The 72,089-nt window shown below is 44.8% G+C and overlaps 2 protein-coding genes across 2 annotated transcripts; one reads left to right on the forward strand and one right to left on the reverse strand.

Moving 5' to 3' along the window:
* Positions 1–3,342: 3,342 nt before the first annotated feature.
* On the forward strand, positions 3,343–9,862 carry LOC306715402 (sorcin-like). Its single transcript, XM_079185764.1, has 8 exons — positions 3,343–3,483; positions 4,477–4,713; positions 6,023–6,092; positions 7,390–7,433; positions 7,628–7,775; positions 8,307–8,420; positions 8,571–8,629; positions 9,038–9,862. Exons 1-8 carry the CDS (start codon positions 3,460–3,462, stop codon positions 9,062–9,064), a joined length of 723 nt encoding a protein of 240 aa, XP_079041890.1. The 5' UTR covers positions 3,343–3,459; the 3' UTR covers positions 9,065–9,862.
* Positions 9,863–12,167: 2,305 nt separating this feature from the next.
* On the reverse strand, positions 12,168–58,554 carry LOC306715590 (voltage-gated inwardly rectifying potassium channel KCNH7-like; the record flags this gene model as incomplete). The annotated part of the gene is made up of 16 exons (XM_079186006.1): positions 12,168–12,446; positions 12,820–13,009; positions 15,062–15,221; positions 16,624–16,902; positions 17,500–17,569; positions 18,137–18,336; positions 20,369–20,621; positions 22,659–22,858; positions 23,191–23,358; positions 23,466–23,697; positions 27,449–27,874; positions 31,462–31,676; positions 34,556–35,035; positions 39,962–40,117; positions 57,408–57,638; positions 58,479–58,554. 16 exons carry the CDS (start codon positions 58,552–58,554, stop codon positions 12,168–12,170), a joined length of 3,615 nt encoding a protein of 1,204 aa, XP_079042132.1.
* Positions 58,555–72,089: the final 13,535 nt, after the last annotated feature.

Raw genomic sequence — 72,089 nt, forward strand, 5'->3', positions numbered from 1 at the left:
CCTGAGGGCAGCGTGAGAACTATGTCACCGACCACGGGACACAAGAGGGAAAACTCAAACAACCGTATTTCATCAGAATAATATGATATTTTAACAAGACAGCGTCAAGCACACTTTGGTTCGGCAGGGGGACTAAAAATAAAGTCAGTGGAAGTTTCCCACTTTGCATCTACTGCATACGTGCTGACCAGTCTCAGTCAATGCTAAAAGCCTGTTAAAAGCTTAACAAATATAAAGCTGACCCTTTATGGGGAATAGACATCAGACCCCCCACTCCGGACATCCTCAGCAAACAAATAGACAGTGGATGTCTTCGTTAATGCAGCACGGCTTGTTTGAAGAGCGTTACCTCATAGATGCCGTCCATTTACCCGACACTAAGCCCAACTAAAACCGTTTATAGGTGTCACTTTGAGCACTTGTGGGCTTATTGGACAGATATGGTGTTGGTGTGTGGAGACAGACAGAGAGAGAGAGAGAGAGACGGAGCAGAGAGAAAACGGGAAGACACATTTATGTCTCTACAGTTGTTTCCACAAACAATAACAAAAATAGGAAACATGTCAAAAGTGTATAAGGTTCAGACAGAAATAAATCAACAAACCAGAAGTGTTTGACAAAAGAAACAAGGCCTCAAACTATCAATTATTATTGATTAACCTGCTGATTATATTTTGTATTAATGAAAAAACAGCCCATCACAAGTTCTGAAAGTGACTTCAAATGTCTTTTTTTTGTCTCAAAATCTCAAAGATCTTTAAATAAATATATATATATATATATATATATATATATATATATATACACATACTGGGTATTTGCACTTGAACGTCTGAACCACTTCCTCTGAGGAAAATGTCCAGTGTTTATTCACAGGGATAAACACATGCTGGGTTTGGGATTTCAACAGATGTGCCTGGTGTAAGTGTCAGTACTGTAATTGCATTCTTGGCTCGGGGTTGAATAGCGTTGGAGTTTGGAAGTTATTGTCTGGCAGAACTGTGAGGGAAATTGCTGCGGTCAGAAATGGGTCAGTGAATATCTTCTATTAACATCTGTCTGTGTGTATCTGCTTTCACATTATGTAGTGTTTTTACACTGTGGTATTATTACTTCAACAATGTGGTGGAAGAAGTACTCAGATCTTTTACTTAAGTAAAAGTTCAAATACAACAATGTAAAAGTACTCCGTTTCATTAAATGTCCTGCACTTAACATCCTCCTTAAAGGGACAGTGTGTGGGATTTGGGGGCATCCAGTGGTGTGGTTGCAGATTTCAACCAGCTGAATACCACTTCACTCAAATCACATTAAGTGTATTATGAGCACAATATACCTACATGTCTGCTACGCGCATTTATACTCATCATTTTGGACTTTTGGACTAAATTAAAAGTACCTCTGAGAGCCTCCAACAATTATTTTCCAAGCAATGAAACTCAACACAGCTTCTTTGTTAACTAATCAACAGACAAACATGTTGGAAACCACTGATTTAATCTGAAACAATGTGTGTGTCTTCTCTCCGTCTCCCGTGTCTGTGTGCAAATCTCACTCGGCTCACGAACTGTTTCAGAATACAGATATTCGATTGGCTGAGTAGCGTCACGTGAGATGATTTACAACGTATGTGATTGGTCGGTGTATTTCCTGGACTGCTGAATGAGTGCCGTAAAGGCTGGAAAAGCTGTGCAGGTTAAAATAGAAGCGCTCCGCCAAAATGTATAATTCTCAATTTTCCATCAGTTATTCGTCCGGTTCCGGATAGGACAGCGTCTGGGTCCGGATCCGGACCGCGGTCCGCCTATTGGTGACCCCTGCTATACAGTATACAGTCACTTTCTTTTTGTTTGAAGTTCATCATGCGACTTCAAATTCTCATAAAATTATGTAGGTATTTCACATCATTCAGCTCAAACATCAACACGATATCAGAGGCATTGTAACATATTTACCTTCATAGCTGCCGGTGTATATGCCCGCGTGAGCCCGCGGCACCATCAGGCCCTCAGCACCGTCCACACTTGCACTAATCTGACTGTTACAGCAGTGTGTGTTAGTGTCACCTCCCACCGCAGATGTGTGGTTCAGTTAGAGCCGTGAGAGACAACAGAGCTGAGCAGGAAGCATCCTCTGCACCTTCACACTACATTTCCTCTGAGTTTTACTGAGGGGTCAAATACAGTGCAGATGCGGCTCCTCAAATCGCCTCCAGCGCTGTGGATTCTCACCTTGTCGCTTCCGATAAATTTTATATCACAGTTGACTTGTGTTTGTCATCTTCAAGGTTGATAAAGCAGACAACTCTTTACACAAAAATGTTGGTAAACTCTTCAAGTAAAGGCGTGGACTGGCCGTCCACCTCAAGGGGTAATTGTAAGTCTTTATAGCCTGAGCTCTTGGTGTGGAGGTTAGTTTGCACACAGACTATTCTCAGTGGACTTAACTAAACTAAGTAAATAAAATAAAGCTAAATAAATAAAGCTACCTGCCGGACAAATTAACATTTACAAGGCGAGAAGAGGCCCTTCCTAATTTTAGTGTCAAAGCGTACGGAAAATACCGAAATTAAAAAAGGCAAGAAGAAGAGAGTTTTTATATTCCTTATGAAGGTCACTTTTCAGGTAAAATGGCCTCATATGTTTGTTTCATTTCGTTTGATAGTAAAGCACTTTAAGTTGTCTCTGCTTCTGTATACAAGTTTCTTTCTGCAAACTATACAATCTCCCTGCTTTACTTGAAGTTAGAGAAATAAGATACACTTTGGTTTTTGTTTAGATAAGGTCCCAAGAGCACCATCTAGTGGTGACAGGAAGCCATGCATCACAGCCATTTATTTTTTCCTAAAATGTAAAAGCTTAAGAAACATGTCAACTAGATCTCCGAGCAAAATTACGTTATAAGCCTTTGTCTATGTATGCAATTTAAATGTCATAAAACCAATTTCAATACCGACAACATCGAAATGAAGAACACTGGAACGATTTAAATGAGAAGTTGAAAAGTACTGGGAAAGTGGAGACTCTGTAATTGTATGGCAATTAGGAATGTTATAACGTTACCGAAGTTACCAAAGTATGACATTTAGGACACAGTTACATTTAAAATGACATTTTTGATGAATTTATAATTTGATATAGGATTTGTAACTTTTAAATATTTTAGTTCGCAACCATTTTGACCATCAACTTACGGTAGATTAAAGTTACGAGGAGTATTTAAATGCAGCACTAAAACAAGTCTACAACTGATGGGCGGGTCTTTTTTACAGCTCCTCGCCCATTGGCTGTCTGCACCATCAGTCAACGCACTTCCGGCAGCTTTCGGCGCTCCCGGATATGATGTAGCAACTTTTTCAGACGTATCGGAAGTTACAACAGTGTAGCAGAGAACGCGGTGTACAGCGTCAAGCACCCTGTAAAGATATTAAACTTGTGACAGTTTGCCCTATTTCACCAAATGGCTTATCCGGGATACGGCGGGGTGAGTAAACTATAAGTAACTGTGATTTTAAAGGGATAAACGTGCTACGGTAGTTAGCAAAAATGCTAGCCCGCGGCTCCTGTTTCGTTGTATTTCCGATAATTAGCCACAAGCTGTTCCAGGTTTCCCTGTCTCCCCTTAGCACGGTAGCTACCCGCATATCGTTTAAACACAATACAGTAGATTTTTCAGTTTAATTTGGGACTAAAGAGAAATTGACTTCCGGGATGAAAATTCCTCAACATTCAAGTGGACTAAGCAGAAGCAGCAACTACCTTTAGCCCACTACTACTACTACTACTACTACTACTACTACTACTACTACTACAGCGCTACGTGTGAGCAAGGACACCTACAGTGTGGTATCAAGCCCTCTTTAAAAGCCTAGACACTGTATTTGTAATATAATTAGTTTAATGTAATGGTTACAAAAGTCTTCCCTTGTATAGTGACATGTTTTGGGTGACCCTGAACATACTTAATTAATTACAGGAACCATAGACGCACCCTATTCTATTTTTATCCTATTGTGTGGACAGTCACTTACATTCCTATGAATGTAGTCAATGTTCTGACACTGTACATTATGCAGTATGAGTTCAATTAGGACATGCATTATTTCAGCATTGCACCTTGAACTCTGTGGCTCAGATACCTGCAGGGGATTGTGGGTCAGAATAGTGCATTTCACATACTATGCATTGGGGCACACTAAGTCCTTCTCTGGCATACTAAAGAGTACAGTAGTATGGGTGTTGGTACGCACAGTAAGTGTTGTAGAATAGGGACTACAAGCAAGCCTTGAGTCAGCCAATAGCAGGCCTCCAAAGGTGACGGGGTCTGCTTCACACACCATGATTAAGATTACTCACGAGAGAAAAATCCCAAGTTTGCATGCTTTACACACAGAAACATGCAAGAACAGGCCATATAAGATGTTTAGAGTACATCCTGAAATTAGCACTTCTCTGTATTGAATGGATCTGTTCTCAGCCTCAGTACGGGGGTCCGATGCCAGGCATGCCAGCTCAGGGGATGCCCATGCAAGGGATGCCCGGAGGGCACATGGGAGGCCCCATGCCGGGGCACATGGGGGTGCCGATGGGAGGCGCACCGGCCCAAGGAGGATATGGCGGCGCCTACGGGGGAGGCTATCCAGGCACATACGGCGCCCCTCCCCCAGCCGCCAATGACCCGATGTGGAGTTACTTCACAGCCATAGCGGGCCAGGTGAGTGTGGACAAACTGCTTTCATATATATATATATATCCTTTATACAAACCACAGTTTCCGCTGCAGGCTAGTATTCACTTTCACTTCACAAGTTTGGACAAGAACGGACTTTCTGTCATTGCAGTTACTTCAGGTTTCACTAGAAGTTCACGAACATCTGTCCTAATTCTTTTCCTTTCTTTTAGATGTGTTTTCATGTAGGAATTTTAAATGTTCAAAACAAAAATTATTGTAATAATAGAACCTTTTTAAGATTTTTAAAGTTACGTCTTGGTTCTGATAGTTAAAATGGCCTTAAGAGCGGCGTAGGAAAAACAAGCATCGATCATCACCTCAATCGACGCTCCCCAATCTGTACAAGCGTGATGCATGTGCTCTATTTCCACACGGTTCTCTTCATCACTTAGCTTCATGTCAATGTAATAATACGAATGATCAGGTGAGATGCAGATGAACAATGAGAAGAGCCTCCTGGGTGCGCCCTGTTGACTTAAGCCGTTTGCGTGCTGTCCTTTGTTTCTCTCCTCGTGCACCGATTCGCTGAAGCTGAACAGCCAATCAGAGTGATTGAACATGCTGAGTCCACTGAAAAGCTGCTGACATGGTGCGGCATACAAGCTCACCAACAGCTGACCGTCAGCTTGGAGTGTCGGGGTCCTTTTAAGAGAATAGTTCACCCTAAAACAATATAATCTGTACATGGTACTCGCCCCCTAAGGCTCTCTAAATTGCATATAGTGCTCATCGTTCTAGGATGGTAAGAAGCTTTCCATCGGATGCCGTTAAGGAGACCGAAGCGCCCCAAAAATGAAGGCATATCAGTGCAGACTACTGCATTGCCGAATTCCTTTACAATCCATGAATTCCTTGTTGGACTTCCATACGTCTGCAAATAGATAAGACACTTGGAATATGCTGCAGAGGACTTTTCAGAAAGACGTTTTTCCCTCTTTTTGCCGTCTTTCGTTCAGACTCTTGTCGTATCTGAGATGCTTTCTTTTGTCGGCTGCTCCGCTCTCTTCAACATCATTCAACAGAAACCTTCTTCTGGGACATTAGGGAGCCTAGAACGATGAGCACTATATGCAATTTATATTAGTTCTCTGGGTGAACTATTTCTAAAGGAGACCCCTTCACTTTTGAACACTCCCAGTTTCTCTTTCTGTCTTTCCATTCAGCATAGTATATACAGTACTAAAGTGGGAGCACACTCTGTTTCTCTGCTCTCATCTCTTCACACCTGACCAGCGTTGCTTCTCCCTCTGAGTGTAACGCATCACTGAATGTCCCTTCCTGCTCTTCACAGGACGGGGAGATCGATGCAGAGGAGCTCCAGAGGTGTCTGACCCAGTCTGGTTTCACCGGCAGCTACACTCGTAAGTTCCTCCCTCTCCCCGACTATCACTGTGGCGGGACCGGTTTGTAAAGCTGTATTTAAAACACGGAAACATAAAGTTCCTGTTGATATGGTAATGCTGGGTTTTGCAACCACGCAATGCATTCTGGGTAGTATGCCCGTCTGTTTCACCAAAGTTGCAACGTGTAAGCTCTGACTTGATGAGCTCATTTCCTGGTCCTCGTGGGTAATGTAGTCTACATTGTTGCTCAATGGGGATTCCCCTGAGAGGAAGTGAAGAGCTTGTTAAAATACCACCAGTGATTGGTTGACAACTGACCAGTGAAATTAGATATTTATCAACGAGAACAGGCTTCCAGGAAGTGTTTTAACGGCCGACACGCCCCCTCATTGTTCATCAGCTATGTGATCGGACTGATCTGATTTTTTTCCAACATGTAAACTGTGAAGACGGATCACAGGTTAAACTCGAGCTTTATGTTTTATTAGTTATCTGATCTGATTTAAATAAATGTTTATTGTAGACTGAACAACAAAAGGACCACAAACAACTTTCTTTATTTAATAGAAAGATTTTTTCTTTTCATGATCTGATATTTCCCTCAATAACTTTTATTATGGAAACAAGTAAAGGAGAAACACTTTTTACATCATTTATCATCATTTCATTCAGTCACGTGAGGCTGATCATTCCTGAGTGTCGGGTTTGATGAGTCTTATCATTTAAGAGAAACCATAATCATATTCTGGGTTATTTAATAATGACGTCACAGTCACAATTTCAAAACATACAGAAGCAAATTCATAAAGTGTATTCAACCGTAGAAATCGGTCCTGCGCTTATAAACCGGACATAGTTTAACAGACAACAGAGAGAAAACATCTCTACAGGGATGATAACTGTATATGTCTTTATTAGATACTATTATTAAGTACAGTGATCATGTGAACAGATACACACTTCTCAAAAGTCTCCTCAGCTGTGATCATGTGAGGAAAGGATGTCTCGTATCTCTTAAATATGTCCTCGTTTCCTCTCTCCTCGCATGGTTTCGCAAGTGAGGGAAACGGACAATTAAGAGGCTTGGGATGTATCCAAGCAAACCATGCGAGGAAAGAGGAAACGAGGAAATATGTTTTAAGATACACGAGACTTCCTTTCCTCTGAAGCGACGTCTGTTTCTGTTGACGGCCGATCAGCTGTCAGTCGGCTTTAACAGCTGGAGCGACTTTTGACAGAGTTTGTGAGCACATCACCCGCAGCATGACTACGTTAAGAAGTGACTGAGTATTTTCATGTTTCTTTATCTTCACAGCGTTCAGCCTGGAGACGTGCAGGATCATGATCGCAATGCTCGACGTATCCTTTCTGTTCCACCATCAGCCAGAGCTGGAAGTGACACTCTGATTGGCTGATTGTTAAAGTTCAGGTTTAATCACCACATCCTATTTAAAATATGCGCCCAGTAGGTGTGGCGTTCCACTTTGAGCCGGGCTAACCCGCTGTCCTCCTCATTCCACCGCGCTACTAGTTCTTAACCAGAGCGTCTCCAGAGGGACTTCACAGGGAAGATGGGCTTCAACGAGTTCAAGGACCTCTTCACGGCTCTGAGCGGCTGGAAGCAGAACTTCATGATGTTCGACCGGGACCGGAGCGGAACGGTGGAGCCTCACGAGATGACTCAGGCAATCAACGCTATGGGTGAGAGTGCTAACAGTTTAACACCACACACCTAACGGTAATCACCATGTGTAATGACACTTAATTAGACTGTCTGTGACTTTAGATCTTTGTGAATTCACTGAGCGCCCCTGCTGTGGCCCTCCTCCCTCTGTGATCTAGTTACTACAGTCTGTTTTACTACGTATGCCCCATATTCTTATATCTAGTCCTCCAACATGACCATTTCTAAGAAATGATGGTATGAATATAGCAATATGAGCGGCTTATGTTGTTTTTTCAGTTTTTAGCTCGTAGAAAGTCCTCTTGACTAATAATGTTATTTAGTTTAGTACATGGAGAACAAAACAACCACACTGACAAGTACAAGAGACAAAGATTAAAATTTTTAATGCAGAAAATAAATCACTTTTTATATGTATGATCTGGAAAAATGAAATGAAAAGATATTTTAGATCTCATAACACTCCCCCCGTGGTTTTACAGTGTTTAATAATCGTACATATATTGTGCAATATTTGACATCAAATGTGCGTTTCAAATCTACATCAGGCTTCCGCGTCAGTCCTCAGGCCCTGAATGCGATCATCAAGCGCTACAGCAAAGGAGGGAGGATCTTCTTCGACGACTACGTGGCCTGCTGCGTCAAACTGCGAACTCTCACAGGTAGGAAGCCCACAACCAGGATCCGGGGACCCCGGCGCGCAGATGCACGCTCTCGGCGTCCGGGTTCATTCCGCTCGGCTCGCTGCACAAATCCGTGTCACCGGGTGTTGTGAAGTGAGCTCTATTGACGGGTTTCTCTTTCTGTTGCAGAGAACTTCAGACGGAGAGACACCATGCACCAGGGATCTGTCACCTTCCAGTACGACGAAGTGAGTTTCACTTTCCTTGTGCATGAGCTGAGAGATGAGATTAGTGGGGTCGCTCGAGAAGTCTTAGCTTGACGAAGTCGCCCTAGCCTTCGTCAAGCTAAGGCCACGTCCACACTACTGTTTGTGGACGTGGCTGACGCTTCCAGCCACCAGCTGTGGTTAAGTACAGCTACCTAACGATTGTCTGCCAGGAGTGCAAGCCACACCACACCCCTGCCACTTGGCCAGCTGAAACTAATATCACACCTACCTTACACAAACAGACTGCAAAAAGTACTAACGTAACCAGGCTAGGTACAGCTACTAAAAACGTATCAACACATACAGACATGACTTCAAGCTGTTTACCTGCATGTGAACCAGCGTCTCGTTTGATTCCTGTGGTTGACTCTCTCTCTCTCTCTACAGTTCATCCTGTGCACAATGGCCATCTAACGTCTGCCGTGTGTCCCACGCCACGAGGTCGGCGCGCCCAACGATCCGATCACTGGTGGATTCTGGGCCGTCACCTCATGGGAATGTAAAGGGAGGCCAGTATATTTGACTGAGCGGCCGAGAGCCGCACCAGGAAAGTACCCATTGCTTGTAATGCTTGCTGTAACGCTTTAGTCTTGTTTGTTACACAGGGACGTGCTGAAGATGTATCAGGTGTACACACACACACACACATATATATATATACTCTGTATGTATCCAATACATAGCATCTATAAAGCCCTTATGTGTAGGTTTTCAAAAGGAATGAATAGACCAGTTTTATATCTTCTAGTTTGAATATTATGCGTTGGGTCTCATTTTGGAGTGAAGCGATACTGTGAGGCTGTTCTGACCTGTGAGACATCTACTGTGCCATTTTAATATCTGAATGTATGGTCTAATATATTAAACTTCTTAGTAACCGCAGCGTCACGATAGATTTAATGTTAGCATTTACTGATAACATGTTGATTTGCCACTGAACTTGTTTTTTTTTTGTGCACTTGTTTGATAAAACGTATAGATTGTAGATGTTTAACTTGATAACAAGCCAAAGTGACTGTGAGCCACTCTGATACCTTACTAATGACAGTGAGATAGACTGTGTGTATGTTCATATGCCTGATATTTTGCAGCTGCATACTTTGTTTTCCATGTTTCAGTACAAACACAGCCATGTTTTGAGGTCAACCTGTGCACACACACACACACATTAAAGATCATATTTTGTTACTCACAATAAACACTTTCTAATCAGTATGCATTCTGTTTATTAACACAATTGCGCTCCCCCCCCCCCCCGTCTATTTACACGATATATATTTAAATAGTCAAGAACAGAAACATTCAAATTAGCTGTTAAGTGTTGCATTTTATAAAATACAGTGGCAAACATTTAAAAAAAATGCATAAAAACAATTGTGAACAGCACTAGATTTAAAAAGTGACATTTATATCCGGTACAGCAAGTTTTCTAATCTGTGCAAAAGTTTGCAAATCCCATGAAAGTTCGTCGGACGTCGAGTTCGGCTTTAGCAACTTTTGTTCTACATCTGTGCTCGAGAAAGAAAGCTTATCAAAGGAACCCCCCCCCGCTCTGCTGGAAACCGACGTCCCGGGTTGCGGGGGCACAACATGAAGCCAGAGGCTTCAGATGACAGTAAAGTGTTGGATTTCAACGAGCTGACTAGTTCAGTGAGGGTGACGAGGATGTAGAAATGATATGAAAATCAGTGTGCAGTATTAAAGACGAGCTACGTACAGTACATGTAGCATCCAGCTTGAAGTCTTGCTACATTGAGAGGCTGTGTGTTCATCTTCCCATCAGCAGGTCACTGCATTCTAACTAACACCAAGGTCTTCACAACAATGAGGTACATAGAAAGATAGGTCAAACCGATGAGTTATGCGCTGAACCATACGTGTCACACAGCTGATTGAGACCTTTTATAGTTTAATCGAGTGTGGCCTCCATGCATTACATGAGCTTGTGTATTTAGAAACCTAAAATGATTATTTTTCACATGCACCCTAAATGGTTGAGTACATTTACATGTGACGGTGTGGAGAAGCAGGGTTTTGTTGCGTTGAATTGACGTAATGTGTCAAGGCTAGAGCAGGCTTATAAAGCTAAGGCTAGTGGAGGCGGAGCCGTGTCCTCGGCCCAAAACATGACTAATGATGCTTTCTAGAGATTTGTTTTTATTTACAAAATTGTTCTTTTTAAGAAGACAATGGAAGACCTAAAGCATGCAACCAAGAACTAACGCGTGGGATCGTCAGTTCAGCTGTGATGAAGATCCAGGATGTTGCTTTACTTACACTAGTAGGGGACATTCTGTCAAGTTTAAGGGGTTTAATTCTACAACTTTTCTCTTTCAATGATGGAAAATGTGCTTATTTGTCTGAAAATATGAAGGTTGAAAACTTTACATGCTACTTACAGTACCGTTTTAGGACTTCATTCAATACACGAATGGAAGCAGTCTTTTTCTAGATCTGGGTTCAAAAAGGATCAAATGGAGGCAACGTTTGACTGGAGACATTTTGGTGGATACTTTAAAGATTTTAAGTCCCGATACACAGCCCGACTGGTAAGTATTTCTGCCATGATGTTGGAGAAACAAACTTTTTGTGACGGAAGTAAATGAACTAATCATTCTGTCACCGTTGTAGAAATCATCAAAACCCCTAAACGGCCCTTACACGTTTTTACTGCAACTGTAAATGCCCCACAACCATGCTAACGTAATATTCACAGGATGCTGTAATTAATTATACGGTAATTAATCCACAACTTGAAGCGTTCATTTTGTTTTAATTGTGTCTAAACGTTTCCAGAGTATTAAACTCTAGAAATATACCAAGACTCTGTTCATCGTTATTGCTCTCAAAGACAGACAAAGTCTTGTTGTGCTATGGGATGTTTATGCATCATTATTACACTGTGTTCTGTTATTTGGAGCTGAGTAAGAAGTGGCTTTCGTCGGTTGTGGCAATCTCGTGTAACAGGAGGCACGCTAAATATACAGACGGATCTCGAGTTTGGAGCTGCGAATAAAAGATGAACTTCAAAGCCGCGGCGTGGAATATAGAAATGCCTCAAAGAGTTTCAAGTAGCTTTGTCCCTGTGAAGAGGGAGGAGTCCGAGAAAATGAGACTTGATAGCTACAGCATGCCAAGATCACACCTGATCGCCCGGGGAGTGTCGGCGTGTGAGGAACATGCGACCAGAAAGAAAAGAAACCGGGAGAAACCAAAACATGCATAATAGAAAAAGCACATCAGGTGCCTCGTGTTGCTGGCAGTGTTCTATTTGAAGTATGTACATGGTAGATGATGACTTAACATATGGTAATAATATAGTGTATAAATACCTCTGTATAAATGGACTTTATACATCTAAATCAGAGTTGGAAGGGCGGGAGCTGGGAGAATATCCGACAAGGAATGGAAGAAAGTCTACAGTTTGTTTTCCTTTGCATATACAGTCTCTTTCTTAGACCCTGAGTCAAGCTTGAGAGAAGACCGTCGGTGGACGTCGAAGGGTTCCGGGGAAGGCCTACTTTCCCGGGAGCCACGGGTCAGAAACTGGCCTGTGGAGTTCCAACATTCCTGAGCTGTTAGGGACGTCGGGTAGAGAGGCTTGTCGGCCTGATGGTAACCTCGGTGGCTGTTGGTGGTGGCGCTGCTCTACAGAGTCCACGCCGTTTTGTGTGCGTCTTTGCTCTGGGTCGCCCTCGGGCAGTCCAACAATGTTCCCATCTGGAAGAGTCTCCGTGCGGCGGAGGACTGGGGGCGTCTCTTTGGATTTGATCTGGGCCTTCTCTGGGCCGGGGCTCTGAAGAAGACAAAGCACAGTGGGCATCATGAGCCGTTTGATATATCCGTCTGTAGTTTCTCTGCCAAAGGAAGTACTGGAGTACATATTATAGCAAACTCTTGACATACTCTGTACATGATATAAACATTTACAGTGGCTTGGTTGGCCCAGGGGTCTCTGGAAACAGCAGACAAGTACCGGTTCGGCAGAAGACTGCAGCTGGACTTTCAATTGGCCTCAACGGAGTTCTGGCAAACCAAACACTCACAAAAGGGTTCAGCAGGGGACCCTTGCATAAAGTACGACTGTTTTTCTAATAGGTATAATCTTGTGGAAATGAATTGGTAACGGCAGAGCTTGGCGTTGAAGCAGGGCGAAGTGTGTGGTGTACCTGTGGCCGAGGAGGAGCAGGATCGAGGAGGAGCTCCGTCTGGAGGGAGGACACTGGCTGGATCCTGATGGCCGGCCTCTGGTACTCTGGGCTGGAGGTGACGGTGCTGTAGGCGGGGGGACCGGACGTGGTCTGCCTCTGGAGGAGCTGCAGGATGGCCTGGATGTCTGAAGTCATCTGGGACTCCAGTCTGATGGACGGACGAAGAATAAAACATGGAATAAAATCGAGAAATCACCATAGTTCTCTCAGGGAAAAGATGGAAAACGTATCAAAATGTTTTTAATCTGTTGAAATGTTGTATGCAATGTTTTCCCCGTCATTATGGGATGATGTATTTGTGGTCAATACTAATAATAAACACTAGGGGGAGGCTCCACCTTACAAATGCAGATGTTTGTATGGAGTATCCTCCAGAAGAAGAATTCTGATGTTAAACAAATTCACCAGGAACTACATTTTTCAAATGAAAATGTATATCTAAAAAAGTATACGCGTTATATATTGGCCTCTAAAATGTGGTGGAGTAAAAGTCTAAAGTAGTAGGAAGTTGAAATACTTAAGTAAATTACAAGTGCCTCAACATTGTACTTAAGCACAGTACAAGATTAAAAGTCTTCCACCAATGGCGTCTGTGTGTCTTTGGGATTTTAACTTGATGGGTATGCTTGTTGGAGCATGTGACATAAAAAAAAAAGTATCCATCCATCCGATAATGTAATTGTTTATGAGCGCCAAGAGGTAAACGTATGAACTGAAGGTAAGGCTTTGACATTTGCTAGAAATTGTGTGTATGGCAGCAGGTACCACAACAGTGAACACCTGTGTGTGTCATCACCCAATGCAGTAAGTTACATCATCATGGCGGGTCTTTAGACGGTGAATCACCTCTTTTCTCCAAACACATACTATACCAAGACTTTTAATGACATACTATACTAAGACTACAACCATCAGGACTAACTAATACACAGCACAGCCTCCGGGAGCAGTTTTACAAAGTTGCCCACAGAGTTCTTCACAGAGAGCCTTTTCATTTTGCCCTCAAAGTGGAGCAGATCGATGCATTTCTCTTCGAGACCCTTGAGGGAAGTGGTGAAGGAGAACACCATTCCCTCATTGTTCCCCATAATTGCACCAAAACTTAACCATGACATCCGCCATCCCGACCTCACAGGATGACGTCAACAGTCCTTGCAATGCGTCTGCATCTCGTGGCTGCCTGCTATAAATAGACAGCCGCTGCCTGCCTCCCCCTCATCTGTATCAGTGCACCAGCCCAGAATCACCCAAGCTGCTCACATGGGTGTCTGGCCCTAAATGTCTCTGTGCAAGTATTCAGCCAATTACAGGCAGAATCAAGGGGGCTTGGACTGCGAGCTCTGAAAGATGACTTTGTTGAAATGAAGTGAAAAATAAAATGCCTGTAATGGTACACTGAGCCCGAAGGCGTCTTTTGTTCTGCTATCTATATGCCAAGAGAAAAACATCTATTCATTTTCATAAATTTTATCCTGATTATTTGATGTTAAAATTCTAAAAGAGAGCTCCACCGTTTTAAAATCTCATCCTCATGGAGATTTTTAACAAAAAAGGCTGAAATTTTAAAAAACTAGATACACCTAGCCTACATTACCCACATTGCAACTTGTCCACCGATCATCAGTTCAATCAGAGATTCAGGTGTGATATGCTAGTAGTGGCTACTTAGGCCTGGAGCCTCTAGCCTGCAGCAGAGGCGAGCAGGTGAGGTCTGGTTAGCTCACTTCTTTGTCACTTTACATCTGCAGACTCCTTTCATTTTCAAACTACAAAAGTCCTCCGACCGGACAGACGCGGACTCAAGTGACATCACTTGACATTTATCAGGCTCCATTCAGCAAAGGCTTTACAGAACCTTTTTTACATGTGCAGTAGTAAGTACTCCCCAACATCTGGAGACACTTTAAAAAGGTGCAAAACTGGCGTTTCTCTTTAAAAGGTGTGAATACCAAATTGAAATGCCACATGACTTTCCTCATATCCTTTGAAACAATGATATGATGGGATTTAAGATAAAGCCGGAGAAGGGATTATATGAATGAGGCCACGGATCATCAGCTTCTCCATCCTCACAGTTCGAGGGCGTATCAGAAAACATGATCCTTATACGTTATGTGTCCCTGGATGTAAATGAAGCAAAGAGCGTTATGTAGTCTGAGGAGTTGGTTTATACGACCAACATGCTACTTCTTGCCCACACCTGTTGAGGTGCTGCTGCAGCAGGTCCAGCCGGTTCTCCACCTCTCCGTAGGTGAGATCTGTGTCGCTGTCGTCCTCCCCGGCTGGCGTCTCTCGACACCGGGGCGCCTCCTCCGCGCCCTCGACGGGACGCTGACGCACCCACTCTTCTGCATGGAGCTCTGTTCAAACAGACGTGAACGCACGCACGCACACGCACGCACACGCACACGCACACACACACACACACACACACACACACACACACACACACACACACACACACACACACACACACACGGTAAATGATCTGTGTTATTAGAACCGTGCCTCTGGGGAAGCATCTTCTCCTCTTGTGCCTTTGTCATCATTCAGCTTTACTAAGCTCTGATCAGCTTACCGCCTGCTGAATCCTAACATCTCTCCTACAGAGGAAAACGCACATCTGACCCTGGCTGACAATCACACCCTCAGTGTCCCTGTAGCTCACCTGGTAGAGCAGGAGCCCCATGTACTCAGGCTGAGGCCTGCTTTAAGTCCCCTCTCTCCCCCTTTCCTGTCTCTCTACGGCTGTGTCATGTAATAACGAAGAAAAAATATTTGTGGAGATTGTAGCGGTAAATATACAAGTGCAAACTCCCAAATCTACGATGAGTATTCTCTGAGATTATAAAGTCATACATTTGAAAGTCTGTATGTAGTCACTGATGTCCTCAACTCAAATTTGGTGTTGATAGGAATCAATATCACCCTCTGCTTTCGCCTTTTGGCTGCAACAGCTGAATTATGGGATATTAATAACATCAAATCATCCATCTCAGCGTAGAATCACACAGTTGGCAGTTAAAGTAAAGGGAAGTCCTGCAGCAAATGTTATTGTTGTGTTAGTGTGTGCGTGTGCAGGAGCTTTGTTCACGCTGGGTGATTTCACGGCGGTTTAAGCATTTTCAAACGGGTGTGTTTGCTCGACATGTGGCAACAGGCAGACGGTGAGAGAGAGGATTCCTCACACAGCTTGCCGGGGATCTCCATCCCAGATGCAGCTCTTCTGATGCTCCCACTCTCTGCACTGCAGTGGGATCTGCGGGAGGCTTTCATAACTCTCTTTGCTTGTCTTTCATTTTCACAATTAAAACCATATTTATCTCTCACAATTCCTAAACACATTTAAATGGGACCAAGCTGGGCAGATACAACATGATTTTACCAAATGTTTCCTGTGAATCCTTTATTTGGTCATGACCTACGATCAAAAGGGGTGCCCCCCCCCCCCCCGCTGGATATAATCCTCTTACGTTTTAGGTTTCCCCATAATGACACATAATCCCTGTTTGGGATTTTTAATAGGTGTGACATTCCTCCTCTGGGGATTAGGGATTTGGGGCCTTTTTCTAAATTAACCTCTGAGCCAATTACCATTCTGGAGTTAAACTTTAGAGGACAAGCCTGCAGATTTACAGGAAACGTAATTCAAACAAGAAGATGATTTGCATAATAAAGATGGAATTCAAACGGTCTCCTCTGTGATACATTGATTGTTTAAAATCACTTGAGAACTACTGTAGGATGCTTCTCTATCGTCACCTTGATACGTCTGGTTCTGCACGTTGTCTCCGGCCTGCGCGTCTGGAGCGCCGCTCTGCCCGACGCCCACGGTGTGGTCCCTAACCACCGGGTAGCCCAGCACACCAGCACACAAGGGCCTCTGCTCCTCCTCCTCCTCCCTGCCCTCCTCCTCCTCCTCGTCCTCGTCCTCCCCCTCCTCGGCGGACTCCCTCGTCTCCTCGGCTGCCGAGGGGGCGAAGACGTGCCTCCCTTGCTTGGTGTCGCAGTAGGCGACCGCCGGCTCCTTGTTGTGGGAGCCTGCAGGGAGAAATGGTAATCAGGAAGTCTGCCGGGAGAACACCGCCTGCTCTGCTTAGACTTCCTCTGGGGACGTCAGGGCAGCCTCATTATCTCTGACAACAGGTAGCGAGTGTTTTGCTTTGGGGTTGAACTGAGGACAAGCGATGTTAATTGAGCCTTTTACATCATCTAAACTACTCGGGATGTGTCGTGTCACTCCAAATGTGCGTTTACGAGTCAAGTGATCGCAGACCGACATGTACATCTTCACACCTGATGGACGGAGGCTGGTACATTCTCTGTCCTCACTTTTGTGTGTTATATTGGGAGATGGTGATACTGTATTCCTGTTACCATGGCGACAATTCGATTTGCCTGAATCGAAGCCAAACTGCTGAGTGCTGCTGTGTGGAGGCTCCGAGTCCCAGCTCTCCTGGCTGTTAGAAGTCAAATTTAACCGGAGTGGTGTTTATATGCTGCTTAAGTACAGAGGGACTGAGATGTTAGTCAGCTGAAAATATGAGGTTATGAATTAGTGACAGGAACAGTGTGTGGGGTCTCCAATAAAAAATAAAATAAACATGATTACGTAGCCATGTTGTGTCTCAAGCTGACCTGTGGAGGATTTCCTCTTGTAGGACACCCGTCTTCGACCCTCGATGTCGTCCATGGTGGAATCAGTCGTCTGCAAAAGGACAATGACCGATTATGAAGTGGACTCTGCTCTTCTTAAACATTTTAAATGAATTTCACTCAACTAAGGAAAATAAACTACTGCCCGTCTGGTTGGAGCACCATGTATCTTAACCTTCTCTCGTGTCTCTTCTCTTCTTTCCTGTTTTCTGAATAACTAACAGGAGGCCAACACAAAGTGCACTTGCCGCTCTGGTTTGAAAACATAATTGAACAACTGACGAATGTGGGCCCTTGTTCACATCCCGCAGGCCTGACACATCTTCCCATTATACTCGGTTCATCATAATTACAGCCTACATCGTGTCCAAAATGTCCACCCCACCCTAATACTCCATCTCTCCCTCTGTTCTTCCAACAGCAGAGTAAAGAAAAAGGTCTTAATTAGCCCTCAACCATGAAGCACTAAAAGGGAATTAATAAGAAAGGCATCCATCCATTTAAATTGGACATGGCAGAGATATGGTACGTCTATCTACAAGGACGGTACATCGAAGCAGAACTACAAAGATGGATTTGACATAAAAGCCTTCAATCCAGTTAGAGTTGGTCGGATTACCTTTTCATCTCGGAGGTCAAAGGTCAGCTCCAGGTTGGTGAGGAAGTGGTCGGCGAACTCCGGGTACATGTCCAGCACCTCCAGGATCTCCTCCCTCTGGATGGTGTGGAGGTCACAGTAGCTCAGCGCCCGCACGTCCGCACTGGATTTCCCCGGCTTGGTGAAGAGGTGGATCATCTCGCCGAAGATGTCGTTCTTACCTGGAGCGATCAAATAGAGGTAACGGAGTCCTGTTAGCTAATCAAGGACGTCCAGCTTTGTCTATTGTTGGCTTCCTCTAAAGGAACAACACCCTCTGTTGCTGGCAGAACATGTATGCAGAACAGTATGTGAAGACCTATAAAGAGACAGGCCACCTAGCAGAGAAGTGCGAGAATGTTAAAGACGCCAAAGGGTATCAGTCATCTAAAAAAAGGGTTTGCACAAAGTCGGTCCGTCCGCATGGAAGTCACACAGGCCGAACATTCCCGTCTCCGTTTAGTGTGTGGTGACCTATATGGAAGGGCCGCAGGGTTTACCGTGCGGTCTGAAGGCAGGGATTATGGAGGCCCAAAGTGTTCAATATTACAGAAATATATATGAATAATCTAGAAATGTGTATACCATTTTTTTACAATTATTCAACAGAATTTCTATTTTCATGTACTTTTGAGCTCATAAATTCACTTTCATCTCGCGTCACTAATTAGATCATAACCTCATCTCTTTATCTTTTAAAATCTCTCAAGTGGTTAAAGCAGCAACACCAATAGATCAGTTTTATCTCTATAAGATATAGATCTATAAGTTAATATGAATTAATCTTACAGTATCTGTTGAAAAACCTCATTTCATGAAATGATTGCAGCCGTCTGAAGGCAGCAGGACAGGAAAGTCATGGGATCGTATGCCATGAAGTATAAATAACTCAAGGTATAGTACGTCATAAAACATGTCATGGAAATAAACATGCCATTTATAAATCATAGTCTAGAAAGGAATAAAAAAGTCACAGGACAGGATGTCGAAAAGTCTCATAAAAAGGTCATAGTATAGTATGTCATAAAGTTATTGACATACAAATTATATTCAATTAAACTATTGCATCATGAAAATGAAGCAATAACTTTTTTCATATATATTGCTCCAGCATGTTCATGCCTGGTGGACTGTAGCGTAGCACCATATTAAAATATATGTGCCGAGTTGTGTGTAACCTACAAATTCACCATCCATGCTTCTCGCTCATCGTGACCCGAATGTGTCACCGGTTTTCGCCAAATCTTATTGGCTGCATGAAAGCGGTCACTGGAAGAAAATGGAAAGGCTTAGTGGGATCCACCTGCTGGCTGAGGGGAGGAGATCTGATGCGATTACATTCGGAGGCTGTTGATGATGCCATGTGGCTCAGTGGCTCCTGTCATTAAGAACTGCATCACACCACACTGACAAACCAAGTGGACCTCTAACAAACGTCTTCCTCCTGGTTCCTCTATCTGCCCCCTGTCTCCTCTTCTTCCTCCGCCATCGCCTGTCTGGTCTTTCTCCCCCGCCCACTCGTTCAGCTCTCCATCCATCTCTGCTTGAAAGCAATCATGCTCTCTTTTTTCTTTTCTTTCTCATCAGCACCGGCCCTCCGTTATCCTCGTCCCACCACGTGTCCTCCCCCGCTCTTTTCTGTCCCCTCCCTTCATCAGACAGCGAGGCGGCAGCAATCGCAGAGCGCTTTGAAGGAAGTTGTTACAACATACCCAATAGGGATCACAGCTGCCAACCAAGGCAGATCACAGCCCGACGGAGCCATCTTCATTTAGTTGGCCCACCCGCGTCTACACTAGTGGAGGCAAGATAACTGCTCTTCTGTGGGTCCAGTGTTTTTGAGCTCCGTGCTGGCTCAACGACAGAGTTGAGTGAGTTAATTAGACATGTTTCTGTGTACAGGAACGCTGAACGGATGTCACTGAGTTCCTACGTTAACAGCACTGGCACTCCATCCATCCTCAGGCCTGATATGGTCTGAGGATGGATGGAATGCCATCTAGGAACTGAGGTTACTCCACCACCCAGCCTACTGCTGGCTGTCTGATGTCCGGTCGGCGGTCGCTTTAGAGGTGCCGGCTACATAAGCTAACCGTCTCCTGGCTCTAGCTTAAGATCTACCTTACAGACATGCGAGCGGGTATCCATCATCTTTTCCAACACCTGGCAGGAATGCAAATAAGCGTCCAAAGTCAAACTATTCAGTGAACTCACCGAGGATGGCCACTACGACGTCGTCTTTGAGGATTTCGATGGAGCCGCGGGAGACGAAGTAGAGCGCGGTGAGCACGTCTCCGCCGTGGACCAGGGTGTCTCCAGGGGGCGCGTGGGTGGTCTTGAACCTCATGGCCAGGGCCCGGAGGCAGCCCTTGGTGGCTCCTTGAAACACCTTGCAGCCCTGGAGGAGGGTTTGATTGAGGTGGAGGCAGATATCCGCCTGCAGGCACTCTGGGAAACCCTTCAGGACCTGCGTGTGAAACACGGGTCAAAGCGGACACGATTACAGTCAGATCTTTAAAAGCTGTCAGAGCTTTGGCGGGCAGGGATTCCTAATGTGTGCTGAATTTTGGTTCGGGGTTAAGTTGCAGGCCGAATTTTTTTTTCCCCAGAGAAATTTGATACAATTGCCACTTGTGTTCTTTCCTTCTGTTCAAAACCCATCGTAGCCTGCGATGTCTGTTGACTGTTTTACTGAGATGAGAGACAAGACGGAACATTTAGAAAGTGAGAAGCTGCAGATAAATGACAGCACAAAGTGAAAACACAGGGTCAATATTTGTTCTCTTCGATACTTTAGCACGTTTTAGGTTTGGTCCCCCCCCCCCCCCCCCCCTTCCCCCAAGAGTTTCACTGCCTTTATGTCCTCAGATGATGAATCTACTATAGAACTATAACCTGGTACATGCAAGAAGCAACAACATTCAATCTCATCTCAAAAGTCTATTGAAACAATACTATGACCCATGGTCTGCTATATAGTTAAAAAGAAAAAAAATGAAAATAAGCATTAAATGTTGAAACTTGATCATGATTGATCAAGCATCCCTACCCATCCGAGTTAGCCTGGGACACTGGTGAGAATGCACTGAAAGATATTTTGAAAAGTCATTTTAACATTCAATTTTCTATAAATTCAACATTTTTTAAGAGGACCTTCTGATGCATAGGGTTGGGGTTATAGTACATAGACTTAGACTTATAGTACACTTACCCTTTAAAGACAAACATAGTGACAAAACAGCTAATGATCCCCGGACAACGTGAACCGACAGTAAAGGACCACGATTTCAACACCAGAACAGACACAGAGGTGAGGAGAAAGGGGCTTCAAGGACACATAAAGGACAGTTGAAACAACAAAAACACATTTCTTATCCTTGTCATTGACACATAAGATACAATGTGCTAATGACACCAGCGCGGCAAGAAGAAATGTAGCCCGAACCGGTTTTCTGGCTCGGATTTGTTGTTGCTCAGAACAAAAACTGGTCAGTAGATTTGGAAGGGAAAGACTGAACAACATTTGGCAAGCGCAGGTGCCACCGCGGAGCGTGCAGCCAAGCCTCCCACAGTGGGAGGGAAACCTGGCAGCGCCCGGCGAGGCTGTGCCCACTCTCACAGGCGTGATTCACTCTGCCTCTGGTAACAGATGAATATCATAGGGGTTGCGTTTGAATTCACAGATTTCAAAAGGAACCTCGAGGCCGGCCTCGTGCAAGTCCACGATTAAAAGGGAGCGTTTGGACGTTTTGAAGTGGGGTTGTATGAGGTTCTTATCCATCGTCAAGTGTGTAGCCCCACTTCAAAGCATCGGAACTATCCCTTCAATGTGGCCTGCCAGAAACTCAGTGTTATGCGTGTCCCCTGCAGTAACTGGCATGCACAAGAAGATACTGTAAATCCATCTATGATGTGGCATCACAGCAACCGTTTACAGTATGTGTATGTAACAGGTAACGACACTCCGGGAACAACAACATGCATGTTTGGGGAAATAACTAAACAGCATAATAAAACTGCAATGCTATGTTAGAAGTCAAACAACTGAAATCACTCCACTACTAGAATCAAACACAGCTAGCTCTACCACTGAGGATCATTCACATCTACATTAGTTGTGTCAACACATGTACCTCCTGCTCTTACCAGAGTGATGGGGTCATTCCATTTGACATGAGGCAGACATGGAAAAGACAAACTTATATATAAGTACCATGAACAGTAAGTATCATGATGAGAAAAGCCAGAGTTACCGTATGCATGAGCAAGAACTGTGGCTTTCATTTCACTTGCACAGCATAATCATGATGCCGACATTATACTTTGCCAGTGAATTAGCGAGAATTCTTCACGATGTGGTTACAGCATTTTTTCGACAGCATAGTTGAAAGTCACAAATGATTTTGGAAAGAGAAGAAGCAGCGCAGAAGAAAGCAACAACAAACGTAACTATATATTTTAAAAAAAAAGAAAAAAGGACAAGCCACGCCCACTCTGCTCGTACCATATTCATGTCGATGCCGTTGGTGTACGTCCAGGCGTGTTGGAAGTACTCCTCCAGCCTCTGCCTCAGCGGGTTTGGGATCTGGTGGAAGCGGATGAATTCTTTGACCCGGAGCATCTGGAGGTGATACCTGGCTGTACCTGAATACAACCTCTGGATGATGGCGGACACGTTCCCAAAGATGCTGGCGTACATTAGAGCTGGGAGAGAAGTCATACGGGTGACCGTTGAGCCACGGTGGCTGCTTATACACAGTATCCAAACAAAAACGCCCTGTTGCTGCTACCACACGACTTCCTGTGTGTCAGCATTTTGTCAAGGAAACACCTACCTGATGTAAAAGAAGTCATGCACGTGGAGTGCATTAAATCTGTACATTTCAAATACAGCGGATCAATTCCATCAAAATGTCATAAATCACCGCGTTTTTTTCAGTAAAAGGTAGAGTAATAGCTAAATGAAATACTGTGTGAGGGCCTCAGTAATAACAGGATTAAAACACTACATGTACTGTGAGTCAGCTGCCACTCACATCCAATGAGCATGACGCAGATGGAGAAGATCTTCTCAGAGTTGGTGTTGGGGGACACGTTCCCAAAGCCCACGCTGGTCAGACTGCTGAAGGTGAAGTAGAGTGCTGTGACGTACTTGTCTTTGATGGAGGGGCCTGAGGTGGGGTCGCTGTAGTTGTACTTCTTCCCTACAATGAATAAAAATAAGTAAGTTAAGTACAAAACTACTAGCAGAGGTGACCTTTATTTTTACTTTCTTATAACTGTTGGAAAATAGAAGACAGAAGATGATCACCTATCGACACCCCCAGGTTGTCCAGCCAGCCAATCTTATGCTCCAGGTAAGGCTTCTCCACGTTGCCAATGGCGTACCAGATGCAGGCCAACCAATGGGCAATAAGGGCAAAGATGCACATGAGCAGCATGAGGACGGCAGCGCCGTACTCTGAATACCGGTCCAGCTTACGGGCGACTCGTACCAGCCGTAGCAGACGGGCAGTCTTTAGCAGACCGATCAGAGTGGTGGTCTGGGGCAAAAACACAAGCAGGAGAGATATACAGGATTAGTCAAGGTCGTCACTGCCGGGTGTGAAAAGTGAAGAGAATGTAGAAGTGTCTTAATTATTAAACTTGCATTCTCTCTAATGGCCGGCAGGGGGCCACAACTCTCTTATATTATTTATATCAGAAAAGAAGTGGTCATTAAATCAGCAGTTATACGCAGTCAAAATTTGAAAATGTGACCTTTATATCATGCCAACAATACAATTCAGACCAGGATTTTCTAATGTGGGGGAAAGCGGCATCTCAAATACAGGCGCCGACATTTCCCAGCAATCAAAATGAACAAGTTGTTTGTCTTCTGTCGGCGTCGAGGTCAGGGTCGGCTCAGCTTAGAGGTTCAAACGCATGTGTCGTTGAGGAATGCTAAATCTTATTTCACACACACACACACACACACACACACGCTGAACTAGAATGCACAGGGGGGACGGTGGACCTGCTGGTGCACACAGTTCCTTCAAGGTCTCAGCGTCCCTCGCTGTCAACACAACCTCACCGACTAAGACGTGGCTGCCTATGGCTTCGCTGCGAATCACGACGGCCAGTATGGACGTGGCTTTAGCGGAGCAGACCGGCATGCAGAGAGTTTGGTGATTCATTCGTTTGGCCGACGCTGAAGCGCGTCTGAATTACTGCACATGAAAATGGCAAAACGTGCTCCAAAAACCATAAATATCGGCAGCTTGGAACCCCTCAAAGCACACAGCATACACAGACACAGACAGTCTGGCGTGCATACATTACAAATGTACGCACACTGCCTTCTGCTCTGTTTAATTTAGCTCTTTAATCCTCCCGTCTTAAATTTTCTAGACTGACTAAATTAGTACACGGACCAATGGGGGGACACGAGTCTCGATCTATCATTGTCGTGCAATCTGTAAACACAATAAGTGAGAATGCTAATAGGTCCTATGTCGCCTGACAAGTATCCTAATATCCCTGGGGAAATCCTTACCGGCAGCCTCCTGCAGTAGTCGTCTATACGACCTTATTATATGTATTAGGCCTCATGCACAGGTGAGAGTGAACACAACATGGATTATTTAAAAGCCGGAAGGGGGCCAGATTTTTTTTTCCTTCTTTTTTTTTTTTTTTTTTAAAAGATGATTCATGAGGGTAGAGTGCATCTCTGTCATGGTGAGGAAGAGAGCTGTAGCTGCTTCTGATGGCTTCATTAACGAGCCTCCGTCCTCCCAATCTCACCCCTAAATCACCGCCATCACTCACCGCCGTGCATCCGGCCCGCGGGGCCCCCTTTCTCCGACGACTGAGCGAGCAGTGAATGAATCATACATCGGAACAGATGAGCTCTGAATTATCCATCGTCGGTGGGCACGCGCCGCCTCAGGTGTGGTGCTGCCGACTCGGTCCGATGACGCGGCACGCGCCGCGTGATCGGGGATGTTGATTAAAGTCTGGGCTTACAGTAAGTCGGAGGCGTTTGGGGCTAAAGCTGCCGTTAGCGAGCAGCTGTATAAAACACATGCCTCTGGCCATCTGCCACTGTGGCTCCACAGACTGGCCAGGCCACTTTAAAACACAGAGAGTCAACTCCAGTTATGATAACCGTCCCATTCAAATACTGAAGGATTTCCTATATACAATTGCTCGTAAAGTAATACAACAATGTGGTGCCTGGTTAATGGGGGACAGTGATGTTTCACTGCTGCAGTAGAAAACGACACTGATGAGAGCAGCAAGACTGAACCTCCGACTCAAGACCAAAGCAATGCTCTGGGAGAGGCTGTAGAGCTGAGGGGAGCTGCAGACTTTGCGATCGTTCGCTGTGGGTTTATGGTCAAAGTGGTGAAACACACTAGAGCTGCATTTTGTTTATTCATCTCATCTCACAAGGAAACAAGCATGCCGTGTACACTACGAGTAAATACTTTATTAAAACACGTCCGTGTCTATTCTGACCGTTTGCACATCTCCAGCAGGGCTAAAGTGAGATTGAGGGGGCTGCCGGTTACAATGAACCCGCCTCCTCTCTCTCCTCTCGGTTTAGCACAGCCGCTGCTGCAGGTTCTGCAGCACAATGCAGCTGGAGTGCATTTCTGTACAGTCTGCTTTAACCAAAGGCAAAACTAATGCCCACTGGGGGAGGGGAGGGCATTCATTAAACAAAGCTTGAATCATGTGCATGAGAATGTATACAGAAAATCTGCCTTACAGAGCTCTAATTTTTATTTAAGAATTAAATAATAAATAATTATTTATTTAATATTTGTGAGCATAATTAGCTCTGTACAACTTTGTGGAACTGGCTCATTGACAACAAATAACAGCCTGACACTGTGGACTAAAGTTTATGTTTGGGACTACTGAACCAACACATTGACTTATTTTAGAGTAAGATCACTGCTGCTGTAAGACATCTTGTGGAAGAAGTCTTGGTCCTTAATGTGTACCGGCTCTGCTCTGCCTGGGATTAAAAGGAAAATAATATTTTAATTCTGGTCAAGAGCACATTTTCACACTGAACCTCCGTAGTTTGCAATTACCTCAAATTTGGACCCTAAGCACAAGTGAATGGACATAAAAGGCAAATATTGTGATCTTATCACAACAGGACATTGGTATGAAAATGATGGAGGAGCTCAGATGACTCCTGTATGTAAATTTGACACCAGGAGAAGTCTTTCCGTTTGGCAGCCCGCAGAGCTGAAATGCTGCAAGGGCGGAGAACTCTCTCACGGGAGATTTCAACCTGCCATGTTTCTAATGGAATCAGCAAAATAAAGGTAATCTTGTCCAGATCGTCGGAGATGGTTTCCAGGCAACTACGGCGCATGGGATTGTGTCTAAAAATAGTCTCTGCACAAAGAGCTAAAATAACACACCTTAAAGGAGAGAGCTAAAAGTGTACACGGACGTGTTATTTTCAGTTACTGTTGGTAATCGAAGGAGCCAAAAATACAATCTCCTGTCGCACTCCCCGTCCTGTCACTGTGTGCTTTTGACACGAGCTGTAACGGGAACACACATTCTGTCAGCTAGCTGTGTGACGAGGACATACATCGGGCCGCGGCGTCGCTCAGCTGTCCGCTCGGTTTTCTGCACCTGCCACTCACTGCCAGCCTCGAGCCACCGACCCCTCCCCCCCCCCCCCCACAGGAACACACACCTACTGGTAGATAACCAACAGACTGAGGCCGCGGCCTCGCCCCCAAAACACACATCAACCTGGGATGTTTTCTGTGTGGTTTAGGAGCTTTAGCGCAGCAGGTTCTAAATACAAAAGGAAGCTTTCCAGTGTCGTGCTTACGATGAGATTCGCCAACTTACTGCCCTCTCTAAAGCGCTCTCTCTGAGCATTAGATACTGAGCACACACAAGCAAAACAGTTCCTCAAAGGCAGAGCGGTTAGGGAGGCCGAGACCTTTTTGAACTGACTCGGATCGCCCGGGGACCGGCTCCGATGAATAGAGCGCGGAGGGAAGCAGATGTGACAGCCAGGCGTCAGATTGCTTTAGTGGTCCGAACAGCTCGGAAACACAACATGACCGCTGGAGCCGCGGCCTCGCGTCATGATGCACGAGTAGCGAAGAGGGGCTCAGCTTTTGAAAGAGGAAAACGTTTATGCTCTTCTTAAAAAGTGCATGTAGGCAAAGTAAACGGTCGTTTCAGTGCTGAAAAGATTCTGCTTCTGTATCAAACTCAGTTTGGAGAAAGCTCACCGATATAACCCCCCCCCCCCCCCCCCCTCACCTCATCTGATCCTGAGCCGAAGATGAGCAGGTCGAATGGGATGGCGGCCACCATGTCTATGAGGAACCAGCCTTTGAAGTAGTGGATGGCGATCTTGGCCGGGTGGCTGACCACCTCCTCGTTGGCGTTGACGTACGTGGTCCTGAAGTTTATGAGGATGTCCACGATGAACATGATGTCCACGATCAGATCCACCACGTTGAGGGGGGAGCAGGAGTAGCCGCACTCCCGCCTCTTCTGATCCGCGATGTCGTTGAGGAGGAAGGCGGCGGAGTAGGGCGTGCAGATGGCCGTGTAGATGACCAGCAGCAGGATCAGCCAGTCCCACACGGCTTTGAAGGGACTGTAGTGAAGGATGGTCCACTTGTCCATGCGCGGTGTTTGGAGCTTATACTCAGGCAGCACGTCTGCACCCAGAGAGAGAACCTGAGGAGGGGGACGGAGAATTTATCACAAGTGGAGGATTTATTTCACTGGTGTCAGTATGGTCTGATACACATCACTGAAGAACCCCTAAAAAAATGTTTTTCTAATTCTCCACTGTACAGTATTTCTGCATGTAGAGGAGGTTACAGTGAAGAGCAACTGAATAATCTTAAACTTGCCTTGTGGTTCAAGAGAATATGTTAAATTCAGTCAAATGTTAATGCAGTTCAATACAAGCCAGCGCGCATTAGCATTTCTGTGCCGGTTCATTGACATGCGTGCTGGTACGTGGGGTTGCATTATGACATATGACTGAAGATTAGGTCAAGTAAAGGTTGCGTCTGTGGACATGCGAGTAATCTGGCTGCAGGCGTTGAACTTCAGCGCCGGGACTTTACATACGGTACAATCCTAACGCACTGGAGCCTAATCTGCTAACTGAAGGAATACCTGGCATGAGCAGATGACTAGGGGCATGAATTTCCCACCAACCCCCAAAATAAATCATTCATGTGTTAAATGTAGGATGAAAAATATAATAATATAATAATAATAAAATAATAATCTAAAATGTAAAGAATGCATCAAAAACCACATGCTCTCTACAGGAGGCTGCTTCAGAGCCATGCGGGGCTCGGATTTAATTAGTTTCTCCACCGTCATGAAATACAATTTAAACAATTATTTTTTTATGGTCCCCGAATGATGAGTTGGAGCCCTGGCCAGGATTTTATAACCTTAAGAAAATCATGTCGCTATATGAAACGAATGGAAAGAAAACTGATTTAAATGGTAATTGGTATCTTCTATTACTGTCAGTGCTATTTTACACTATTGAATAATTGCATTGAATAAAAAACAAAGAATTGAAGAAAATTGACTGTTGTTGTGGGATTAACATTTATCGTGATCCCTAGTAAATATCAGGGCCGGCATTAAACTCCTAACAGTGTTTTGCATCGAGGATGGCGCTACGATCCACGCCAGCGAGCATGGAGATCATTATCTCTGCTATTACAGTTACCATATATACCTGAATAGCTTTTATACAGCAGTGTCATGGACCATAAGAGTCTCAATGACTTGGAAGTAATAATTGGAGCGGGCAGAAGATGCATCGACTCATCTAAGCGAGTGACTTTCAGGGCACGGCTCTTTCACTGCGGGTGACTGTAGCTGCTAATATAGAGAGCGAGAGCGCACGAGCGAGGTAAAGTACACCAGCTGGAAGGGCCGACAACAAGACAATTACCGCGTTGAGAATGAAAGAAGAGAAGACTCCGTTGCAAACAGTCACTTATTACGTGAACCCTGTTCTCTGCCCCGTTCACCTTCACAACCCCGGTTACTGAGAGGGCCACAGGAGGAGGATGTATAGAATAAAAAAAAAAAGAAAGGCTGAAGCCTTAATAATTGAATGGGTTATCAGAAACTCCTGCCCTCTGTGCGATGTGGAGGGTCAAACGCTTTTACCCTCTCGTATGGGATGACCTTTGAAATCGATCAGAAAGCAAAGGACAGAAACGTCTTCTATTATTCATCAGGCCGCCACTTCACTAAAAGCAGGTGTGCAAAAGGCTCTTTTCGTCACAATTCACAGCTCCATGTGTAGTTGCTGACGACTTCCAAAAAGCGCTGCTTGGATTTCTGTATTCTTGAATTGATTTGCGTTAGAAATGAGAAAGAAAGAGGTATGAATCAACCACACAGAGAAGATATCTATTAGGGAATAACAAAACACCTTATACCAATCGATCTCCATGTTTTAAAGTCCTCACGCAAACACTGTTCTGCCGTCATGCACTTCATGACCAATAGTGATGACACTGGCCTGCTGGGAAGCCTGGGAGGAGCCGGTCGGTTGCTCTGGATTAACGTGTTGCAGCCAATCTGTTTCTAAATAAAAGATCCCATCTTTATTATTTAACCTCCCTACTGTAGCTATGTGCACTTGGCGCAAATGAGCTCTCTCTTGTGGGATAATGCTGTGTGTTTGGCGTGGTTTCAAACAAAATGCAAATGAGCGTTAGCTTTCTTTAGTCTGCGCTGTGCCATTATTTATAGGAGTGGAGTGTTGTTTCATGTTTCCGTCATTAACCTTTAAAGACCCAACTTTTTAACCCCGATATCCTCATTCGAAACCAATCATTCAGCCCAGGTGGATCTTCCACTTCCAGGTTTACGATGAGACATCAATGGAAAGTTGCGGGCATCAAAGACTTGTGTGTGTGTGTGTGTGTGTGTGTGTGTGTGTGTGTGTGTGTGTGTGTGTGTGTGTGTGTGTGTGAGCTGCGTGCACCGAGACGTTCACAGCGTGTGAGCTAGTCTTTCTTAGCTGGCCGGCTTCCTGGGCGAAGCCTCCATCTGCCCGTGGAGGCCAGGGGAGAGCCGGTCTGCTCGGGCGCTTTCAAATGAACTCGCGGGAGTCCGGAGTCGGTTTGAGAGACATCTGCTGTTACTGTGTTCCTCACAGCCGGGCGTCTAGAGAGCGGTTTACTGATCTAAACTGTGGAAAGATGAAGATCCTTCGCGATCCCCACAAGGCTTATTTATCCATTTGTTACTATGATTATTTCATAGGGGCTGTATAATACCAGTACTAATAATATTTTGAGTTACACATTATATTGTTCTCAGGTCCTCTGGTGTGCCACATGTTAGAAAATGCCACTCAAATCAGGCCTGATCTCTCTGCTGCTTAATATCTCTGACTTTAATGCTGAATTCAGAGGTCAGTGTGGCGTTCTGTGGCTCTGGCTCCAGTCTCAGGCCTTCAGCTGAATTTGCCTTTGAGTGCGAACAGCGGTCAACTTCTGTGCCCTCCATGCGTCACACCTTTAATGGGCAAAATGCAAATCTGATACGTAATCGGTGGTTCGGGGCATCCTGGGAATACAGTTCCTTACAGCCGTGGCAGGGAAGGTGAGCGTGAACTCTAACCCCGTCAGTAACTCTAGCAGTGCGACCTGAGCTCTAGACATCGTCTGGCAGGAAACACTACATTTGTAATGTTTTATGGGGATTTTAACATGGAACATAATTTGATGAAGACTGCTTGGCTCGGCAGATGTACTGGTGATGCACACACATCAGCAACGATGGATAGATTCAGTTTCACGCATCAGTCGTATTTTATTTGGTGTTGTTGGCGGTACTTTAGTTTGTCTTCAGATACGTTTGCAGCGATTCCAATCCACTCTCTGCTCTGTCTGTTCTGTGCGCGCTGGAAACTAAATGTAGTGTTCATACACAGCCCTGGCTCTGTAAATTGGAAACAAACAAAGTGACACACAGCTCTATTCCAGCCAATCAACCGTCTCTCTGCAGAATTGCTGACTGCACCTTTGCTGATCTCTCGTATAGGCCCAGAACTTATTGCAAATCTTGTAAAATGGTTTCAGGGTTCATAAAACAGTCTTCTGAAATTCCACCTGTGGCTCCTCATGGCTGACGGCTCAGTCCTTCACAACCCAAAAAAAACATTAACAAGGAAAAACTAAATAGACCAAAATAGCTAAATCAAAATATGGAAAATCAGGATGACTAAATTAGACTGATTGGAAAATTGCGCCCAGTGAGCGTCTTACCTGCGTGACCTTGTCGGTGACGTTGTGCGTGCGGTCTTTGACCTTCGGGGCGATGATGGTTTTCTCAGAGGATGGAGGGGAGGGGCACTTCTTGTCGTTGTTGGCCTCAGAGAAGTTGAGCGTGATGAGGGGGATCTTGTTGATGGTGCTGTACTTGTTGAGGTTGGAGTCGGAGGTGGAGCCCAGCAGGCTGGACTTGATCTGGCTGAGTGGCCCTGAAAGAGAGGGCGACAGAGGGAGGACGTCGTCGGTAAAAGCTGCCACATCGTCGGGCTGTTGTTGATCTAGGCGTTCTGAATCGTGGACGCCAGAGAGCGGTCGAGTTCTCTAGTGATTGTTGTGTCATGGGGGAGGTGAGCATGGGGTGGGCTTTACTTGTGGAGTGAGTTCAACGACAACACAACACGGAGAACACAACAGACGCTGACAGATAAACTCTACACCCTCTGATTGAGCCGTCTAGGTTGAACAGGCCTTTCAAAGTTTCTCATTAAAAGATAATGAAGAACACTGTTGGCCAAAGAGAAGAATGACTCGATGCACAATCAAAGAATGCAACGTCACACAGTTAGTCAAACATCTATTTGATGAGGTGTGTTGAATTAACAAGGGTTGGGTACCGAACTGGCCCAAATGATGCCGGTACGACATTGATTCAGGTTAAATCAATCGGTGCTAAATTTGGGTACCTGAGATAAAAAATGATGGCCGACTTCACATAATTCATAGCCTATGAGGGGTTTTCTGCTATGACTACATTTACAAGCCGGAACTCCATCAATTTATGGAGCCGTGCAAGTCGCTGCATTTTCCCCCAACACGGTGCAGCAAATATTTCACAATAAAAGCCTTGGGTGTACAAATGAAGGGGTTTTGTTCACAGAAACGCTAATTTGAAACGGAACAAGAAGTGTTACGTTAAAAATAAAAAGGTATATATTTTTTCATGTGTAACATTCTACAGATAAAGTTAGTCAAATGTCAATGTGATGATCAACAGATCATTTTAGCATTTTATTTGTGTGAAAACGTGGGAAAAATCAGTCTCTGGACGAGCCGCAGCTGAACCGAACCTCAGCCAAAAGTAATGTACAATACAAAGCTGCTCAGAGCGACACGTCTCACATGTGCTTCATCTGAGACACACACACACACACACACACACACACACACACACACACACACACACACACACACACACACACACACACACACACACACACACACACCGACATGTGGCCCAATGAGAGTGATAAAAAGTGAAAAAGAGAGGATTGCTGATTCAGCCCTGTGAGCCAGCAGAGGGCCATGGCTCTATTTTTTTCACAAAAGTTCAGTACGGTGATTGAGCGCCAAGGACGGAGAAACAGACAGCTGAGGATGAGAGAGTGCATGCACAGCTTCAATGCATGCCACGGTGAGGAGACGTCATTGCAGTCATGAAAAAAAATAAGTTCAAAAAGGAAAAAGCTGAAGCCATACCCCCGGCCATCCAGGAGCGAGACACTAGCAAACCGGGAGAGAGAAGAAACGGGGTGAAGTGGAAAGTGGGAATATGGAGGGGTGGATGGATCGCAGGGTCAGACATTACTTAAAACATCACATTATAGCATCAATCAGGAAATTGAGCCCGTTTGCCATCTAAATGGTTACGTGAAGGAGGACAAGTTTGAGCATAAACTATTCAAATGGAAACAGTTTTCTCTTCGTTCGCTAAGACATCACAGCAGCGGGGAAGCAGAGGTTGCACAGAAGGAAACACGGGTTGCAGACAGTGGGAGATTTCATCTTGTAAAGCTTCATTGATTTTCTTCAATGAACAAAAAGCAGAGAGACGTAATGTGTTTCTTCATGCAAGAGCTTGCAGAGGTCACTGTGGTGTTTTTTCTTTAAACCGAGCCGTCCCTTGGGCGACTTGCTCGGGATCACGAGCACTGAGACCGAGTCATTTAGCTCTGTGCCGGTGTTTCCAGGCTGCGGCATGAGAGCTTACAAACACGGCCCCCGCCACGGCATTTGCATTCAACATAAACCTCAGTCGTGTGGGGGAAACTCATGCAGCAGGCAGGCTTTTGTGCGGTGGACGTGCTGAAGTTTAACAGCTCAAGATGCAGCGGGCTGCTGTTTGTTACCTTTAATATTGCGCCCATTGTCTGCGATGGCAGCAACACGTCACAGGAAGAAAAAAAGAAGAAAAAAAGGGGGGGGGGGGGGTGAGCGAGGGGAGGAGAGAGAGAGGAAGTTTTTGGGTGAGTCTATGATGACGAATGGGGGCTGGCGTCAAACTCCCACTACTGTCCCCATGAACAATTTATTAGTGTGAAGGAGACGTATTACATTGTCAGCCACAGAGAGCTATTTGGACGTGTATTGTAGATGGGGGGGGGGGGCGGGGGGTAGACTAATTGGCCTGGAGGAAACGGCCAGTCTGGGGCACTTTTACCCTCATCCAAATGAAGGCCAAGAGGCTAATGAGACTCAAGGGAAGATCAATAGCACACAGTGTAGATGGTGACACACTATAATAGTGATTAAGAGACGCCACATCTCCAATCTCCTATTTTGGGACCGCAGCGAGTATGGCAATTAATAAAGCCACATTTATAGTCAATGTTTGTCACAAGTAACAAATCCCTTCATAAGTCCCTTATTATGAAATACAACATTTGGGAATTAGTAGTGGTTTTGATAGAGCAGCGGGCACCAACCACACACTGTCAAGGGGGGAAAAATGTCCTTTATTCATTTTGTTAAAGATGCGCTCCGTCTGTGAGCACTGGAAGATTTAAGCTTCCACATCACTATATGGCATCACTATTGGCCAATCATAGCGTAGCATCAACCAGCTCTGTCCAGGGTCCCACAACTCTCTGGCTCTGGTTAAACTATTACTCTGGTGTTGTAGTCATGCTCGTTACCCGGAGAGGTTGGAAGGAGATATACATTTCTGAAAACACTTAGCAGAGCATGTTAGCACATCAATAACTAGCTTTGGCTAGTGATATACTAGAGTGAGACTTACAGTAAAATAAATGGGGAGATTTTGAAAAGCAGCATACATTAATAAGGGAACAGCAGAGCAGGAGATTCCTACCTTCACTGGCGTGTCTGTCCCTGAACGGCATCTTGGAGTTGGTCCCGAAGCCCTCAATGTCATGTACGGAGGAGGCTCTGCGAATACTGCACACACTCTCCCTGGAGGCGGTAGGAGTAAGGCCTGAAATTGACGGCGCTGCAGTGAGCGTGTCCTCCTTGCTCCGGTGGTGGGTCTGGGTGATGGTCTGGCCCGGGTACGTCCGATCCCAGGGGCCCTTGGGCGACGAGTGGTCCAAGGGCCCGGACACGGGGGTGGAGCAGTGGCTGGGGCCGATGAGGGCGCGGGTGTCGTTGGCGTAGGAGGGGCTGCAGCTCTCGCGGGTGGTGGGGAGCTGGTAGTCGCGCGTCGCCACCGAGCCGTCGCTGTGGCGCGGGGAGTCCACCGTGACGGCGTCGGGGTCTTCCTGGGGCAGCGACTGCTTGGTGATGCCCAGGAGCGGTATGGCCGGGAAACGGAAGCGAAAGAATCTCCCTTTGCCTGACAGAGAACAGAGCAATGAGAATGAGATTACCGTCATATTATTCTATAAAAACTGTTTAGGGGCAATTTGGTACCACATATAAAACATAAATCTAAGGCAGTAGATAGCTTGGTAACTCTTATTTGACAGCATAAAGTTTATGGTTGTTTTTAATGAGCCAGTGGGATCGACATAACACCCCCCCCCCGACCTTGTGTTTGGTGCATTTGTAGCAGATCTTGCTTGCAGTCTTCAACATTCCCCCTTATATCTCGTAGTTGTTTGCCAACAGCACGGAGGAGCCTGCCAACGCAGCTATCTTAAAAAGAGCCTGGCAGATCAAAACAAATGCCCGCTCTTCCTCAGGCACTTCATCAATCTTCAATTCCCTTCAATTATTCATGAAGGAGGACATTTGGTGAACTATTAGAATGGCAGTAGTGCGTTGAGGAGTCAGTCCTCTTAACGAGTGATTGATAGCTCCCGGGGAGAGGAAGGTGAAGCTAACACAAAGCGATGTTTCGGGCTCTGCTGCCATGGCAGTAGGTAGTTCTGAGGGAATGTTACGCAGGAAACAGGGACTGTAGTACAGTTTAGTGGAAATTAAGGCTACACCCGCCATTCACAAATAGAACAATATCGGCAAACATGTCTTGAGAGAGACACTCACAGGATTTCACATATGGCCTGCACGTTGTGAATCATTTAGTCGCTAGAACATATGCCATACATATCAGAGTGCTGTCTTACTGCCACCATGCAAACCAAGTCCCTCCGTGAAAGCATGGACGAGCACACCTGAACACCTCAAGTCACTTCCTCACGTCCCCCTTTCGTAGGTCTGCTTGAGCAAACTACTGCACATCGTATTTGACATGCACGACCTGCAAAGAGTGGCGCAGCTACGGTTGTATTCAGGGACACAATGGGTGGTAAAATGGATCGAGGCTCAGAATGGAGCAGCGTGCATCTCTGTCTTCCTCACTGCTCCTTGTATTGGGGCGACACACACACACACACACGTTTTAGATGCAATGCTCAGTGTAGCTGTGTTTAAATTAAGTCTTTAGGCAAAAACTGATGGTGCCGGAAATTACATTTTGCATTTAATTGGTGACAACCATCTGCGACCTTTGTAATTTCATGTAATATTAATAAAAGCCTGAACTGTGTCAGGGTTTTACTCTAAACTTATCCTTTTAAACGAGCCCTCCACCCCCGTTACAAGCATTGTTCACAACCTTGTTTTGGAGCGCTGCACGGCGTGGTTCCTTGAGTGCAGCAGAGGACATCGACAGATAGAATGCGGTTCCTTAGCTACGAGCCTCCATCTGCTGATTTCAACAGAGAACCGTGATGCTGCTGCAACTACCACCCCCCCCCCCCCCCCCCCCCCCCCCCCCCCGTATACCTTGAAATGATGACACTGACATTTTTTCAAATGAATCGCGCAGCTGTAGCGTCTGACGTTCCCGTCAGTTTGATTTAAACACTAGCCTCGACTGTTAAAAATGACACCTTGACAAAACAATGAATGGATCGGAGACGTGTTTCTAATTATGGCGCCTAGAGGATAAACATATACGCCGCTAATCCTTTAATTAGCTCACAATTCAGTCACGGTGTGTGCTGAAAACGTTGTATGGAGCTATATTTAATTGTCATTCTGAAAGGGCTCCGATTGCTGTTCCTGGGTTGTGTGTGTACAGTGCACGTGTGTGTTTGATCACTCTCATTCTTTCCCTTCAAAAAAAAAAGAAAAAACCTCACCGGCAGCTTTTGCACAACCGACAGACGCACACTGGCCCTTGTTGCTACGATACCAGATAGTAATATTTGCATTGAATATTAATTGGGCCCTCAGATCCCCGTGTTGGGGAGGGAAATGTCTTTCTGTAATGCGAGCGTGATTCAGATGTCAGGGAGAAGTAGAAAGAGGACAATAAAGCGTCCTTTGGTGAAAGCGGGACAAAGGCAGCTTTGTAGCCTTTTGTTTCCGTTTCTTCTTCTTGGGATTCTGAATGAATTCAAATCTGCGGTGCAGTTAACGCGCTTACTCACTGATTTGCATGCCGTAGTTTTTACATGGGCTCCCAGTCCTCCTATTACTCACCAGCTGTGGAATTACATAAGTAATTCTGCTGTGTCCCTACTTAACCCCGCTCATTTATAGAGAGAGAACTAAAGTAGTAAACGATATTTTGTACGGTGCGTTTCTGTACAAGACCGCAGAGTATGCATCTTAGGCTATGCTCACACGAGTAAACAAAAACAGACTGTATATGACATTACTCGAAGGCTCCAGTTTAGGATTTTGGCCGTCGCCATCTTGGTTTTTGGCAACCAGTGAATGGAAGGGATCATATTAGGACTCTAAATGAACATCATGCTGTATTGAAGAAGACTTCAAACTAGAGATTGAGACCATAAACTCATGTTTACTGAGGTAATAAATCAAGAGAGAAGTAGAGTCATTTTCTCATAGACTACTATACAACCAGAGGAGTCGAGTCCGAGTAGTAGGGAATTAATGGTTAGAAATGGCTGCTATGATGAGGTGGCAAATTAGCTGTATTCATTACCAGCTGTGACAGCGTGTGGCAGGTTTTTAAACTTGTGAGTATGTGTGAGACATCATGGCAAAATGTGGTCCTGTACAACCGCAGAGGAGGTGTTGAGTACTTTGCCAGGTGTCTGTCTCCGTCTGGTGTCTCTAGATTTGTTAAGCTTTTGGATTCATATTAATGTCCCGTATCATAAACTTAATCTGTATCCATCCAGTGAGGTGCAAACACGGATCATTGTTTAGCTTGAAACATTAGAATAGATGCCATCTCACATTTTTACCCAACACTAACTTAAATGAATAACAATGCACAGCCTTGTACACTGAAATCAGAAAAACATTTCTTCTTTAGAGCAGTTACCTAAATGACTAGTCTGTGGTTTGGAAGTTGTCCTGCTCAGCCACATCGAAGCAACAATGGAGAATGGCGGCAGAATGGATGGGTCGTTGCTGAGCGGCAGAGGCAATCGATTAGCAGCACAGAATGTGTGGCTGCTCACTCCCCAAAGGGCGTCTAGATAATGCAACACATGGATCATCACCTCCGCACAGCTCCTACAGGCCGCTGCTCCTACACGTACTGAGGAGCCGGGGAATAGCAGCACCACGGGTTCAGTTCACATCTGTAGATGTTCGTTCATCTGCGATGTTCTCTTAGATTATGCAGGTATTCGCAGTCTGTGATTCTCTGTCCGTCTGCTAATGCAATACTAGGTCCCTGGAGTTAACGGAGGGAGGGCTGTGAGGGAATGAGGCTGAGAAATACCAACTCTCTCCGGTAAAGCATGCCACGGCAGAGAGAGACGGTGTCCGGCACCGAGGCTCAACCGTGTAAACATATCCAGACCTCACCACCAGATTGGCAGGGATGCCACTGAGATATCCAGACGAACAGACTTGAATTCGTAGAGGCCCGTTTCCAGCAGTGATGGCCCTCAGAGTGAGCAATTAGCTCCCATAAAAGAGTGAGAGGAAGGCCTTATCGGTGACACTTGCGCACACACACTCACAAAGAAAAGGTTACACGTTCACGCATGGTTTTGAGAGTGTGCACACAAACACAGGTTGGCGACACTTGCTTATATACTCAACACACGCTTCCCAACTCCCCCCCCCCCCCCCCCGCGAGGCAACGCAGCCTGTTAGAGGCCTCACCCAATTACAGTCATCTAGAGGTGACCTCTGGTCCTCCATGCTGCTGCTTTTTATGTCACGGAGATAGAGAGACACGCGGAGGAGAGGGCGGGCATCGGGAACATGTTGAGGAGTACCGCGGGGGGGGGAAATGGCATTCTACGCCATTACACCGACAGCTCTGGGAGGAGCGCTCTCCGGCGCCACTCCAGAGGTTCATCCTGGCAGGCTAAGAGCCGTAATTGGGCCAGACCTTTGAGACGACGGCAGGCTAACACATCAGTGTCTGCTAAACGCTGGTGTCAACATGCCAAAGAGCTGTCAGCCGGGGAATTCCTGCAGCGCACCGCTTTGGGTTTAGACATAGGCATTATGCTGAAGAGGCGAGATACTACACAAATGTATTTACATAGCATCTAGCAGGGCGTGCAACATTAATATTGGAGTTGTGTCAAAAGAAAGCACAAATTGATGTGAATGTGGGAAAAGGTTACAAGTAAAAGGTCACGAGTGGCTGTTCCTTCCCCCCCTAGCTCCTCCAATCTTACCCTGTGACTTCTTTCTTACACGCAGTACATAAGAGAAATGTTCCACATGTTAGTTGTGACTCTATATTTACAACAAGGCCATGGAGTAGGGAAAAAAAAGCTTCCACCAAATGAAGCCCTACCGTAAATTCAGTCTAAAGGGCTTCTTCCTGAAGGGCTGAGGTTCTGAGGGACCAATCGCTTCTGAATAACCCTTTTTTTGAAGAAAGCGTTTTTCACGGGTTACATTAAGATCCCTTTTCATCCAAAGAAGCCTTTCAGGATGAAAGAGTTCTTTGAATATGGTTGAGAGCATGGGTTTTAAGTGGCGTAACGGATCACGGATCGACCCCCTCACGGTTCGGCACACATGGGAACCACGGATTAATTTAATCATCATATTGTGAAATAAAGCTTTACTGGCGCTCATACTTTTTTCAGGTAATAAGTCTCTAAATATCTATGCAGAGTTGCAGTGAAAAGGTATAAAGCAGTAGTTGTTCACGTGAACGGAGCAGCTTAACAGCATTTGACGGTGAAAGTCTTGGCGAGCGGGGGAACTTGAGACGCACGTTTGGCTTCCCTGTAAATAATAATGACGGGATAAGGGTGGTGGACAAAACCGTTACGGTATGTAGGCGTTGTTCAACGAGAAAGACACCCGAAAACTGCCATACGTCACGCTATCTCTCCAGCTCTTTCTCGTCTTTACTCACGTCGGTCAGCTTTGGGTGGCGAGGTGTGGTTGAGTCTCTCCAGCGAGTCGCTGCTGCCTTCCTCCAGGACGTGGTCGAAGTTGAGGATGAACATCATGACCATGCCCTCCTCGTTCTTCACGGGGATGATATGGGTGGAGCACAGGAAGGTTGAATCTTTGAACAGAAAATGAATGTTAGAGATGGGTAACAACATTTATGGTTTGTGTTTGATGGACTAAAGCTGTGTGTGCGGAAAGGCCTGGCGGAGGAATGAAGGCGAAAAGGTCAAGAGGTCCACTGAGAGGAAAGCCTCTAGAGCTGAATGAGTTCATACATCCAGACATGCCCCGGGTCCTGCACGGTTCAGTACAGTCAGATACAGAGAAAACATCCTGCCAACACTAATGCCTCATCCACTTACTTCCATACTGTATTACTGGACGACGTCCAAAGTCATCGCACGGATAGCAATGCGCACACGCAACGTATGCTCGGCATGCATTTCCCAAAATACAGCGAGCAGGAATGTCCCTCCCCCTCTGAAGCTCCGTTCCCACTGGACACAAAGCCCTCCAACACACACTAATGTCATTCATATCACGACTCCGCAGTGGTCACAGGTGTTTATCGGCTCCAGTTCCGATCGATGAAAAGAATGTAACATCCCAGATACTGTACATATTATACTATACCCATACTGGCAATGGGAAAGGAGTCTCTCGACATATTTTAGCAGGTGTTTAAAAAAAAGTGCATAAACGCACTCATTTTGGTGAAATGTTCTCAATCTGAAGGGAAAGAAAATGAATTGCTCTCAGTTCTTAAACCCCAATTACTACAGATGCCGAAGGCTTCACAATGGGAGGTGATTCTGCTAATGCCTCATATCTAAATGTTCAAAGTTGATCAAAACAGCAGACAAGACCGATGAAACAGAGATGCCGCACTCTATTCTCCGCTTCGCCGTAGGATCGCTCAGAAACATGTTGAGCGGTTTCAGACTTGCCTGCCATTAATAATAAGTTTCAACAGTGGTATCTCTGGCCGGATGGGATGAACAGAAGCTGCGAGCAGGAGTGCTGGTGTAGAAAAATGAAAATGTATATTAAGTTATAAATAATGAACGTGGACATCTCTGGAAGATGCTCTCCCTCACATTAGGCTCTTAGTCCTGCTGTCACCAGGAGGCTATTTATAGCTCGCCCAGCGGGCACCCGGCCGGCAGCGCTTCTTTTCTGGGGGAACACAGAGACACGGACGCGCTGCAGCTCTGACTCCACTCACAGACGTGTGTGCCTTTGCCACACACGGACAGAAATAATTGCAGGATTTCGGTGTTCGGCCATTTTCTCGTATTGTATTGTCAGCCTCCAAAATTGCTGGTCACTCATCGTTTTTCTTTTTTTCCAAAAAGGATGGTAATAATTCCCATAGTTGTCTTACATTATAATGGTTCTATAATGCATTCTAAAGCAAACAATGGCCACTAAAGTAATTTACAAAGCATTATACCAGTGATTAGAATGCATATTAAAATGATTATAACTATGGGAATTATACAACACTATGATTTTTGAAAGAAAATGTGACCAGCAATAAGGAAGTATTATGATACTTGATCTTATAAGTCATTGTAAAAGCTTTACAATGAGTCGGATCGATATTTATGAGAGCGTGTATCTAAAATTATATAACGCATAATAAGTGGGGATGCACGGATACCGTCTATCGGGCCAATATTGACTCAAATAGCTGTATCTGCTATCAGTGATAATGTGGACAATCTATTCTATACACACACGCGCCTTATTAATGGAACAATGGTGGATCGATACTCGGTATGAGCTGGTACCAAAAGCCCAGGTATTGGTATCGGGAGGGAAATAGTCCCTAATTATAAAGTACGACACAGTGCATTACAGACCCATGAAGTGTGTTACCTCAAATCCTATTGTGCAGCAATAATATAAAGCAACCATTTCACCAGACCCGGGTTTGATTTATGCTCCGGTGAGCCCTGATGCTGCTGGGCTGAGCAGTAACCGGCCCCTAGTAGTACATCAGTGTCAGCAGGGGTGGATGGAGCCATTAATATCAGTCAGGGGGAGTTAAGGGGGGGGGGGGGGGGAGAGTCCCCACTCCAAGTGGAGGTTGCCCCTCTCTTCTGGAGCTAAAGGGAATACATAGTGGGGCTCAGGGCTGTGAGTAGTAGAAAAAGGAGCTCAGGTTTTGGGAAGAAAGTTAATCGTAATAAAAATAGTTCAGAACTTTTATGTCAGCGGCCAATTTGTTGACAAGAAATTGGAAACGTGTCGGTTTTATCTCCACACTGAGCATCAGCGGTAACGAGGCGCGTCCTATTTGAAATCCGTCGCTTTGTTTGCAAATCAAAAAAAAAAAACGATGGAGTGTGTTTCCATGGAAACAACAGAGCGCTCCAGAGAAAAGCAAACTCCCGGTGCCGAGTTTCATTTCGTCTCCGGCATCCGGGCAACTTCAAGAGGTTTCTCAAGTGAAGCGAGGGCTTTAATGTGCGCCAGTTAACAGAGAACTCGGATTAATAGTGGGAGCCATTTAGCAAACTTTACTCACGTTACAAGTGAGAGAACTTGAAATGCTCAATACAAGAAATAAAGACGGACCTTCGTTCAGCAGCATCAGGAGCCATTTACCCTGTAGCGGGTGGTATTTTGTCCTAATTTTATTCCCGGGTTCGGTTGGGGTCTGAATCGTGGATGTTGGATAATAAATAGTCCTATAGAGGCCTATAAAGAGAAAATAATAACAGTTTAATGTTTCATTCCTTTGATTGCTTTGTGCCCGTGTCCCTCTCTTTCCCCTCCATATTTGACCTAGATCTTTATATCGAGCTTTATTCCCTCCATGTCCTTGCCCGTCTTCCTCCCTCACCTTTATTGTTAGATCCAGCCTATTGGATAATCTATTGCCTTCTCTCTGCGTCTCCCTCCAGCCTCAGCGCTCCGGCTCTATCTGTGCACGTCTCCCTCCCAGAGAAATGAGATAGCTGCCCGGCTTCTCTGCAGGAAGGCCGCCTGATGTACTTTAAGTGGACAGATCAAACAGATCAGATGCAAATTCCTGCTCGTCTGCCTGTCCCGCCTCGGCAGAGGGTCAGAGACAAACACACTAACGTGTACACACACACACACACACACACACACACACAGACACTCGAGCAAACAGAAATAACATTTGTCAGTTGCACACTGCCGAAAAGAAACACGCGCACACAGACTCTAATGAGGCTCACAGATCTCAGTTCTGCGCACGCTGAGGCAGGAACAACACACACACACACACAGTCGCTCACACACAGCCTGCCGGCAGCATTAATTAGCAGAATGTTCTCTATCCAACTAAATGTAATAAGCAGGCGATGGAGCTGCTTTACACGGTGCAGAGTAATGAGAGAACGCACCTTTGAGAGGAACTAAAACGGCTTTAGTCGGAGCGTCTCTGACCTGAATATTTATAGGGCGCTGCGGAACAAACCAAAGAGCAGCATCCCGATGTGGAACATCAGGAGACATCTTCTTAAGAAATGTATTGAGAAAAAAAAGATGACCTTTGTGCATTAAACACAGCATGACTCAGCGTTCTCCCGCCGTCACGGATGGGTGGACTTAAAAACTGTTCTTTTCCGAGGACGGCGGATGGGAGTGATGACTTGCGGGTTCGTGAGAGAGGCGAATAATCTTTTGGCAAGGTGAAAGTGAGCTGATAAACACGGAGCTGCCAATCATCCACAGAAACATCACAAAAACCCAGAGCCGGTAGCGGCCCGACGAAGCCCGCTCCATTGTGACTCTTCTTGATTTGAACATTTTCCACTCCACCTCATTTCCTCCCTGACGCGGCGCGGCCCACCTGGATTAATAAGGCTACCTGGTAATCTGCCGCCACACAGATGGCTCGGGCAGGATGACGGCACTGTGTGGTATCGAGTGGGATCAAGCCAAATCACAGCGCGCTGAGAGGCTCTTTGAAAAAGGTTTTCAGACCAGAGCTGCATTGTTCACAGTCTCTTTTAAACGAGACACTACTCTGGTACTGTGGGGACTCGGTCTTACCAAAAGAATAGAGAAGGCAACGCGGCCCCAGTTCAACTACTTGAATGACACGTCCACGCAAAGAGTCACGGAGTAAACAAGGAGACCTTTAAGACGAAAGATGTATTCATGGCTTTTTTTACCTTGAGGTTTGGACTGAAAGCAGCGCTGCTGTTGGACTTTCGGGTTCACAGGAGGACACTCTTGTATTGGACCGATACACCACTGACCAACTGTTCCCACTGAGTTGTGCCTTCATTACGCCCCACCAAACACACACACACACACACACACACACACTATGCCATGTGCCTCCCCATTCATTTTCCTAAAAACTGCATTAATTACACTCTATGAAGGTTATGCCAGTTCACCATGTTAAGCTTGAGGGCTCATGACTCCTCTGGTATAAAGGTGATGCGTTCCCTCTAGTTTTTGTGGATTTCTAGGTTAGGTATGGATTTGTTAGGTATGGATTTGCCTCCATCAGATGAGCGTGAAAACAGCCTTCTCGTGTTAAACTCTGATCAAACATCAAAGGCCACGACGTGTCTCACATTCTGAGACAACAGACAGAAGAGAATGCGAAAGAATGCCACTACCTTTATGTGATTATTAGGGGTTTGTAAAATTGGAACCACCTCAATGAACCGTCGGGAACCATTGCAGAGGGAGAGAGCGCCACAAGATGACGTAGTTTAAAGAGCGCCAGTTGAACTTCGGTGAACGGTGAAAAACAAGGAAAGAAATATGGAGGGAAATATGTCATTTCATGCATCAATGTGAGGAAGGTAACATGCACTTTACTTTTATTGATAATCCAACTTCTCCACTACAAGCCCAAAAACGTCTTTGTTCATCCACACTTTCAATGGAAATATTGCAGAGTTGGAAACACACCCACAGTCAAGTAACAAAATACTTGACTGCCTACTTGAGTATTACGAGCAAAATGTACTTAAAGTAGAGTTGAAACGTGTAGTATATGTATTGATTGATTAAAAGAAAATGAATAAAGACATTTTTTGTTGTTTTTTTTAAGCAAAAATGCCCAAAATCTAATGGTTCCAATGTGCAACTTCTTTTCTCTTTTTTTAAGACTAAATATTTAATTAATTGCTGAAATGGTCGGGAGATGGATCCATAATGAAAATGATTGATGGTTACGACCCTGACTATCTGTATTTATTACCTGAAATGAACCCTTTCAGAGGGTCATATGTGGAGCCACCGAGGTCCTGAAAGTTGATTATCTATGTTACGCTATACTCAAAATAAAATGAAATAGAATAAACTTCAGGGGCTCTCTGAGTTTTGTGGCTGGAAAAGTTCCAACTTCATCCTCAGTGCATGGTGACCTCACGTAGACCCGTAATACGAGATAAATCCAACGCAACTTACAGTTGTGGACGGAGGAGAGGACCAAAACATCTCTGCTCCATTATTTCATCTGAACACCACAACACAGTTTTGCACACTGAGGAAAGTTAACAATTCCTAGCTGTTCAATAGTGTGAGTTCATAGGCGGTGCAGTGAGGGGAGTTCTAGTTTCACGACGCTGGAAATTTCATTAGATGCCATTTCCACTATCAATAATTAAGACAATGCAGCACAAGCCACTCTCACGGTGGAAGGGTAACGTAGCACACACATTGATCAGTTAGTGCGGTTTAAATGCATTACATCAGGCCTGTCTGTCTGTCTGTCTGTCTGTCTGTCTGTCTGTCTGTCTGTCTGTCTCCCACACACACACACCAGTTCAACATCTGCCGACTGGTTACGGCTGACAGTGATTGTGGGATTGTGGCACATGGGAATCTTGATAGCCCTCATTTGGAGAAACCGCTGCCAAGAGCATCGCCGTCAAAATCATTCTAAATTGCAGCCTGTGCTTTCTGCCCTCCAGCAGCAGGGAGCTGTTGGCTGGTGATGCGCTGCTCGAGGGCTTTAGAGCGACATCTCCTCCTCGTTTGCCTGCCCCTCTGTCTCTCTCCATCAGAAGCTCAGCGGGGAGCGTCTTTCACGGCTAATCGACATCATATCAGCTGATCCGGGTCGCTCTCTGACCCTGCGTTCGCATGACAGCGCGTCGGGATCAATCACTGCTACGCTAGCTGTGCCTCCTCTTTGACTTTACAACAGAAGGTGAGCAAAACAGCATGAGGACGAGTGGTAGTGGGGCAACAGATGATAAAAACAAAAAAACTCCCTTAACTTGACGCTTCTGGGACAAGAATGAAAATAAAAGTTAAATAGAAGAATTGACCTTGGGGGAGGAAGGCTTATCTTTTTTGCCTTCCATTCTGGGGAATTGTGATCCCTTCCCCTTACCCCCCCGGGAACATTCAGTGGTGCAGAGCTGTTTAACTCTGATGCCGGCTCTCTAATCCAGGATGGCTACAACATCATCAGTGGCTGGGGGGGGGGGGGACCCAACCAAAAAGTCACATGTAAAAACAATGTGGTCGGGGCTTATATCACCGCTTATATGACCGTATCTTCTGAATGCTCTGTGCTAGTGCATCCACAAGTGGTGGACACATTTGTGTAGATATGAAGCAACGCTTCTGGGGGCAAAGCAATTGGTCCAAACTCCGCCTTCTAATGACTGATAGAAAATCCGTTATTGGTCAAAAATCGATCTCCTCCCATGTGCTGTTGTGCTTTGTATAAACTGATGGGACCTGTGGGTGTGATACACTGCAGCATTACCAGGATGTACTAGACTAGAAAACCAGACAGAATCAATGTGGAGAGTACATGCTTAGAGAAGCCAAGGCATTAGACAGTGGGGCCGGATGTTGTCAGTGCATAATGACTTTGAACAGGACTTAATCACTTGGTCTATTATTTCGAGAGACAGTTCTTTTAATAGAAGATCACACACGCGAACCTCAAGGTCACTGCGTTGTGTAAAAGTATCCAGGCGTTAGACACATCCCATTATGAGCCGCGAGAGGCTGCTAAACGATCAGATGACAAGATATTCAAGTGCACTCAAAGTCAGGCGAGGATTTAATATCTTCAGCAGGGCTTTGATGTCAAGCCGAGATGATTAAATCATCGAAAATAAGTTTTGAGAGAGAATATGAACTGGTGCTGTTTTATTAAAGTATATCCAAATACAAATCTATCTTGGAATGGGCGTAGATCCCAATGTTACATGTTACGGACATCTTTGTTCGTGCATCACTCCGTCTCTCTGTGACAGTGAGTGAGGAGTTAATCGAAGGCGATGGAGCGAGTCCGAAGCAATCCATGGAAGACAACAAAGCCTCGCATATAGCGCCATTGACAAGAATAACCCGTCTGAAGCTTTGGGCACCATGCGGCGTCACTGCAAAAGGTTATCTGGGAGATCACGGCGGGTGATGGACGGCCCTGCGGACCCCGTCAAACACCAAGCGGTGAATGGTGCCATGACTACACTGTCAAGTGGGATTATTTTCCACAGTCATAATGATAAAACAGACGGTGCAGCAAACAAGATACCGCGAGGTAAAGTGACTTATTTTCCAACACGTCTAATCAGAAGTCCCTGACTGTGTGGACTCTTTGAAAACAGATGTCTACGTGTTCATTTTTGGAAGCTAAAACTATGTCAGATTTCTTTTACCCTGGCAAACAGGGTTTTCCTAAAAAGCGGCTGTAGTGTGTGTACTGGTAGTTAAGTTAGCTGATAGCGGTTAGCCAAACACACCACCCAAAACAGTAGAAGTGAGCCGAAAAAATATTTTTTATGAGCAAAGGTTTAATGATGTGTAATAAGCTGCTTATAGCTAGTGTGAGGAAGCTTGACAGCTCATAATTCCCCTTTACTGTCCATTTCATATTGCTGTGAATGTTGATATGCAATAACCTCATCATGGGATGTACCGTTACTGCTCCTGTAGATGCTGAAAAAAATAAAAGTCTATTAAAAACACTGTAAGAGCCTGACGGGCTCCACTTCCCGTCACCCTTTATTCCTCACAGCGCTGCAATACTAAATCACTTTTATCTAAATGTCAACGCAGCAGCCATCCGTGTACACTTCCACCCACAGTGAAGGAAAAAGAACAAAACAAAGTGAGCCCCGTGTCTCAGGACTCGAATGGACAAATGGGAAGCCTCCGTCACGGAGTGGGACCGTTTGGGGTCCAACGCCTTGATAATGTGCAGATGTCAGGTTAAGTTGAGAGTACGACGGTTTGCGATGAAGCAGGCCGGCGGCCGCGGGCCGTCCCCTCGGATTCTAAGAGCTTGTTGATTCAATCTCCATCATAATGACTCCGCAGGCGCCGCAGAGGGCTGATCCCTGCCCGGCATTTAGTGGTGGGCTTCTACAGAAAAACAAATTCATAAACGCAGCTTTCACCTAATTCAGCGGATAATGACGTCTGAGTCATATGAACATCTAAAATGGTCTAAAGAGGAGGAGTGAGGAACTCCAAGCAGCACGTCTTGGAGAGAAAAGGGCAGATGAAAGGATATATTTATGAATACTTTGAGCTACTTAGAAAGTTAACCAACAACACAGGAATGAAACCAATCCGGTCAGAATGTGATCTGATGAATGAATGGCTGTTCATTCACAGACGTGCTCATATCTAATCTGTGAATGAGAGAAAAGCCATAAGGGGGGGGGGGGGGGGGGGGGGGGGGGGGGGGGGTAACTTGTTTACCGTTAAACCTTTTAACTGCACTCGCGTGAGACAGGTTTTTTTTTTTTTAAATCAATATAATCTGGGAAAGTAATCTCCCTTGCAGCTCATCATTTATGAGATGCACAGAGTGTGGTGTACAGCTGTGTGGGGGCGGGGGGGGGCAAGAATGAGGAGAGACAAGGGGGAGGGGGACCCTCAGAGCGAGGTGTTTGAGCCCGAGCAGGTTGGGGGGGAGGGGGCTGTCGGACTGCTTACTGTCTCTCCGTGGTAACAGCATCACATAATGGCAGCGTGTGCGGGCTGCGTCCAGAGGTCAGACATCAGAGGGACCTATGTTCATTGATTGGCACCTTGCCAGCTGACCCCGGCTGTGAAATAGATTTCAGAAGTAACAGCCGAGGTCAAGCTGGTATACGCGGTTGATGTCGGCAATCGTAAAATATTGGTTATCAGAGTTACATGGCTGCCTGGAAGCATTGTATTGGGCAGAGAAGATACAGTGAAATTAATCAGTGGACTTTTTAAAGTTATTACACATAAAATGTCAGATTTTTCAGACCCATATTACTCACAACCACAGCTCAGAGAACGTCGTCGTCGTCTTCGGATCTTATACGATTTGTGTTGAATTTGATTCTAAAGACAAACATCGTGATGACCTCATTTACTTTGTGGATAGGAGAGAGTGACGTCACAATCCGTGACTGTAATGAATGAGCAGACGGGACAGCAATGGGAAGGGGAGGATCACTGAAGGAATGGGTTATTGATCCGAAAGACATTGTTTAAAAAAAAAAAAAAAGAACTGCAGGGCTTCATGAATTTCAATCTGTCCGAGGACACACTTACTCATTTATATTTATTTACGGCCACGTCATGTGCAGCATTTCTTTTTTAACAAATTTGGGTTTGTTACCAGATGGTGAACAATCATCTTCGAGTTGACACATTTTATGTGGAATGACGATGTGTAATTACCTCTAGGAAGCCGCAATATATCGAGTGCCAATATATCAATATTTATCGTGATAAATGCACAGTCCACACTGAACTCTCTCAACTATTGAACTTTTCATCAAGAGCCATCATCAGGTCAATATCTTACTTTGTCCGATACTTTGGTTTGTGACCAAATAGCTGCAAAACTAAGCTAAACTGATTTTTGGCACTAATTAGTAATGTTAGCATAAAGGTAAATAGGCCTGCTAAACATTAGCATGTTAGCGCTGCCCTTTTGAGCATATTAACATGCAGCATTTAGCTCAAAAAGGATCGCTTTACAGAGCTGCCAGCGTGGCTGTAGCATCTCAGTCGTGTTTACGTGATGAGCGGGAGGGAATTCATCTGAATAATCCAAAATATGTGTATGTGGTGACAGTGAAGCATGCTAAAGAGTGACGGGAAAAGTACAACAGGGCCACGAGTCGACTTCACATCTACTTTGACTGTTTTAAAGCACTCAGGTTTGTAATGGCAACACCCGAGCAGAGTAACTACAGATCTTCTAGTAAAAGAATCTGTAACTCCTCTTGCTGGCAGCCCGGAGAAGCCATCGAAGAAACTCATTATAAATGAGCTCCACTGTGAGGCATGAACGCAGAGGAAATCGAAGCTCTCGCTACAAAACAAATCGGTCCCCGTCACTTCAGATTGGGAGCTGGGGGGGGGGGGGGGGGGGGGGCTTGCTCATTACACTCCTTTCTCTCAGGCACATGAGAACTGATGAGCGCGAGCAGGACGGCCGAGTTCAAAGTCACACACACCATTCGCAAAGGATCTCTTTCACTTTCTGTTACCGGTGTGGCGTTAAAGCATGAGGGGACGAGAAAGCTAGATAACTAAGCTGTCTGCTAGTTAGCTTCACTGTCACTCGTCTGGTGATGGCGACGTGCTTTCCTTCGTTGTGACAAGCGCGCGCGCGTGCGTGCGTGCGTGTATGAAGCATTAAGTTGTTGCTCTGTGCGTCGTAACCTTTCTGCTCCACCGCTCGTTTCACTTGTTACTCAAAAACCTTCACTTAAGTGGGTCTGCGAGTTGCCTTAAGTCGGTTCAGTTTATGTCGAAGTTAGCCCGCTACAAAAGGTCACAGTGGCATCGGTACACATGAAAATAGCAATTATTTCTATTGGCACAACAGTACAGTTGACGTATGAGATATCCTCACTTAATCCCTCACAGTGACACAGACACACACACACACACACACACACACACACACACACACACACACACACACACACACACTGAGTCACACTCAAACGCTCCTCCTCACACTCCCGCCGTCTCATTTATATTGCCTAATTGGGTCTTTGTGTTGCCCCCCCCCCCCCTCTCTCTTCCCCACTGCATCTGATCCTCTCCTTTCTTTCATATCCATACGTCTTTCACGGACACAAGCTGCCCACTGTGTGCGCTCAAACACAGCTGAACCTGAGATTGTGAAAGAGACCGCAGGCCAAACAGGAGGAGGACTCATCTTGTTAGGATTTAGAACGGTCACGCCATCGAACTTGCCCAGGTCGCAGCGACATCACTCATCATGTCTGGCTTCCTCTGAGGCTACAGAGCCTCATCGACCACTTACTTGTTATTCTTAAGAGCAATTCACACAACTTGAGTTGCGCCGTTTCAATGTTTTAGTCTGAAGCCTAATAAATGTCCAAAAGTGATGTCATCGCTGCTCAAGGCAAGAGGCTCCAGGCTACATTAGCTTCCATTAGCATTACACACCCGAATGTCCGGCCAAACTGTCTGCAATTGAGTTGCATCATGGGTAATGTAGGCGCCAGGTTTTGAAAAGGAAGAAGAACGCGTGGAATACAAAAAGGATGCTACTGTTGCGTAACTTAAAAAAAAAAAAAAAAGTAGATGTGGACTTCTGGTTTCACATGAACAGCTGTCTCCTGGGTGAAAGTCCTGTAGCAATCTATCGGGTGAGGTAGCGGCGGCCCGATGTGAGACTTTAAAACAAGGCTGAACTATAATACGAATCAGTCAACCGAGTCAGTTTGACTAAAAACTGCCAAACCTTTGCAGGCTCCTCATAATTGTAAATTGAAGACCTTTGGGTTTTGAAATGTTATGTCTAATTATGAAAAATGCATACCACAAATTTTGTATAACTGTCGATAAAAACAACATCTCAGTCCCTATTTCACAACAGTAATACAGACTGAGCACAATCTGAAGTTTCTGCATTGATACGAGGCATTTTAAAAAGGCAGAGGGGAAAAAAAAAAAAACCTCATCTCAGTGAGCACCGCTGAAGCACAACTTAAAGCTATTTATAGCATGACATTTTCAGTCTCATTTGCTATTTGCAAGTGAAAGCTTTGACCATGTACTGAGCTTAAGGATTTCTTGCTACACTAAGGCCCCTGAGAGTCGGCTGTTGAGAGGGGAAGGCAAGACACTGATTATTCTATTTGAGTCACTGAAGGTTGAGGCCCGACAGAGCAACTGTTGCTGCGTAAATATGCGGTTTATGTTTACTCTGAGATTTTTGAAGCCGTTAGTAAGACAAGGTGGAAGACTTACAGCCAATAAGTTCAGCGTATTGTTCAACCTGACGTCTGAAACAGGTGTTCTTTAAAAATAAAAAAGGTGGCTGTGCTTCTCGGCCGGCTCCTGCGTCATCATTTGCATTCGTTTTAGATGAGAAGAGTTCATGTGATTTTGCAAATCAAATTAGCGCTCCATTAGCATTTAAATAGAGCGGGTGGCTGTCTTTTACAAAACCCTGCCAGAGGAAAACAAACTCAAATCCAAAACCGTGGCAACGTCCCAGCATTTACTGTAAGGCCCCATGATGGAGGGACTTTGTCCGTGGCTAATTGAATGGAAAACAATTATGTTTTAGAACGTTATTGCTCTATACGACGGCCCCTCTGTAACGTGGGACTTTTGTTAATGACATGTCTAACCTGATATTTTCCTGGATGGACAACGCATCATAAAGAAAGTGAAACAATTCTTTCTCCTAGCAGTGGCTTGTAACTAAGTACAATTTTGAGTTTTTTACAATTTTTGAGTCATAAGTTGAGTATTTCCATTTTATGTGACTTTGTACTTCTACTAGAGGGAAATATTGTCTTTTTACATCACTACCTTTCAGGCTATTGGAAGATTCGATGCAAGGACCCTGATTGGACTGCCAGGCTCACAGCTGAATTCATTGCAGTGACAGGAAAATGTGGGAAATCATTCAGAAATAACAACATAGCTATTTCAAAATCAAAGACTAGGCCGACATTTATTAAACAGAGCACCCACATAAGAACATAGCACCATCACAACGCTAAACATTTTGAATTGATCAACTGTTCTCTAAATTAAGTTAAAGAAGGCACATGGAAACAGCTCTTTGTGGCCTGAAGAGATTTATTCAGATAAGGCACTCTGTGTTTAGCACATCCGTCCTCACATTAGGAACGGGATAACTAAAACACATGAATTATGGGATGATTAAAAGGAAAAAGCTGTAGTGCATCACTCACTGTCTTTCCAGGTGCTGACTGAGTTGAGAAGAGTTTGTTCAGAAAAAGTATCGAGGTTAACAAAAATCAGCAGTTAAATGTCAAGCACAGGGCTTTGGAATAAACTAAATGACAGCGACTTCTCTTATAGAGGTCGTCCAGATAGGAGCACTGGGAGGCAAAAGGACCGGTGGTTCTGCAAAGGCACAAATCAGAAAGCATTAACAATGTGCCGGAGATTGTGCTGACGAGCGGAATCTCCTTCACGGACTGTAAAGGACAGCGGGTGGTGCATTGACGCAGACCCCGGGGTCACGGGATTAAAAAGAAGAAGATTGCCTTGCAGAAACCCCAATGCTCCACCACGTGGAGAGCAATCAGCTCGCCGCGGTGACATTTCTCCTGGAATCCCAATACAGGAGAGGATGGAGAAAGGGCCTGAGAGCTCTGTGTGTGTGTGCGTGTGCGTGTGCGTGTGGATAAATGACTGCAATACTTGATTTTTACTCCTAATGGGGTCCATTGTCTTCAGCATGTTCTGAATCTCTTGACATAAAGATTGCCTTTATTCATAAATAATAAATACAGACTTCTATTCAGCCAGCATTCTGTACCAGCTCCCATATAAAAACACTTTCTCTGGAACATGTGGTAAAACAATGCATGCAGTTATAAAGAGCGCAGTGCACGGTGACACATGATTCTGGGGCAATGGAGGTCCAGCGTGTCCACAGGGATTCCTCGACTTTAGCTTTGGTTGTAGGGTGGCGATCGACTTCGTGATTCGCGTCGCCCTCTCCGAGTTGGGCGGAAGAAGAAGCGAAACGCTTCCTAGCTTTTAAACCAGGGGGTGCCGGTCTGATTGCACCGCCATACTTGCTTATTATAAAAAGGAGACTATCTGCGCCGGAAACAGGTGTATGACCTTCACTAGAGAAGCTCTCAGTCAGGTGAGAGGAAAACACTGAGGTAATTAGAGGCATACAGAATGGTAATGAGGCCTTTTCTCCCCGCTACAGGGTCCGGCGGTCAGAAGTCCTCCGGCTCTTTTTATCCAAGTCTCCTGTGTGCCAGCTGGTGGAGGGAGGGCGTCGGGGCCATCATCGATTTCCTCAACAATGCACCGGGTTTTGGGGATCAATACAACATAAAGGTATTTGTGTCCTCATTAGTCCTGTTCGCTCAGCGGATCAATGCAGATTGAACCCTCAGCTCGACTTGGCTGACACCGCGGCGGCCTAGAGAGGCGTCAGACCTGTTACGGTCTTGTTTGAAGCACTTTAATCCGTTATCTCGCCAATAGCACGGGATGATGATACTCCATCATGAGTCAATGTCCTCCATTCAGAACTTAAGTTAACTAAAAGGCATCAGTGTGAACGGTAGAAGAACATCACTCGTCCTGAACCTGGGTTCCCCTAAGGATGCGGTTTGGTAACGTGACTTAACGCCTTCAAAAGATCTTTGTTTGGTTAATTAGTTCAGCAAATATTCCCACAAGGCTTCAGGCATAGCGTCGTCTTGTGGTAATGCGATACTGTTCACTAATGAGCGCTCACTAATGGCTCCTTCCTGTGAGCTCATTTTAAAAGCATAACCTCCACAAAACATCTAGAGAATGCTCCTTGAAGGTGCTTCTAACTATGCAAAAAGTAGGGCTGGGCGATAAGGTAAAAAAATACACTGAAGTTTCTTTAAATATTTATCAGTCACTTTTCCATGTCTACATTAACCCCATAAATTGGATCCACCGCGCATCAATTTATCAAAAAGAAAACGTGTCAGCTTCAAAGCTGAAGACCACTGCGCAAATGCCACGAGTTGAGGTTTCATTAAAACTACATTATGGTGTGTTAACTGCATGCAGAATTCATCAGAGCCCACAAGGCCAAATTGATTCCCAAGTTACCAAATGAACGGTTGATGACAAACAATGTAGCATTTAAAAAAAGCAACCTTTTAAACTGAGAGTCCGACACAGGCGGCAACTTCCGGTTCTAAACCTGCATTCTCCATAATGTCCACCAGGGGGCGACTCCTCTGGTTGTATAGAAGTCTTTGAGATAATGACTACAATCTTGATTTATTCCCTCAGTAAACATTGTAAACATGAGTTCATGGTCTCAATCTCTAGTTTCATGTCTTCTTCAATAGAACATGATGTTTATTTAGTGAATTATGGTCCATTCAGAGTCAAACAGACCATAAAGATGCTGGTTGAGACATTTCTAATCGTTCGGGATCTAATATTGTCAGATCATACCGCTACAGCAGTCGTCTGCTAAGTTTACAAGAACGTTGAAGGAACCACACAAGAGAGTTCTACATATGTGAAAGGAACTTCGTTGGCGACAGTGTGTTTGGAAGAATGCTCCTCTATCACAGACAAAAAGAACGTCTGAAACTGTCAGATAAATGGAGTGGGCTAAAGGGAAGACAATTCCCCTCTGAAATGTAGTCGAGTGTAAAACTACAAAGTTGTACAAGACAGAACTTGGCCCTTTAGTAAATGTTAGTTCAATTCCCTGGGTGTGAAATCTGTGGCAAACACAACATAAGACATGCTGCAACTCATAGAATCGCATCTCCAGCAGGGAAACGATAGTATTTGTGGTCCTGACTGAGCTTCTTATGCTGCTTGTTGAGGATCAGTAAGAACAATATAAAACAAAGCTATGGGTTGCTTATTGACTCCAACCACTCCACTCAAACAATAAGCTTCCCTCAAGCATTCTTCATGCCACTCTTCCAACCTTTGACAACACACATTTATGTCTGCAAGGATACCATCATTTGTCACCGTTCTGTAAACCTCCTTCGACCTAATCTACGTCTGCCCTCTCTCTCCTTATACCTGCCGGAGAATAATTTAGACAAACACAAGGAGTTAATCTTTAAAGACCCAATCATCATCATCATCCCTCATCCAGAGCTCATATCTCACATTGAATGTCAGAACAAATCCCCCCGATAGCATCTTGTTTCATTATCCGCGAGGACATCGGACCGTTTGTAAGCAGAGATACATTTTCTCTGGATCAGGAGCTTTATGTTTCTCCGACGGCACTCCTGAGTTACCAAACTGTGCTCCGTCACTCTGATGCTCAGTGAGACACGCTCCTCAATTTATAGAGCCCTGGAGTGGGAGAGAACTGAACTTTAGAGGACTTTGCGGAAGTGGTTTACTCTACAATGACTGAAAAAAAATGTAAAGATATCATTTCTGCAGCAATAATCAAATACCTTCAACCTCATAAAAAATTGTCTGCAGGGTTCAACGTTCATGTTTTTTTTTTTCCCCCCGTGGCAAGTGGGTCAGGATCTACTTGCCCAAAGTCAATTTTTACTTGCCCGTGTATTGGTTAATCCATTAATCCTTATTGGTGCCATATTAGAAACTTCACCTTTAGCATTATGCAAGGAGGCTCAATCATGTCAATACATACGTGTGTCATTGTAGGAGGTCACTACATGAACGCTCCCTGACCCACAACAGCTGATGCGACTGGTTTAAACTTTCACTCTGGAGCTGGCCTTGGAACTCATCAAAACAATACCAGCTGTCATGCCAAGTCATGATCTGCCTGCAGTATTCATAAGCAGCATGTGCGCGCCAGTCGATTATGTAAACTATGGGAAAGCTATACAGATAGTCCGTCACAGGCCTGTCAGGCCTGTAGCTGAACGGATGCAGAGTGACTGTACCGTACAGCAGCCACGGTATTTCTTTGGAGACGACGAGAGGAGAAAGCTCACTCCTCGCTATCTCCACATTAGTCTCCAGGGAGGTGAGCTACATCCTTCCCAGGGTGCCCTATCCAGCGCAGGCTAATGAACATCTTTCACAGTGAGCGCTTGCATCATTTCAAAACTGGACTTCACAGCAAAAAGGAAACCTTCACAGCTGCTCTTCTTCCCCCCCCCCCCCCGCCCCTCAGGGATCTAAATGGGTGCACTCAGTGATTTGCTGCTGCAGAATGCTCCAGATAGAGCAGGCTCAGAAGTCAAAATTACCCACCTGGAGAGTGGTGCATCGTAAAAGTCACACATGTATCATGCGTATCTTGCAATAACACTGCAGGTGGGTCTGTCCTGCGCAGCACACAACAAAACCAAATATATTGCGGCCAAAACACGAGGATTACTTTGAGAGAGGGAGTGACAGCGCTTCGGTGGCAACAGTAACAGCACTTCAACAGCTTCACGTCATGTGCCGCACATGCCAGCTGAGCCCCCCCCCCCCCCCCGTAGACACGACGCGCGGGCACTCACCGTCCTTGCGGTGGTAGGTGATCTCCACCTTGCGCTCCTCTGAGCCCAGCAGAGCCTGGGCCACCTGGGCCACCGAGTGCCGGGTGGTGAACTGGCCGTGCAGGAAGTCGCAGGTGCACGGCCGCTGCATGACGTCCGGCCGGGAGAAACCAGTCATCTCGCAGAAGCCGTCATTACAGTAGATGATGGCGCAGTTCTGTACCCGGGCATTGGCTATGATGAATTTCTTATCTGTAGAGGGGAGATTGAGGGAGGAACCATTGTTAATTTGAAGACCAATTTACTGTAACAATTCACTCGCTATTGAACATGTGGATATATATAAATAAATACATGTAAAATGAATACATTTACAGAAATACAGATAGCTGGGTGTAATCTGTTTACATGTGATTATCCTCCACTATATTTGTTAATGGTGCTCAACTGTTCCATTGAATAACAACTCAATAAACCAACTGGATTGCTTGATTCTTGTTTATGAGATTATTAAAGATTGATTATTGCATTTATATATGATTGCAGTTATTGGACATTGCGCTTAAAATAGAATGTAATTAAAGCCACACATTTTCAGCAGTAAAACCTGATTTATGGCACAGGAAATGACTCCTTTGCTTTAATCTACAGGCCTCCAGCGTGGTGTGCAGCCACACAGCACCGCAAATAATTTAGAAAAAACAAACATAACAGGAGGATTTAATAAGGGCAATACAGGTAATTTTTGGGATATGATCTAGGAAGTTATTAAATCTCTTTAATCCTTGTTTGTGATACGCAGATTTTTAAACTACAATTGAGCAGGAGAGGTATCCCGGCACTACAGGACTGTAAAACAAGACAAGGTAGAGGGGTAACCAACTTAATTTACCTCTGACATAAAAGGTAAAACAATGATTTAATTGTAGCCTATCTGCATCATAACCCTCATTATTAAGAAGGCCTATTAGGCGATTTCCTGACGCCTAAATGATTGTTCTCAGCATGCAGCAGCACAGACACAAAAGGCAGGCAGCACAGCACAACGCACCCACACAGCACTGGGCACCAGAGAGACGCGGAGGTACTCACTTTGTCCTTCGAATTTCCGGATAATGACTCCCAGAAATGTGTTTTGTGGCGCAACATGACCCCTCCGGACAGGCATGGTTCCTGGTGATATAAATATAAAATAAAAAATCCTTGGCTTTCCAAGTCAAGAGCAAGCTGGTCCCCCCCCCCCCCCGAAAAAACGCAAAGTTCTAACGGATGACAACCGAAGCCAGAGGGGCTCCCCTGTTTTCTTTGTCACCAGTCAGTCATTCTCGTAAGAAAATCCCCCCCCCCCCCCCCCGTCTCTTTCCCCCCCGTGTTTCCCTTATTTCAACTCCGACGCGTCCCCGGTTGAGCGCATCGCAGAGGCTCGGCCGCGCTCCTCGCCGACGTGAAGCTGGAAAGAAAGGAGTCGGTGAAACGCAGGTCCGCCAACATTTCACCGTCGCTCCTCGAAAGCACGGTGCGCGTGTGGAGCAAGCGCGCGCTTGTGGAGGGATCTATTGTTGTGAAGGGAGACTGATGGTCTCTGGAGCCAATGGCTGAGAGGCTGGCGGAGCGGAGAGGCGCTGCACGCGGACGGTGCTGCGAATAGGGGAAAACCCACATGGATGCGTAGACAAAGCGGCAGACGGAGAGATAGTAGAGGCAGGGCTGGTAACGCAGTACTCTAACGCGTTACAGCCAGGTTAGCTTAGTGCAGACAATTGTATTACATTAGTTTATCAAGTTCAGCCCAATTATTACCGCCTCCCTCCGTTCGTTCGTTTCCGACCTCTCACTTTAACATCACACATTAGTATAATTAAGGTAACGTTAGTTAGCTTAACTTAACCTGTTAAGACTTGCCTTTCTGATGCAAAGGACGCAGAGCAGCCGCACAGCGTCACAAAACCGCGACATTACTTTTGACACTAATTAGCGATTCAATTCGCAGCACCTGCGACTTTTCTTTCTGTGAGTCTCGAGGCCAACAGCGCGGGGAGGGGTGACGTCAGGGCAGCGAGCGCAGGTGTATCGCGTATGTCATTAGTGGAGAGCCCATGGTCACGATTAGGGATGGACGGGGCCGTGTTTTAAATGTCCTCTCAAGCCTCGAGGTTCTTTAAACACACATTAATGCTCCAGTGTCACTGCTTTGGAGTACAAATCAAGTGGCCCGCCGCGCACGAGCAGGCGCTGGCCATGGTGCTGTCGAGGCTTAAATGTTCCTCCCGCTGGTGGTAACAGCACCGTGTAAGACAGGGAACCACCACGGCAGGACCAGCAAAAAAATGTGGTTATTGTGATATTTTACTGATTCCTATTGAAATAAATCCCTTTATTCTGGTGAAAGTACAATGGTATAGAGGGAAAATATACTTAAAGTATAGAAAGTAAAAACAGTATATTCATTCTCCAGATTCTACCCTTTCATACTAATGACTTTATATCCTATTGGGGAGTTTATCCTATAAGAATGCATGCATTTAAAATCCTAATCTGGAAAGTAAATATGTGTTTGAATAGTAACTATATCTGACTATGGCTGTCAGATCAATGTAGTGAAGTGCATTGTTTCAATGTTTCCTTCTGAATTGTAGTGGAGTGGAAGTATAAAGTAGCATAAAATGGAAACACAAGTACTTTGCAGATGTACTTAGGTTCGGCACTTGGAATCCTTATTTTGTATGAAGTCGGTCCTGATACTGTGTTAAAACACTGACAGGCAATCTGGACTAAGGGTTCAATGCTCTCTCCCTCCTCTCTCAATTTATTCCTGCTGTACAACTTTCTTTTCAGATCCAATTCATCCCCTCACACGCACATGCAAATAAACACACCCTGGTCTAGTGAAACATCTGTCCTGGTCTTACACTAGCTCTCCATCTGGTCCATTGAGAGAACGACTCAGTATACATGTAAAAACCAGGGGGGGCGTGGGATGCAGCGAAGGTGGCATATGCTGCTTTTACAACCTTTTGTTTTAACACTGACTCCAGTAGATTCCGTGTGAAGGCAGCCTTTGTTCAACACTGTGCTCCTTGTCATACACCGACAGCTTTCTCTGAATAAAGCATGTGTGGTTTTGTTTCCTTGAGGCTTGTGTCCTGCCTTTCGCACAGATAGTATTAGCTGTGTTAGCGATTATCAGGACTGATCTGCATTTAGCACTCAACAGTTATGATATTTGAATTCATAAAAACAAGCCAATCCACAACAACTATTTTTCTTTCACTGACCCCCCTCTCTGTCTCTGTCTCACAGCAAGCACGACTCACTGACTCACAGCGGTGACACAGTAAAGGGTAAGCCTGCCCTTGAGTCATATCCACATTAAAGGGAATGACAACATTAATAAATTGTATTTTAGCTCATAATTTGCTCACTGAAAGGACAGCTGCCGGTGACGAACAGCAATTTAACATAGAGAAGAATATAATCCTGACAAAGTGAGTAGCTCTTGCACACACTCATCAGTGTCTTTATTACTGTAGTTCAGCACAGAGGAGATGAAGGAATTCCTGTTTGGGATATTACACTGAGTACACTATCCAAAAGTTTAAAAAAGCCTGATACAAATGTCCGTGTGGAAATCTCTCCTACAAGACAAACCAAACATTTTAAAGGACATCTAGAAGATATATGTTTGCACTGAAAGCTCATTCCACCAAGACCAACACAAAGGTTGTGGGGAACTGGGGAAACAGACACATTATTGCCTCAGGGCCAGGCCAAAAAACACACTGAAGCTATAGAAAACTACAACCTACATGTCCATTTCAGCACAGTGGACAGCCAAACTAGAATATCTCAACAACTGATTCCATGAAATTTGTACAGACGTTTATGGTCCCCAGAGGATGAGTCCTACTGACTTTGGTGACAGACACTCATGGTCCCCAGAGGATGAGTCCTACTGACTTTGGTGACAGACACTCATGGTCCCCAGAGGATGAGTCCTACTGACTTTGGTGCCAGACACTCATGGTCCCCAGAGGATGAGTCCTACTGACTTTGGTGCCAGACACTCATGGTCCCCAGAGGATGAGTCCTACTGACTTTGGTGACAGACATTCATGGTCCCTAGATGATCAGTCCTTTGGTGACAGATGATCATGGTTCCCAGATGATATAGCCTAATGACTTTGGCGATCACCTGGTTTTTCCTTCATGGCCACCGTAAGGTTGAAAGGTTGAATTTCTAAAACACAATTAATAAAATAAGTGATAATAACAAACACACATTTTTGGAGATGAATTGTTAAAATTAAAAACTAAAAGTCATGTAATATGAAGTGCAGTCTTTGTAGAACTAGATCAGACTCGCTCATCTGTGTGTGAACGAAACATAACAATATCTGAGCGATGGATCCTGATTAACCTCATGAAAACAGTGCATTATGGGGTGGATTCTTTGGAGGTGAGATGGCTCAATCAGAACAACAAAGGTTTCAACAAACTCAAACTGGTAGATCATTTCTGAGAAGTGACAAAAATACCAGTATTCTCCCATCTTCTCCTTTCTATAAGCCCCTTGAATACCTCTTACCAGATGCTATTGGCAAGGAGGCTCAGTGCTTTATGGGAACTGATTGCAATAAATAGATACAACTTTATTTACTTTCACTTATCTGTTTATGCCCTTTATGAGATGGCATCTTCCCGACCAGATTTATGAGTCTCGGTCAGTCAAGGACATTAAGTTTTATCCCTAAGAAGCTGGTAAGGGTGTAATGAATAATTAAGTTGAAATTAAACAATGCAAGAGGGATGTGGGTCTTAGTGGTAATACATGAGGGAATTCTGCAGTAAAGCTAGAGGGCTTGAGTGTATTTCAGAAGAGATGTTTCCTGTGGTTCTGAGTTCAGCTTTATTCTATTAAGTGCAACCAAGTGATCATTTCTATCAGACCTAAATATTAAGACCCTTTGCCTCATGGGAAATATTGTCTGTGAGGAGAGTCAGTCTGTCCAACAATGTTATGGTCAAATGAATTTATCCAGTGATTGAGTTCTAAAACTGTAATAATAAAGCTTTAATTATGGCAACCCACTCTCCAGATAAAATGTCTTCATTGTATGTTCCTGCAAACCATGCAGTGCGTTGTATATCAGCCTCATATCATTATTGCATAAACGCACCATGCCATGTGGTTAACGTTGTTAAACAATTGGTTACAATACTACTTGGTTAAGGTTAGAAAAAAAAAATCTGGGTTTGTATTAAAATAATAACGTAATAACGTAACAACGTAACGAGCGGAAATAAATAACAAGCAGCCCTTTCCTGCGTAAGTCACGTAACAAGCTTAAAAACGACACTAACAGCGGTCTCCTGGGTGAAAGTCCTGTGTTTATTTGACCCATCCACCATCCATTCTCGCTTGTTACACTAATTATTATACAACGTAACTTTCAATAACGCCCACTCAATGTAGTACCTCACTTGCCTTGCACGTCGCTCGTTGCACCACGTCACTTGATCTGACCGAATGCCCCAAAAAAACGTATTCATATTTACTGACAACTGGGTAAACATAAAATGAACATGGTGATATGTGGTCAATGTCCTGTACGAAGATTGGGTCAATTTGACCCCAGGCGGTTTTAGCTGTACAAAACATAGAGAAAAATATTTTATACACATTTGTTTAGCTTGTTGCTGATGTTGAGGTCACTATCGCATCGCAATGTTATAATATTTAGGGCCCTAACCCGCCATAAGCATACCTGTGGTGATGCGAGATCCCTCGATGGTTCATGAGGGAGGATCAAACATAGCCTGTACTGTAGCCTTCTTGTACATTTGAGGGTAACAGGAGGGGAAAAACCATCTCAAGCTATGCCTTTTTTGAATGAGGATGGATGTTATTCTCTGGGTTTTGGCAGGTCATGCCTGCGTTAAAAAAGGACTGAGAGCTGAAACAGCCACTTTATAATTGGAGCTGAGTCAGCAGGTGAATCACCATCATCACCATCAATCACCATCATTATGATGTATCAGAGAAAGGGATTACTGTGGTGTGTAACCTTGCCCTGGGCCCTGCTAATTAGTTAGACTAATACCAAACACTGCCAGCTCCAGATAGGCTGTCACTCATGTAGCAGGAAGGTCCAGAGTTGGCGTTGCATGTGGTAGAGTGATACAGAGACAGTGGAAGTGAGGAGTACCGAGGCTGTCCTTTAACCTCGGGTTTAAGACCCCTGGACAGCAAACATCCATCCTGCTGAACTGTCCTAGAGCTAAGGCAGACACTGAATTCCCACCTGCTCCTGAGATGTTCAGCCAAATGAGAACTTCCCTCTTCAATCAGTAGTATAACACATCATTATCCCCTCCCGTGTCAGTGCTAAATCATTTAAAATTGGCTTTGTCATGCAGAATTTAGGGACACTGCACGCTGTCAAATAGCCGCGGTCCACTTAATGTGACACAGGATTTAAAGGTTGGGACCGACAAGGGGTTTATTCTCCAGATTGTGTGGGTGTAAGAACGCTAACATGGTTAATTACATGGGCTGCCAACAAACCAGCAGTGATTTCCCCCGGTGGTTGTAAAGGATCTCTGTTACTATGAGGCATTTTCCCCGACCTCATCCCATGAGACAGGCTCAGTGTACTGTAGGCTGTGCGGCAGTCGTTAAATAAACCCCACACTGCCAAATCCACTCAACATCAGCCCATTCATGACCACAGAGTGGAGCGGACAGTAGTGTATGAGTGTTTATCTGGTTTAATCTGGATCATCTGCATATTTGTTCACTGCACATCATGACTGGACAGAAAGTCTGTTTGAGAGGCAGAGACAGAGGTTCTCCAAAAATCTGATGTTTTCTGTTGTTTTTATACCCATATGGCGCAAATGTCTAGGTGGGGGTAGTTCATTTTGACTGATACACTATCAGAAGATCCCTATTTTCCAAATCATGGGCTGAGATATTTTTGGGGAAATACACATAATTTTCAGAAATTTCTGGATATAATCTGGTTTTGGCACAGTGATGCTTATAGCTAATCAGCATCACAATGTCAATGCTAACATGTTTAGGAAATAATTACGTCACAAGATCAGAAAAGTGATTTGGATTCATCCTCTGGGGACCGTGAATATCTGTGAAAAGTTGTGCTGATCCATCAAGTACATGCGGGGTCGACTGTCGGTCAGCGGTAGAGCAGGTTTGTCCTTCAATCAGAACTTTTTATCATAAGCATAACTAACTAACAATGAATTTACAATTGTCAATGATGATGTATCTTGATGGCGATAACGTTGTGATAATCAGTTGAATCAATGAGGGTATACCCATGTCAGTCCTATCATGCCAGTGCTTCCTCAGTGAGACAACAACCTCTGTGTTAATCTCCCAACTGGCATTGGCCTTTAGCCTCCCTGCAGCTACAGCCGCTGCTGCTGCTGGGGTTGTTTTTGAAACTATAAGCCTGACTCTATCAGCTCGGTTGGTCCATTCATTTTTAACTTAATCTGTTAGGTATGTGGAGCAATTTGGATCGGGCAGCCAGGCCTTGGCCCCTAATCCGCGGATCTCACCAGGGCAAATGACTGCCCACACCCAGGAATGACCCCCCACGCTCTGTTTATTTCTGCCTCTTGTTGTTATCGTTGGCCCCTGATCTCCGCTTTCTCGTTCCCTGATCTCGGCTGGGAGCCAGGAGAAGACAATAGGACAAGGCTGACCGTCAGAAAGAGCACAGCTGAATGGTCGCATAAAGTAAGTCAGAATAGAAAAGTCTCCGAAAAGAGAAAGGCACCGATGATGAGGACTCAATGAGGATCCAATGGTGCTGGTTGGACTTTTGGTGTCAACTTTGTCCCAGACTTTTTCCAAAGCTGGCCCCCTTCCACAGATAAATGTCTCACCTTCCCTCATCTGCTGTCTTGCTATCTTTTGGGAGCGGTTCAGCTCAGCGGTTCATGGGAAATACGTGCCCGGGAGTTGGCGTGTCAACGATAACCCGCGTGTCACTCCAAGATACCGCCCGGCGGCTCTCCGTAAAACCCGTGGCTTTGTCTTCTGTCAGTGTCGCCATCACAGCTAAACGCCTGTGACTGCACAGCTCATCGCCAGAGAGAGGTGTCATCCCAGAGATGTATCAGCCTGCAACATGTCCCCGTCTCTTTGCTGGTCCACTCGAGGTGCAAAAGTGGACTGACTCAGGGTCGTGTGTGTGTGTCTGTTTGTGTATGTACTTGTGTGGCTGTCCTTGTGAGAGTAGATTTGAGTTTAAGCACATTGAAGGCGGGGCCATTTTGGTAAAGTGAGCTCATTTTGGCCTGTTCCCACTTCCTCATGGAGTTATGACCATGGCCAGATAAACCTGTTTGAAGGCCTCAGGGCAGAATTGGCCATTCGACTGGCCCATCTGGCCTCCCAGCTCCCATCAAGTACAGTGCACACTATAGTCCTCCAGTCCTCCTATACTGAAAATAGAGGTTGTCGGTATTGACGATCACCGTGATATTTATACAATACACATATGATAATATTTTGTAAATAATTTGGTACCTCTTAAATCACGCTTTTGTACAGTTATGGTTAGTTTATCTCTCAACCTCCCTACACTCATATGAGCGTGTAGTGATAATCTGATGTTGTGAAAGCCCTGAACTGGAATACTATCAGTTTTATTGCATCTGAGTTTGATAGTAATTTGAGGTTATTTGATGAAACACAACGTTATTTGGGAAAATTAACCATGTGAGGAGAGATGGCATAGAAATTTAGAAAATTCATGGTTCCAATACGATGCATGAATGATCGATGGTTCTCTCCATGCAGAGAATGTGCGTGAATGGGTGAAGGTTGACCTGGCAGTGCACACCACTTTGCGGGGTCGGAAGACTAGAAAGGAGCTACATAAATGCCGTCCATTTACCACTTGCATTTGGGATGAGCAAACATTTCAAAGAGTTTATAAAGACGGTTTCTTTTCAGATCCTCATTAGCACAAATCTCAAGCCAGGTCTCAGATCAGCCTCTTGTCCCAGTTCCCACCACCAAACGCATGAGCATAGCACTCAGTCCTGTTTCTGCATTTAGCATTTCCTCTCCCCACTATGACTCCCGCCGAGAGACGTCAACGAAATCCTCTGTCACTTCTGAAATTACAGCTGCGGTGCCAAGTTCCGCCATTTGGCTTCTCCTCACGCGCAGCCCGCCTTGTAAACACGTGTTAACACCTGAAATTTGCACTCTCCACACACCTCTGTGTGTAATTAAATGAAGCGGTGATTGCAATTACAGATGGAGACAATTGCATCTATTTATGAGAGCAGCTGTTTGTTCCCTCAGCTGCAGAATCACAAACATGTCACATGAATCATCTTCTGGCAACAATGGTGAGTCGGCGCTCGCATCTGAGGAAGGATATTGGAACTAAGTCTTGTAAAAATATCACTCACTTGGAAGCAGAACTACTTTGGGGATATCGAATTTCAAGATACTTTTTACTTTGATTGTGAGTATATACAATGTGGTTGCACTTTGTAGTCATTGTAGTGAACAATTTCAGCATTCTTTCCCCATAAACTCGCCTTGGAAACAGTTTTTATCTGAAAATTAGTTGCTAACGAAAAAGCATTCAAGACAGTCAAGAACATAAACATCATTTTCCAGCATTCTCTCAGTCTCAGTACAATACATACTACGCACAGACCCGATTAGACCAACATTATAATGTAGTGCGATTAGTGTTGACAGAGCACACAGGGACAGGAGTCATTTTAGATTTTGTTTACCTATTGAATTACATTTTGATAATCCCTTGTATTTCAGTACAGTAGTCCAAATCTATCCCTCTAGTGTTTGTAGCTCTTGCTGTTACAGTGCACTAGTGATGGTGTGTTCACACCATTAGAATGTTCATCCCTGCACAGTATAAAGCTCCAACTAGCATTAGCTTAGCATAAAAACAGGGGGGAAAGTCCAAAGTTAACATTGATTATTTAATCCCAACAAAAAGTATAAAAACAGGCCTATATCTCGGCCGGAGGCAAAACTCGAGGAAGTAGTCCCACACATAGCCCCATGTAAACACACAACTTTTTGTTTTCACGCTATGTGGCTTCACAATGTATTTCTGTGTGTGTGCATTCATGTTAGATGTTTCAACGCTCCCTGTTTTTGTATGTTTGTACAGTATGTTCTTTCACACTCTGCCTCCTGGGAATTTGAATGCTCCTTAAATGTGCGTGCGCACCTGTGTTTGTGTTCAGTCTTGTCAGTTCATGAGGGGCTGATGGTTTCAGATGGCCTAACTATTAAGAGGTCATCCCTCTGGAGGCTCCCTATGCTATAGCTCCATCCCTTCTGTTCATTACCGTACTCTTGTCAAAATCTCCGGCAGCGCTCCAGCCGCCCCTCCTTTTCCTCTCTCCCCCGGTCTCTTACTCGCCTGCTCTCATTCTGTGCCAGCTCCAGCCGGTGTGAGGGATCAGGAGCCGGGGTTGCCGTGGCAACTTGTCCCATCCCTATCGCTGAATGGATCATCCCTGGATTGTGTCGCCACCTCCGCCTCCCCACAAAGCAAACACAAAACAGACACACACACCAACTTCTTCCCCTCTGCCTCTTGTTTCCCCCCTTGAAAACAAACGATTTTGATTTATCTATGTTTTCGTTCATTTCGTTCCCTTCCTCTCTTCATCTGTCACTATATTTTCCCTGAGTCAGCCAGGTTGGTCAGCTGACGTTTCGTGCGGCAGCCAGAGTAAGATGAAATAGGCCTTTGTCAAACGCTTGTTTTTCATGATGCTTTTCTGGGATCTCCCATCATGCCTCCTCCATTGTCACGGTACTGATACCTTTCCTGTGGGTCTCTGACATCTAAATAATGTGGACAGCACATGGATGCAAGCATACACAAGCAGACACACAAGAGCTGTCCTTGAGGCGCAAATAATCCTACTGGATCAGTTAAACCTCATGAAAGTAAGACTTCAACAACATTTCACTGCACTGAAGCCTGGTGAAAAGGTAAAGGGTAAAACAAGCGGTGCTGTACAGCTGACATTATGAATCGCCAACTTATGTTATTAGCATCTAATCACCTTCTGTTCTTACAAGTACAAGCTATGATACTGCACATTTTTTACTGTGTATAATCTAATTCGCTATACAGCTGACAGTAGATCATAAACACTCTTGGCACAAATTAATGGAAATGAGTTTACCGTCATCTTGATGGCGCTTTGCAAAAAGTTAAGGAATCACCAAAGTATCTTATGATTTATCCTGAGAGAAACATGAATGTCTGCGACAAATTCGATGGCGTTCTGGCAATTACGAACTGCATGTCAGTGCAGGAGGACTATCCAGGTGATCATCAAGGTCTGTAGGATTTATCCTCTGGGAACCATGAACGTCTTTACCAACGTTTGGGGGAATCCATTTAATAGATGTTGAAGTATTTCCATGGATAGGAAATGTACCTGCTGGTGGCACTAAAGGAAAAGCCCACCAAAGTCATTAGGATTCATCTTCTGGGGACAATGAATGTCGGTACTGAATTTCATGCCATTTAGAAAAAAACAATTACAATACAATCCAATACCAATAACCATATGAGTACCCTTAAAGCGATACCGATACATAGATTCCTGTCAAGATGTATTTCAACATAAATATCAAAATGTTTTTTCAGAAGATTACCAACCCTACCTTTAAGTCAAACAATAGTCTTTTTTTCTACATTTGGGTAAAAAAACAATAGAATTCAGGCATCGTTTGACTGGAGAAGTTTCAATACTACTTGATATTGGGTTATTTAGAAGAATACCCAGCCCTACTGCCAATCGATCCAATTGTTGTTGACAAATGTCATGAACAAACCAAAATGTGACCCCCATGGTTGCACTAAAGAAAAAGTCAAGATATGGTCAAAGTCATCAGGATTTATCCTCTGGGGGCCATGACTGTCTGTATTAAATTTCATGGCAACCCATCCTAAGGTTATGTTACAGACTGGACAAAAATGGTGGCCCAACATTGCCATCCATATATAGAGCCACTCCACTATCACCGCTAAAAAAGGGTTCACAGAATTTACATCGATTTTTACATTAACCTCCGTCTTTTAATTGCCGTTCAAGTTTGGTACCTGCGCTCAATAAACTGTGCTTATTACTGCCTCGAGGCCACTGTTGCCAAGTTTCAAAGAAAAGCAGCTCTCGGTTGATCAAAGAGTTTAGGGAGAGTTGCCAGGTGATGTTATTATTTTCCACATGAATAGATATCCTGCAGCGCCAGGCTCTCAGAGGAGAGACAGGCCCACACTGTACTGTATATCAAGCGCACTGTGATCAACACATCACTTTAGATTAGACATGACAGTGCTGCAAGTGGACATGCGCTGGCGTCGGCCGCACCAATTTACCACCAGAAGCCTCGGGAGTCAACTCACTACTCCTCATGGTTCAAATAAAACCGCTAAATTTGTTTCAAGCTGCTCCCGACAGAAATCAAGTCACCTGGAGCTGCCTGAGAAGTCGCTAAATCGAGTTACATTTTCCCCTGGCTCTGAAAAATGTTTGATTAAACCCAAATTAAAATCTGCCAATACACATTACTCCACACACACACATGCATCATCGACCCTGCCTAATATCTTGACAGGACAATCCATTTAAAACGTGTCATACAAGGTGAAGTTGCCCCCTGATAAATCTCCTGCATTGATTTATGGCTAATGACATTGAGAGATAAATGCAAAAAGCTCCTACATTTAGCTTATTGACACGGCGCATCGAGTGACAGATTGCTGACTGACAATCTTATTCTAGGACAGTAAAGCTACCACCAGCTAATTGACAGTATAAAGGGCTAAATAAAGAATGCAGCTTTAATCTACGGGGATATTTATAGTGTCGCTCCTGGATGTCTCCTTCAAATGTAATCAGTGACTAAATTCAGTGTGTTAATGTCTCCAAAAGCTCCTGAATGCTTCTGTTTCTGTTTTTTCAGGGCCCCGAGATCTAAGACCTGAATTATTATTTGTCAGTATTCAATTCTGACGGAGCAAATATCAACTGAGCCAGTATAAATCCACATCCGTCAGAGTTAATCGCCTCTGTGAGTGCACAAACAACTCACCAGTGAAAACCCCAAGAAGTAATCACTGAAAATCAACACTGATTAACAAATAGTTTGACATTTTGGGTTTGTTTTCTTTCCTGAACAGTGATACCACTCTCCAATGCCTGTCTGTTTAATATGAGGATAGAGCCAGGAGAAGATTAGCTTAGCGTAGCATAATTTATTTATCTGTGTCCAAAATAGTAAATGGAGTCATCCATTTTTACATTTACAGGCTAAACAAATGAGATACAACATATTAACTAGTGAGCGTTTGAGGTTCTGATAAGTGTTTTTCTTTACTTTGGACAGTGTCGTGCTAGTTGTTTACTACTTCCAGTCTTTATGCTAAGCTAAGCTAACTGTCTCTTTGGTCTAGCTTCATATTTAGCCTACAGACATGAGAGTGGCATCTATCATCTCACATTACTTTCGGCGGGAAAGTGAATGAAATGTGGAACTATTTCCGAAACGTTAAGACAAATTGCTGTGTGACGTAGAGCCAGTTAAATCTTGCACATGCTACATGCTATGCTACGCCTCTTAGGACTTCTAAATGAAGCCACAGTTTTACACGGAATCTCTCTTCAGTCAACTTATCTGCTTTACTTAGGTTTTTTTAAATGATTGTAACTGCATTTTTGTTTTGTACATTATAGTTCCAGCGCAACAATTTAATCTGCCTGGGCTTTGAAGTAAACACTGAGGACTAGTGTCAGTCAAACAAGGGTGGAAACCAACAAGTCTTAGTTTACTGAAGTCGTAATGGTGTAATTAAACACAATTAATCAGAGCTGCCAAGCAGCTGATAGTGTGACGCCATCAGTGCACCTCACATGGCCTCAATGTAACAGGAGCCTGAGCCTGCCTCCAGGGCAAAGGAAACTATAGAAGCAACTACAGGATTCAGTTTCTCTTATAGGGCACCTCTGCAAGCAACTGGCCTCATTAGACACCACAAAGTTATTTAGAGGTAAGGAGGGATGTCACCTGGAGAATCACCTACAGAATGTGTCACAACACTGGTTAAGGTTTTTGAATGTCATGCTTTCCTCTGGGGACAATGAATGTCGGTACAGAATTTCATGCCATTTAGGGCTGGGTATCGTTAAAAAAACGTTACGATACCATTACCCATATGAGTACCCTTAAAGTGATACCGATACATAACCCTTTTTTCTAGTTTTGGGGACAAATACCAAGAGAATTCAGGCATTGTTTGACTGGAGAAGCATCCTCTGGGGACCATGACTGTCTGTATTAAATTTCATGACAACCCATCCTAAGGTTGAGATATTATAATCAGGACAAAAATGGTGGACCAACATTGCCATAGAGCCACTCCACTAGCACGGCTAAAAAAAGTGTGCCCAGAATTTAAATACATTTTTACACTAACCTCTGTCTTTTAATTGCCGTTCAAGTTTGCTACCTGCGCTGTGCTTCTTACTGCCTCGAGGCCACTGTTGCCAAGTTTCAAAGAGAAGCAGCTCTCGGGCTGATCAAAGAGTTGAGGGAGAGTTGCCAGGTGATGTTATTATTTTCCACATGAATAGATATCCTGCAGCGCCAGGAGG

Source organism: Pholis gunnellus (genome assembly GCF_910591455.1).
Source record: "Pholis gunnellus genome assembly, chromosome: 24".
NCBI classification, from domain to species: domain Eukaryota; kingdom Metazoa; phylum Chordata; class Actinopteri; order Perciformes; family Pholidae; genus Pholis; species Pholis gunnellus.

Excerpts from the sequence above, each read along its gene's own strand:
- LOC306715402 (XM_079185764.1), top strand. The coding sequence starts at position 3,460 with ATGGCTTATCCGGGATACGGCGGG. Across the intron at positions 3,484-4,476 it reads CTTATCCGGGATACGGCGGG|CCTCAGTACGGGGGTCCGAT; the intron begins GTGAGTAAACTA and ends ATCTGTTCTCAG. Across the intron at positions 7,434-7,627 it reads TCATGATCGCAATGCTCGAC|AGGGACTTCACAGGGAAGAT; the intron begins GTATCCTTTCTG and ends GAGCGTCTCCAG.